The sequence below is a fragment of the Ascaphus truei genome, chromosome 21 (genome assembly GCF_040206685.1).
Source record: "Ascaphus truei isolate aAscTru1 chromosome 21, aAscTru1.hap1, whole genome shotgun sequence".
In the NCBI taxonomy this organism is placed as follows: Eukaryota; Metazoa; Chordata; class Amphibia; order Anura; family Ascaphidae; genus Ascaphus; species Ascaphus truei.
Genome location: NC_134503.1, coordinates 27,067,872 through 27,139,960, shown reverse-complemented (window position 1 = coordinate 27,139,960; position 72,089 = coordinate 27,067,872).

Here is a 72,089-nt window from a genome sequence, read left to right as displayed (position 1 = left end):
CATGTGTGTGTATGTACATGTACGTGTACATGTGTGTGAGTATACGTGTACATATGTGTGTGTGTGTACGTGTCTGCGTGTACGTGTGTGTGTCTACGTGCATGTGTGTGTGTCTACGTGTGTGTGTGTGTGTCTACGTGCGTGTGTGTGTGTGTCTACGTGTGTGTGTGTGTCTACGTATGTGTGTACGTGTGTGTGCCTACGTGTGTCTGCGTGTCTGCGTGTCTACGTGTGTCTGCGTGTTTACGTGTCTACATGTGTCTGCGTGTCTACGTGTGTCTGCGTGTTTACGTGTGTCTGCGTGTTTACGTGTTTACGTGTGTCTGCGTGTTTACGTGTCAACGTGTGCCTGTGTGTATATGTGTGTCTACGTGTGTGTGTATACGTGTGTGTACGTGTGTGTGTATACGTGTGTACGTGTGTGTCTACATGTGTGTGTATACGTGTGTCTACGTGTGTGTGTGTGTGTATTCGTGTGTCTACGTGTGTGTGTATACGTGTGTGTACACGTGTGTGTACGTGTGTGTGTGTGTGTATACGTGTGTGTATACGTGTGTGTACGTGTGTGTCTACGTGTGTGTCTACATGTGTGTGTATATGTGTGTGTACGTGTGTGTGTGTATACGTGTGCCTACGTGTGTGTATACGTGTGCCTACGTGTGTGTGTACGTGTGTATACGTGTGTGTGTATACGTGTGTGTATATACGTGTGTGTGTGTGTGTATATACGTGTGTGTGTATACATGTGTATACGTGTGTCTGTGTGTATACGTGTGTCTGTGTGTATACGTGTGTCTGTGTGTATACGTGTGTCTGTGTGTGTCTGTGTGTATACGTGTGTCTGTGTGTATACGTGTGTCTGTGTGTATACTTGTGTCTGTGTGTATACGTGTGTCTGTGTGTATACATGTGTGTGTGTGTACGTGTGTCTGTGTGTATACGTGTGTCTGTGTGTATACGTGTGTCTGTGTGTATACGTGTGTCTGTGTGTATACGTGTGTCTGTATAGGTGTCTGTATAGGTGTGTGTGTGTGTGTCTATGTGTGTGTGTCTACGTGTGTGTGTGTGTCTGTCTACGTGTGTGTGTGTGTCTGTCTACGTGTGTGTGTGTGTCTGTCTACGTGTGTGTGTGTGTCTGTCTACGTGTGTGTGTGTGTGTGTGTGTGTGTGTGTGTGTGTGTGTGTGTGTGTGTGTGTGTGTGTGTGTGTGTGTGTGTGTGTGTGTGTGTGTGTGTGTGTGTGTGTGTGTGTGTGTGTGTGTGTGTGTGTGTGTGTGGTCTGTGTGTGTCTCTGTGTATGTGTATGTGTATGTGTATGTGTATGTATATATATATATATATATATATATATATATATATATATATATATATATATGTATAGAGATATATATGTAGCGGTCATGTAAAATGGCTACAGTCATCTCTCCTGCTGACAGTAAGGCCTGGTAAGTTGTGGGCATGCCAGCAGTAATTATGGAGGTTGGCCCTCACACCCTGGTGAGGTGCCCTATGTATGGATGGGAGTGGTCACAGGCTCTGACTCCATGGTTAGTGATGTCAGAGGTGTGTCAGCCTCCAGAGTATACATAAGGCACAGCACTGAGCCAAAGTAAGGAGTAGTAGTGTGTGTGTTACTGGAGGAGGAGTAAGAGTAGGAGCAGTTAAGAGTTATGTTATAGTAGCTGAACAAGAAGACTGCGTCCAGGGACCTGGCACAGAGTAAAGACATCCCGGCTGGGATAGGGAATCCCTATTTAAGGAGAACTACACCTTGTAAAGGGAAGTGCTGTGACAATGGAGGGCTAATACACCCCATTGTGGAGGGCAGCATAGCTCACCTCAAGCAATAAAGATGCTCTTGATTACCAACCCTCTCGTGTGCATGTGTGGAGTAATTGCACAGAGAGGAGCACCACCGAGGAGTTCCTCACCAGGACCATCCCCATGCGGACGCAGGGACCCTGATGAGGTGGAGGCGCTGCACTGGAAATAGGTAGGACTCAAGCCACTACCTCAGCTGCCTGTCTGGACAGGTTCTCCCCATACACCATCATGCGGGAGACTCAGGAGTCCTGTAGCCAACAGGTGCACCACCAGACACTACCACACTGTAATGGGGATTGAATATGTATAAACGTAGATATTGACGCTCATACAAGTGTATAGACTCACAAACTGTATTACAGCATATAGGTAGATAGGAACTTCCATAAATAATTCCAGCAATTATATAATACTAGGTTAAGGGGGGACATGAACATGGGACCTAGCGGTCAGTCAGCGCGACTACCGCAGATATGGTTTACCCTGCTTACCCCCCTTACCATATACACTTCCCTAAATAGGGACCAAGGTAACATAGAATGAGGGCTACTGCCCATTACCTTTCCATTGAGTGTATAGGAATACGAAATCCATCCAGGCGAAGTTCCACTACGTGCAATCCTGATCAGGGAAATCAGAGTGTAGGGAAGCAAGTGTGGGACGAAACATGTCGGTGTGTGGGCTGTGTTTCTGTCCCTGTGCAATTATCCAATAAATCACCCTCAGTTTTAGCACGGAGTTGTGCCCCTTATTCATTTTTTCTACAGGACTCTCCCTGCAGATTTCTACTTCAGCTGTGCTCCTTGCTTCCCTACACTCTGTAATGGGGATTGGTTAGACCACAGGGGCCAATATGAGATTGGGGGGGTCAGACCGGTTCACAAAACCCGTTACATATATATAGTGTGTGTGTGTGTGTGTACGGAGGGATCAGGCTGGAGATGAAGGAATGTGTGTGGGGGGGGAGCTGCTTACAGGGGGGCGAGGGGGCAAAGGGCAGGGAGGGGGGCGAGGGGGCAAAGGGCAGGGAGGGGGGCGAGGGGGCAAAGGGCAGGGAGGGGGGCGAGGGGGCAAAGGGCAGGGAGGGGGGCGAGGGGGCAAAGGGCAGGGAGGGGGGCGAGGGGGCAAAGGGCAGGGAGGGGGGCGAGGGGGCAAAGGGCAGGGATGGGGGCGAGGGCGCGAAGGGCAGGGAGAGAGGGGGCGAAGGGCAGGGAGAGAGGGGGGAAGGGCAGGGAGAGAGGGGGCGAAGGGCAGGGAGGGTGGGGGCAAAGGGCAGGGAGGGTGGGGGCGAAGGGCAGGGAGGGTGGGGGCGAAGGCAGGGAGGGTGGGGGCGAAGGACAGGGAGGGTGGGGGCGAAGGGCAGGGAGGGTGGGGGCGAAGGGCAGGGCCGGAGGGGGTGAAGGGCAGGGCCGGGGGGGGTGAAGGGCAGGGCCGGGGGGGGGGAGTGAAGGGCAGGGCCGGGGGGGGGGAGTGAAGGGCAGGGCCGGGGGGGGTGAAGGGCATGGCCGGGGGGGGGGTGAAGGGCATGGCCAGGGGGGGGGTGAAGGGCAGGGCCGGGGGGGGGTGAAGGGCCGGGGGGGGGGTGAAGGGCCGGGCTGGGGGGGGGTGAAGGGCCGGGCCGGGTGAAGGGCCAGGCCAGGGGGGGTGAAGCGCCGGGCCAGGGGGGGGGGGTGAAAGATCCCTTCCCCTGCGGTTACTTACCTCACACCGGGCGGCGCTCCTGCTCCTCGGGTTCCTCGGCGGTCTCCGTTCCCCCCGGCGAAGCGGAGCTGAGATGCTCAGGTGAGGAGGTGGTGTGGACAGCCGGCCCGTACAGCTCCCGACTGAGAGAGCCGGAGCAGCGCTCCCGGGGATGGGGAGCTGGGGGCGCGGCCTCTAGGCCTGAAGGTGAGAGCGGCGAGAGCGTGCTCTGGGGGGGGGGGGGAAGCGGTCTGTGGGAGGGAGCACCAGGGGAGAGGGAGCACCGGGAGAGAGGGTGAGCACCGGGGGAGAGGGAGCACCGGGAGAGAGGGTGATGTTGAGGTCCCGCGGAGTGGTGATAGTGGGGGTTCCGTTGTTGTGGGCCAGCCGCCGGGAAGGGCGGGGGGGGTCAAGGTCGGGCAGCCGTTAAGGAGGGTGGAGGGTGGAGTGTGTGTTGAGGAGGGTGGAGAGTGTGTGTGTGTGTGTGTGTGTGTGTGTGTGTGTGTGTGTGTGTGTGTGTGTGTGCGTTGAGGACGGTGGAGTGTGTGTGTGTTGTGGAGAGTGTGTGTGTGTGTGTGTGTGTGTGTGTGTGTGTGTGTGTGTGTGTGTGTGTGTGTGTGTGTGTGTGTGTGTGTGTGTGTGTGTGTGCGTGCGTTGAGGACGGTGGAGTGTGTGTGTGTTGTGGAGTGTGTGTGTGTGTGTGTGTGTGTGTGTGTGTGTGTGTGTGTGTGTGTGTGTGTGTGTGTGTGTGTGTGTGTGTGTGTGTGTGTGTGTGTGTGTGTGTGTGTGTGTGTGTGTGTGCGTTGAGGACGGTGGAGTGTGTGTGTGTGTGTGTTGTGGAGAGAGTGTGTGTGTGTGTGTGTGTGTGTGTGTGTGTGTGTGTGTGTGTGTGTGTGTGTGTGTGTGTGTGTGTGTGTGTGTGTGTGTGTGTGTGTGTGTGTGTGTGTGTGTGCATTGAGGACTGTGGAGTGTGTGTGTGTGTGTGTGTGTGTGTGTGTGTGTGTGTGTGTGTGTGTGTGTGTGTGTGTGTGTGTGTGTGTGTGTGTGTGTGTGTGTGTGTGTGTGTGTGTGTGTGTGTGTGTGTGTGTGTGTGTGTGTGTGTGCGTTGAGGATGGTGGAGTGTGTGTGTGTTGTGGAGAGTGTGTGTGTGTGTGTGTGTGTGTGTGTGTGTGTGTGTGTGTGTGTGTGTGTGTGTGTGTGTGTGTGTGTGTGTGTGTGTGTGTGTGTGTGTGTGTGTGCGTTGAGGACGGTGGAGTGTGTGTGTGTGTGTGTTGTGGAGAGTGTGTGTGTGTGTGTGTGTGTGTGTGTGTGTGTGTGTGTGTGTGTGTGTGTGTGTGTGTGCATTGAGGACTGTGGAGTGTGTGTGTGTGTGTGTGTGTGTGTGTGTGTGTGTGTGTGTGTGTGTGTGTGTGTGTGTGTGTGTGTGTGTGTGTGTGTGTGTGTGTGTGTGTTTGGCCCGTCACTCCGCCTCAGGCCAATGAGAGGTGTGCGGGGGCGGGCGGGCAGCCCAAGGGACCAATGAGATTTCCCCTAGGGACACCGGACATCCAGACAGGCAGTGCTTTCACTAATATAGTATAAGATATATATATATATATATATATATATATAGTTATACGTTACCGTTCCAAGGATTGGTAAACGAGAGACAGCACTCAGGGGGAAGGTCCCATTCTGTAGGACCGAAACGTTGGGTTTCTGGATGTATTTTTGCTTTCACTAATACACTTTGATTTTCAACATTGAGTGCTGTCTCTCGTTTACCAATCCTTGGAACGGTAACGTATAACTACATTCTCTATATGGGACGTGCACCTGTGGCTTACCAGCACCTATTGGAGTGCCAACTGCCTTATCTGACTATATATATATATATACACACACACACAGTATATATAGTATACAGTATATATAGCTTTTTTCAGGTGGAACGCAGTTCCTGCACCTTTTTTCGTAGGCCACATTGAAAATGTTAAAGCATTATTGTGATAATCTAATAAAAACTAATTAGAATCTGTTTTATAAAACAATTAGAATATAATAAATACCGTATTAATTTAAAAAATAGTAACATAGATTCAAAATGATTTTGAAATGTGAATAAACTTATATATTACTGCGCATGACCAAGAATAACTTTCCCCCCAGTCCCACCCTCACATCAGAAGTCATGCAACTTTTTTTCTAGAAAAAAAGCACACATATACTGTATATATATATATATATATATATATATATATATATATATATATATATATATATATATATAAATATATATATATATATAGTGAAAAATGGCGGTGGGCCAGTCATATCGCAAGAAGAAGTGATCATCGTTGGACAAAGATGGAACCCGACTGGTTTCCAAGAGAGATCTAGAGACCAAGATGACCCAAAGTAAGATGGGAGGATGCGATGAGACAATGTGTGGGAGGGACGGGGAGAAGAGAGGCTGTAACCGCAGTACCTGGGAGATCATTGGGGAGGCTTCATCCAGCAGTGGGGAGACACATACATTGGGGAGGCTTCATGCAGCAGTGGGGAGACACGCATACAGTGGGGAGGCTTCATCCAGCAGTGGGGAGACACGCATACATCGGGGAGGCTTCATCCAGCAGTGGGGAGACACGCATACAGTGGGGAGGCTTCATCCAGCAGTGGGGAGACACGCATACATCGGGGAGGCTTCATCCAGCAGTGGGGAGACACGCACACATCGGGGAGGCTTCACCCAGCAGTGGGGAGTCACACATACATCGGGGAGGCTTCATCCAGCAGTGGGGAGACACGCATACATTGGGGAGGCTTCATCCAGCAGTGGGGAGTCACACATACATCGGGGAGGCTTCATCCAGCAGTGGGGAGTCACGCATACAGTGGGGAGGCTTCACCCAGCAGTGGGGAGACACGCATACATCGGGGAGGCTTCATCCAGCAGTGGGGAGACACGCATACAGTGGGGAGGCTTCATCCAGCAGTGGGGAGTCACACATACATCGGGGAGGCTTCATCCAGCAGTGGGGAGACACGCATACATTGGGGAGGCTTCATCCAGCAGTGGGGAGTCACACATACATCGGGGAGGCTTCATCCAGCAGTGGGGAGACACGCATACATTGGGGAGGCTTCATCCAGCAGTGGGGAGACACGGCTGAAGACAATTTTATATAAATATAAATGATGCGAATGCTAGTGAATGTTTGCCGGCCTTGTATTATCGCTTGCTGCTGATCTCTACACTCGGGCTGCAATATCTTCAGAGCAGGCCTCTCCGGTACCGCTGATCCAGCAGGATACAACTCCCTCCCACACTACCAGAGGACTCTCACCAACTACCACAATCCTATCGCAAGATTTATTTCTCCAATGCATTTTTCCTCCGTACACGTGTGAGAGTGCCGGTATTGAGGTTTTAATCTGTATTATTACATTTGTATACAGTGAATTTACGCTTTGTGCCACGCGCTTTGCTTCTTTTTCCAGATCTACCGTGGATGTGGTTCATCCCTCTAGAAGCTGCGGAAACTGCCACTACTCTAATCCACAAATAGGATTTTTTACAGTACACACACACACACACTATTTAAAGACTCTGATATTAACCCCTTCACTGCCAGAAGGGTTGCAAAAGGATAGGCCGCTTAGCTCCTTCCCTGCCCCTGTGACAGTAAAGTGGTTAAGTGCCAGCCCTCCCTCTCCCCCACCCGGCTACGAAAACCAAGATATATTAATTACCCTCTTTGCGTCTTGCTGAGCTCAGCCTCTATCCTCTCGGTCCTTAGCAGCGTCCAGGAATGTGACACGCTGCCAAGTACAATATTATCGTGAAACTCTGTCTGCGCAGAGAGCCCAATCGTGGTGGAGAAGGGATGAGACAATAAACAATTTATTTCAACCGGCGCTTTATTCCTAGACAAAACACCTCTTTTCAATATCGAAAAGCTATATATGACACTAAATACAACCATTTAATTGGGTAGAGTGAGGCTAGACAAGGAATCAAGGATGCAGGAATATAGCCAATTATCCTGGAACCCTGGCATCTCTTAGTGTCGGTGTATTGCAGGGACTTTGGTCCTATTTTGCCTCCGTGTTCGTCAGCTTGTGATTTGGGGAGAGTCTGTAAGAAGACTAGGGGAGGAGCTGTTGGGAGAGGTTATATGGGGTAATAGGAGGAGTTATAGAGTGGGATTATATGGGGTAATAGGGGGAGTTATAAGGAGCAGTTATATGGGGTAATTGGAGGAGTTATAGTCAGCAGTTGTATGGGATAATAGGAGGAGTAATAGGGAGAGGTTATATGGAGCTATAGGAGGCGTATTAGGGGGAGGTATAAGGAGGGGTTATAGGGGTAATAGGAGGAGTTATATGGGTAATAGGGAGCGGTTATATGGAGTAATAGGGGGGTTTATAGGGAGCGGCTATATGGAGTTATAAGGAGCGGGTATATGGAGTAATAGGGGGAGTTATAGGGAGTAATAGGGGGAGTTATAGGGAGTAATAGGGGGAGTTATAGGGAGCGGTTATATGGGGTAATAGGAGTTATATGGAGCAGTTATGTGGACCAATAGCAGGAACTATAGGAAGAGGGGCAATAGGAGGAGTTGTAAGGAGAGGTTATATGAAGTAATAGTACTAGTTATAGGGAGCAGTTATATGGGGTAATAGGAAAAGTTTTAGGGAGCGGTTATATTTAATAATAGGAGAAGTTATAGGAAGCGAATATTTAGAGCAATAGGAGGAGTTATAGGGAAGGGTTATATGGGGCGATAGGATTATAGGGAGCAGTTGTATGGGGCAATAGGATTATAGGGAGCAGTTGTATGGGGCAATAGGAGGAGTTATAATGAGCAATTATATGGGTTAATAGGAGGAGTTATAGGGAGATTATATAGGGCAATAAGAAGAGTTAGGGGAGAGTTAAAAGTGCATTTTATTTTGACATATTTCTTTCCCATACTGTACAACATCTTGTCTGTTTTCCTGTTTCTAGTTTTATTCTCCACTCACTTGCACAATAATTTTTTCAGGGGGACTTTCACCTTTCTTTAAGGGTCCCACGTATGACTTCAGGAAGTATCAAATTCTGTGCATCCTGTTTCCCCAGAGCGTTAGATAACTCTACTGGACTGATTATCCATTTTGCTATTTTCAAAACCAGTGCGAAATCAGAGCAAAACAAGAATTTATTAGAGGAGAAAAACATTGCTTTCTAAGGAATTCCGTGATAAATTTGGTGCTTGCGTTTTGCAGCCGGAAATCTCTGATATACAAAGTGATCACAGGTCGGATATTGGAGCCTGGCCACGTAGCTACAGAAACATATTAGGAAGAAAACGTAGGAGCCTCCCCAGCTACTATTTTTACAACTGGTGCCTGTCCCAAAGCAGAGCCACCTGGTCCCACGGACCGTGAACATCAGGACACACCAGTACACAGCAGCACCCGGTTATCAAGAGTGACACGGAACACAGCTTTCTCCTGGTAGTGGGCCACTGTGATGCCTGTTGGATGAGACCAACAGAGCATAGTTGTGGTAAAATGTGCCTGTACTGTACATGTAATGCTTATATTGATCTAATCAGATCTACGTGAGAGCACTATCACAAGGTCATTCGTTCATTGTCTTTGTTATCACTACATTGATATCTATTGATTACTCTATCACGGTTGACGGGCTTACATATTATGATACCACTTTGTTTATTATGATATAATATTTAATCACTTATTAATCACAATTGGTTGCGCATATTTTCACAGAAACATATTAGTTTGATTTTGAGACCCTGTGTCCTCCCACTGTGTATATTCTAAATGACTGTCAGTCTGAGTCTCTCCCAGCTGGGAGTGAGATAGCCCCTTAGGGGGCTGAGTAGATCCCAAAGATTGCAAGGCCTCAATTCTGATAGGAGGCCAGGCACCATCCAGAGGTCTGGCACCTATGCTATAATAGACTCCCTTCACTGTAATAACATCTGCAGTGGATGCTGCAGTAAAGAGGATCCTGTTTTATATTCCCCTGCCTGAGTCTGCAGTCTATTGGGTAGGGGTATGCAGTATGACTTTCACAGTGGGGACTGTCTCCAGCACACCTGGAGCCCACAGTGAATGGAGGCATTGCACCAGACATGAGAAGAACAAAAAGAAAAGGGAGTGAAGTAGCGCCAAATAAGAAGTGTTGAAATAGTGTAAAAATATTATTAATGATAATTTAAATGAATATTTATAAATAGGAAAAATCACTAAAAATTTAAATGTGCATACTACAATTTAAAATAAATATATATATAACATATATTATGTGCTCCTATTTCGTGAAAAACAATTTAAGACAACACTCCAAAAACACGTGATAACATAAAATACAAGCAAAAAGAAAAATTGATATAAAAACCAGTCCTTAAGTGAAAATCCTTAAATAGGAAAAAATAGTCCTGGTATGAGGGGATCTCCGGCAGCTCTCAAATAGGATGAACCACATCCAGATGATACCTATTAGAAAAGAAAAAAGAGAGAGAGCGCACGCCCCATAGCATAATATAGTACATTTATTGGGAAAGGGGAGGGGGGGGGGGTAGAAAATCCATTCACAAGGGTAGGTTAAAATCAAGAAGTGTGTGAAATGTATCACCGCCAACTCTGGTCACGCAGCGCTACGTATATAATATGCAACCCCTCTTTGCATGGCCCTTAAAAGAAGGTCACATCTAAGTGCTTTAATATATATAGCTATGGCTGGTTCTGGTTATTCCGGTGTGGGACCAGTTCCAACTAATGGATCGTGCGAGAGTGTCCCCAGAAGATTATGTCACCGGCACAGCGCCTGGCGGGACTGAAGGACGCCGGGCGGAATCCGTCTCTGTGAGTACCTCTTTGTCCCCAGCCGACCATCGGAGGTACTTGGCCCAAGTTAAGGAGAGATGTCGCAGGATCCCTGCGGCCACTACCATAAGTTCTGTACTGAAGGAGGTGGGTGAAGAGAGGCCACAAATCAGGGACATTGATTGGGATATTGTGCAGCCTAATACTGTGGTTCCCTCTATCAGTACCCCCACCAAGGACATTGCTGCCCCTGCTACAATCCCAGTAAAGACCTTTGTGGGCTGTGGTAGGCCCAAACCCAGTGACCGGGTGACAGACCTCACCAAGCCTATGCCACCGGGCCCCATCGCCTGTGTCCCTGCTAAGGCCTTCCCTATTCAGGACTTTGCTCTAAGGCCTATACCATCAGCCCGCGCTGCTGGTGTTATTTCTGCAGCTGCTGACCTAAAAGATGCCTCTCCAAGGAGTGAAGGCTGTAGTTCCTCACCGGCCTTTTCTACTGACTTGAGAGACTGGGACTTTGGGCACTTTCAGTGTCTGTCAGATGCAGAGTCAGAGGGGAAATATCTGCATCTAGTCGGATAGCTCAAGGGGGATCCCAAAGCTCCTTTAGATCTTTTCGAGGGTCCTCACAGTCGCAACAATCTGAGACTTCTGGGGTGTCATCTAGGATGGACACTTGGCTCAAGAAAGCGGTGCTGGATTACTTAAGGTCCAAAACCAGTCACCAGGCATTTATTAAGGAGTCAAAGATCTGTGAGATTATGAGTGAATGGAGCATAGGTCGAAGTATCTATAAAGATCGCATAGAGCTTCGTCATCAAGATGGTTCCATAAGGACACACTTGATCTGGGTAACAGATTTTGATGGGCGGGTACTTAAAAAACCTGACACTACGATTTAAGTAAATCTATAGACTTCTTCCCGTTGGAAGTGGAAGTGGTGCAGATGTTCTTTTTCATCGCTATAGTCAGCGTATGAATTCATACTATCACTGTTAATGTACTGCATTGGTAGTGTCTACTGTGTTATTTAACATGTGTTTGTTATTACAGGTCCTATGCTGAAAGATGGTCCTACTAAATTGGTTCCAAGTGGGGACCATTGAATTCACCAGAAGGAGAGTATAGCCATGGCTGGTTCTGGCTACTCCTCTGCCTTCCCTAACACGTAAGTCCTGGTAGATGCAGGCAGTGTTAGGTCCATCTTGGGTTTACCCCTCCCTATGCAGCTTCCTTAAATGACAGGAGTGGAGGTTGGACTTGGCCTGTGTGTTACCCAATCGTTGGTGCATACCTCGTGCCCTCCCCTTCTGCACTAAGCAAGAGGCAGCTCTAAAGTTAGTCAGTCCTGAGTACTCTAGCAATGGACTGAGTACTCTGTGAGTGTCTTGCCCTGTGGGGTGACACTGCATGATCAGTCCCAGTAGGGGACTATGAATAAGGCCTAAAGCCAGATCTGACACATGGACCATCCTGAGGTCTGAGACCAATAAGCGTATTCACTGTATGACTATACAGTATGCAGTAGATGCCAAATAAAGAGATCCTGTTTCAATATACTCCTGCCTTGGGGCTGCAGTCAATCAGGGGGAGTATGGAAGTATTCTACCATAGGGACTGCCTCCAGCAAGCCTGTCCTGTTTTCCCAACACCATGGCGGAACCTCAGCCCGCCTGTGAACCAACAGGTAAAGCACACCACCATACACCGGTAGCAGGGCCAATCTCCCATGGGGGAGGGGGGGGGGTAGAGCGGGGGGAGCAGCGCTACATATAGATTGGTGCAGGTTTTGGTGCTTAGACTTTCCTACCTTTTCACAGGGTGCTGGCTCCCGGGCTGGCTGGTGGTGTAAGCAGATGGTAATAAGGGAGCCAGGAACTTTATTAGACATACAGGTTACTTTATTTAGACAGACTGGTATCACACATACTTCTTCCCTGGGTGCTCAGGTAGCTTCCCAGGGAGGCACCCATGGCTTTGTCACCTTCCATTACCATTAGTCATGGATGATATGCCATCTTTTGAGGCATTTCCAGGCACCGTCCAGGACTCTGCACAGGGGTGTACCTTCTATCAAGATTCCCATTAAGCTGTCATCCTATACAGCTCCCTACTATGGTAGCCTGGTGTGCATAGGCGTAGGTGTGACACTCCCCTGGGTCCCTGATCTAGGGATCCCTTGCAGTAGTGCCACGTGCATCCTCTGTTAGAAACAGGTATGATGTTGCTGACCCTGCATTGTTAGTGGCCCTTCTTAGCCAAGGGACACTCTTCCCTCACTTCAAAATAACAAAAGGTGACCATACTATGCATACAGTTACACATTTAAGACATACACTTAACGCAGTGAGACTCCTCTCCTCTGGTGTCCTCCAGGAGCCCAGTTCTGGAAGCTTCTGCAGCTCCTTTTATACCCCTGTATGATGTCATTATCCGACCCCTGTAATGGGGCAAGGTACAGACATCGTTAAGCTATTAGGATTCATACATGGTCAGGCGACTATTGTCGCAGGTTCTGGAACTGAGGAGTGAACCAGACACCCGACAGGAGTTACTTTGGCAACATTTATATAGCAACATTGCATTAGCGACATGAAATAAGCTACGGTGAACAAGGGCCTTTCCTCGACATTGACCTGCTAAATCCCTTTAGTAGACAATATTAAAGCAGCAAACCAAGCAATATCATACGTGTTTTTTTTTTTAAATAAATCAGTTCTGTACTATGAGAAAATACTTGTAGCATTTAAAAAATAAAACGTTTTAAAAACATTTTTAATGTAGGAAGCATTTCCAGTGACAGCCCCCTTCCTCTTCTGATAGGCTTTGGCTCTTGAGCCCCGCCCTCTCTCTAGCAGTGCACCAATTGTATTTAGTAACTGCCTAGTCAATCATATTCCAGGACTACATTGCCCACAATGCTGTGCAAGAACTGAATTAAATAGCCCCGGGCAAGCGATTGATTACAGGAGAACAGATTGATCTGCAGCGTAGCTAATCACTTGTCAGTGTGCAGATTGTATCGATGCATAAATTGAATGGTAAAAATATATATTTTTTTTTTTTTTTAAACAGCAGCTTGAACTGCAGCTTTAATCCCACTAGGGGGGGTTACAAATATAATGCAACATATTTTTTATAGCTGTTTATTGTAGACAATTTTTGTAGAATAGAAAGTAGGAAAGAAGTGGATAAACAACATTGCGGAAAGCCCCAAACTGACTACATGTCGAGGGTCAACTCTCAAAAGTTGTAAAGGGTTAATGGGGTTTGGCTGTTAAGCAGGGTGTGGGGTGATAGGTATGACACTGGAGGGGAAAGGGTGTTTGCTAGTATATATTTTGTAGTAACAGGAGGAAGAGGCAGTACGGGTATGATAACTTTCAATGGACCAACAAGTAGTTGAGATGTTACAAGCTTTCCAACCTTGGGTAGGACCTGATGAAGGACCCTGAGAGGTTGGAAAGCTTGTAACATATCAACTGATCGTTGGTCCAATAAAAGTTCTCATACCCCCTACTCCCGCTCCCTCCTTTGTTACTACATGGAAGAAAGGACCAACACGGCTACCCACCCTTCCTTGCCAAGTATACATTTTGAATCTTACCTTATTCCAACCTCTCTTTTCAGCAAACCATGTGGAAGAAACCCCACCCTGCCTGGGAGTTCCTTTTGTTTGGTGGTCTGTTTCCGGTCGGTTAAGGGGTTTTGAGTGGTGGAATTATTTTGAGGTGCTGATTTGTTATTGATGTCGCAGCGGGCGGGAAAGTGCGGTATATGGTGTTATACGTACCTTGACCCGGCCTCTCGTTTGACGTTGCAGCGGTTGAGATGGTGTTAGGTTTGTTGTGGGGACCTTGCCGGTTCAATTAGTGGGAGTCGGTGGACCTCTTGAGTTGCGGTGATGAGAGAGACGGGTCACTAAGGAACTCAGAGCCGACCTGGGTGTCTGGGAAGCTTTCCTCCAGGACTTTAATGGCAAAAGCTATGGATAGAAGGGGGCCGTAGTAACCAAGAGGTAGAGCTGTTCAGACGCGGCGGGGTCGCTAGGCTTCGGCGCTTACCTCAAAGGGGAATGGTGCGCAGAACCATGGCCCCAGGCACGGATAGACTCGGGTTTAACTAAGGATATCGCCTTCCTGGAGTTTTTTCCCCCCCATCATAGTTGCGGTAGCGCTTTGGGCTCAGGAGCTCAGTAACAAACACATCATATTCTGGTCTGACCACCTTGGGGTGGTGGGACCAGTGAACAGCCTCCCTGCAACATCAAGCCCGGTGATCCGGCTGCTGCGGAGGCTGGTGCTGCTCTGCATGCGCAGCAACATCAACTTTAACGCCAAGCATGTCCCGGGGAGATTAAACGTGATAGCAGGCACCTTATCGCGGTTCAATTGGACAGCATTTAGGCCAACAGCACCAGTGGCAAATGCCACAGGTCTAACATGCCCATGTCACCTTGGGCAGATGGGGATAGCTGACTTATGGACTTGATCCAGAAGTCGCTAGCCCCACACACTTTGAGAACCTACCTCCAGGCTTGGCACGCATGGCTAGTATTCAAGGAAAAGGACAGAGATGAGGGTAAGTGAGGTAACAGCGCGCGGATCATTAGCTTCCGACAGGCCCAGAAGGCAGCTGGGGCGACGCGGGCCAGTGTTGGGGCCATGTTGGCAGGTTTGGCTTTTTTCCTGACACGCCATAACCGCAAGGACATAACTAAGGATTTCATAGTTAGGAGAATCCCCATAGGCTGGGGTAGGGACGAAGCCAAGAGAACTGACGGTTAGGGAGCCGGTAACGCCAGGCAGGCTTGGGTTATTGATGAGGGCAGCAAAAGAGGTATGTGTCAATACAGCGGAATGGGATCTGTTCAGAGTCGCATTTGCCGCAGCTTTCTTTGGCGATTTCAGGGTTGGCGAGCTAGTGGCGACATCTTAAGCAAGCCAGGGTGTGGGTTTGTTTTAGCGAGCGTGATTCTCAATGCTACGTCGGTGGCGTGCAAGATTCACAGGTCTAAAACCGACCAAGCGGGAAAGGGAGTGTGGGTCCACCTCACGATGGACAATAACGGAAGTGTGCCCAGTGGCGCTGATTAAGCGCTACGCAAGGCACAGGCCCAACGTAGGGGGAAATTTCCTCACCCATCAGAATGCAACGCCACTCACAAGGTACCAGTTTCAAAGCGTTTTTAGGCGGTGCCTTGCCGCTAGGGGGGATGGATCCTAGTGTATTTGGTACCCATTCCTTTAGACTCAGTGCCGCTACAGAGGTAGCTGAGGACAGCTGTACGCCGGAGCAAATAAAGAAACTGGGGAGTTGGAAGTCCAGTGCCTATAGGGGTTACTTCAGGGCCAAAGTGCACAGCAACGTGTGGACGCAAGAAGCTTAACATTTTTTTTCCCTCTCAGTAGACAGCTGCGAGAGAACACTGGAAGTGTGGATCATGGGTCCTTCATTCATGGGGCGCACAAATGGGCGAAGGATCAGCGGTGCTGCCAGCACCTGGGTTGGCGGAAGAGAGGGTGAATTTGCGTTGGCTTGGGAAGAGAGGAAGGTGCTTGGTTGATCTGTAACCGGCTCTGGACAAGGCGCTAGCAGAATTTCAGGTGAAACCGGGTGTTAATTTGCTACACCTTGGAGGGGAACGACCCAGCCAACACCAAAACACTAGAGGTGATCTATGGGTTACAACAGGAATGCGCCCGCTTGAAGGCGCTGTGGAGTGAGGTTGCGGTCATTTGGTCCGAAATTATTCCAAGGCAGATTTGGAAGGGGCGGGGAAATGGATCGGGAAAGAGAAAGCTAGGAAGAAGGTAAATAAGGCCATGGGCAAAATTCATCCTCCCTTGTAGCGGTAAAACTCTTAAGCACAGAGAGATTGATGCCAAGGACGGCAGCTGGCACCAAAAAGATTTATTTATAAAAATGTTTTACCAGGAAGTAATACATTGAGAGTTACCTCTTGTTTTCAAGTATGTCCTGGAGATGAAGTGCATCTATCGCCAAAGGGTTTGGAGGTGTTCTTAAGTAACATCAAGGGGATTTTGCAGGAAGAATTAAGGTCAGAGGTCGCAGCTTTGGGTGGGCGTGTCGGCCCCAGGGTAGCCAATGCCCAGTAGAGGGGCATCCGGGTGGCGGAGCTGCCGCGCCAGCCAAGCTCAGGAGACGGAGAACGGGCGAGGACTTTAGGGTCCATCCCTCAGCTGGAGCCCCTAGCACAGCTAGGCAGGCTGGGGGCTCCGGCTTTAGGTCCGGGCCGGCCTATGCCCAATCAACGCTGGTAAAAGGCTGGGTGCCAGCTTTAGGGCTGGGCCTAAGCTGACCCTAGGGGCAGGAGGGGGAGGGAAGCAGCCCAACATCGGCTGATAAGGATCTCCCCCTCCCATTTTGCGGTGGTTAGGGCGGGGGAAGGGAGCGCGGCCAATTGCTGGCCGGTGGGCAAGAATCTCCCCCCCATGCACATGCTACGGGTAGGGGCAGGGAGCGCAGCCAATTGCTGCCCGGTGGGCAAGGATCTCCCCCCCATTCACATGCTACGGGTGGGGGGAGGGAGCGCGGCCAATTGCTGGCCGCGGGGCAAGTATCTCCCCCCCATTTTTGCATGGATCCTGCTGGGCTGGCGGGCGGGCTGGTAGGATTTTAACAGCGGATGTTAAAATAAAGCTGTGACCTTTTCTTCCAACCTTGTGTGGTCTCCGTTATTTGGTTTAGCGTCACAGCGGAAGGGTGGCGCATAACGCCTTTATTCCTTATACTGCTGATATACATTTACTATTTTGTAAGTGCCATTATTTCGAGCAGGATTTTTGCTGGGTTGTATACAGATTACACTGTGTGTTGTTTTCTCTTTTTCTCCTGTCCTTTTTTTCTGTGTACTGTTGATTCCTCTCCGGGTGAGAGTTTGGTCCAGCTGCAGGGAGAGTCAGAATTAGTTATATTAGGCATTTGTGTTTTGTGTGTTAAAGTGTTTAATAGTTTGCGCAATTCTGTTCTTTTTCCATTGGACTCCGTCTGAGCCGGCGTCATCTGTTCTTGCAGCAACGCCACCATTGAGAAAAATGGCCAGGATGCTGCGCGGTCGTAGGAGCTCGATGCTGCGCGGTCGTAGGAGCTCGATGCTGCGCGGTCGTAGGAGCTCGATGCTGCGCGGTCGTAGGAGCTCGATGCTGCGCGGTCGTAGGAGCTCGATGCTGCGCGGTCGTAGGAGCTCGATGCTGCGCGGTCGTAGGAGCTCGATGCTGCGCGGTCGTAGGAGCTCGATGCTGCGCGGTCGTAGGAGCTCGATGCTACGTCCCTGGAACATGGTTTTTTAATTTTTTTAAAGTTCTCTGCGGAAAGAACCTCGGAGATTCTTCCACTTGTTCTTGAGACATCAGCTTAAAAAAAACAAAAAACAATTAACATTATAGAATTTAGCAATTTTCATTGAACAATTAATCAAATACTACAAACACGGTGACATTCACATTTATGAACCAAAAACTTTGTGAATCCATCTCGGGTTTACAAGAAAGAGCCCCTCTCAATTTGCACTCTACCTATATAACAAATGTATGTTGCAGAATTATCTGCAGAGTCCAATACTCAAAACATTATAAGAGAATAAAGGGAGTAGATGATAGTTCCCAAGAGACCCCACTAATAGGAAAAAAAATAATAACATTTTATTAACATATATATTATTTGAAATGACATACACAATGAATATGTATACAATGAGATGTTATTCACATTGTATATATATTTGGCTTTATTTTTGTTAATTAAATCATGACACGGTGTAATATGTCATGTGTTGTTGTTCATCTGAGGTTGTATTTACCTAATTTTAAGACCTGCTAAGGAACAGATGATTGTTATTATGTCCTGATATGTAAAACTATAGAATTCAAAGAGGGTGTACTTTCTTTTTCACACCACTGTATGTATATATATATATATATATATATATATAGTCAATGAAAAAATAGTTTGCACTGGCACAGCCCTGAGGAAGGTCTCACTCTGAGGACCGAAACGTTGGCTGCCCTGTGTTGTTAATACACTTTATTTACTTTATTATTGCGGTGTGCTGTCTCTTTGTTACCTGGATTTCCCTGGTTACCCTGTATATATATATATATATATATATATATATATAAAAATATGTAAATATAACTGTATGCTCATCTGCATGTCTAAGGCAGGTCTGCAACCCCGTCCTTCACCATTATCACCCAGCACACAGCACTTCCACTGCTGCAAGGGATTCTGGGAAATGACATGCAAATGAGCACATATATATATATATATATATATATATATATTACAGATATTTGACAGATTCATATTCATCAATTTGAATATTACATTACATAATACATTACATAATTATTAAATTATAATAAGTTTAAATAAGTTTTAATACAATTAAGACATTTAAATACATTTTAATACATTTTCTTACTTGTTAGAGACATTATTTCTCCTATTTCCCACCACATTTTTTCTGTCGGGTAACGGTCATGATATGCTTTTATTTGTTGTTTCCTGGGAGTGTCCCCTTTACAGATCTCAGAAATTAATTGTTGGATACTACAATTATCCATAATTTCTATTTTTTTTATTTCAAATAAGCAGAATAAATTGCCACCAAAAGGAACAACTCCTGGAATAACTACTGCCGATTTCCCCTGAATTTTATTTTCTAGTCAACAGAAGAAAAAAAAAGCAGCGCTATGATTGGCTGCTATTTCCTGCGGTCTGATTGGCTGCTATTTCCTTCGGTCTGATTGGCTACAGAAAGCTACAATATGATTGGTACTCCCGGACACACGTGACGCGGCCGCTTGGAATAAACACAATTCTCTTGTCTGCTGGAAAATCTGTCGTGCACCGCAGGGGGGATTTGCGCGCCAAGGTATGTCTGTGGTGGTCCCAGCCAGGTTGAGGGGCGGTGCTTGTTCGTCTGTAGAACGTACTGGGGACCTAGCCATAAAATCATAAAATGCTAAGTTATTGGCAGTTATGTTGTAATAATAAATACTGTGACAATTTATACCCTCTGATTGGTGTCAGCGTGTTTGTTCGAGGTTAGGAAGAGGGGTTAAAAATCAGAGGTCGGGTAAGTCGAGATGTGAGGTACATAACTCGGGAAAAGAAAAGTGATGCTGTTGGATTTTGATGCAACTTCAGCTTCTTGTTCCAATGGGTCCTCTGCAGAACCCATATACATGTGAGGTTTGTTATCCTCCCAGACAGGCCTCATCACCTGGCGCCCAGCATGGGACCCTGAGCTCGCTGTGGCCCCCAGACTCTGTTCCTGCTCATTTCATACTGGTTGCTTAGGCAGCTAAGGGCAGATAGTCACACTAAAACTCGCCTGCATGTTAAGTTAATGTCAATATATACCGCCCAGATGTTATAACTGCTCACAAAATGTTGAAATGGTCATTTTTAAGTCTTTAAATGTATCTAAAATTATATTACAATAGTATGTCCTCCAACTGTACCTATTTTGCAGGTACACTACACCAGGGGTAGTGAGCTCCAGTCCTCAAGGGACACCAACAGTTCATATTTTCAGGTTATCCCTGCTTCAGCACAGGTGGCTCAATCAGTGGCTCAGTCTTTGACTTTACCTTGAGGACTGGAGTTTGACATCCTGTCCTTACAGCTCTACCTTTTAAATCGTGTATCTGGTGGGGGGTAAGCTGCATAGGTAGGGTGGGGGGAGGGGACCTCCAGAGGAATTCCTTAGAGGTTCCTCCATCCAGGAAAAAGTACAGAAACGACAGTGGTGCCTATTGTTACGTGCAAAATGTTGGAGGGTCTGCAATAAGTTTGTGGCCCTCCTACTCCAAAATGTTTTCTGTTCCAGGGCCTTTGGGGCATGTGTTTAAAAGCCCTCTTGATGCAAGATATAAATAGCCATCATTATCATTAATAAAATGTATTCATTCGCCATTCAAACTCTGGTGGTGCAGGGGTTAAGCTTGTCGCTGTCAAAATGTGTGCATATGGAATTAAGATACATCTGTCATGATGGGCAGCGGGCGTTGGCAGTGAAAGGGTTAGCATGGCGCCGGAAAACTTTTATAAACAAAATATAGATTTCTCTCATTAAAAATAGCAACGCAGCCCTGCCACACCTGTGGCAATATTACCAAGCGGCTCATTTAAGCCAACTGGTTCACTGGCATGCCCATAAACAAAGGAAAAAGTGGGTGGAAATCGAGTCTGATGTGATCTCATAGATGTCATCTATAGATATGATACTGTGGTTAACAAAGAAAGAAAGATCAGCACTGACGGTGCCCCTGGAATCTATCACACATTCACTTAAGATGTGGGACTCATTGAAAACTACACATGGGTTGACCAATCTAAAGTCTCAGATGACACCACTATTTGAGAATCCTAGCTTTCTCCCGGGCATGGAACCAGCAGCGTTTAAAGAATGGAGCAAGGCAGGGGTCACAAGAGTATAAGACAGGCCTGCACAACTCGTAAAGCGAGAAGGGCCGAACTACTCCAAGGAAAAAAAATTTGGGCCGCACGGGTAAAATCATCATCATCATCATCCTCATATCTCCCCCAGAACCCCTCACTATCAACCTTTGCGATACTCCCCATCTATCTCTCATACCCCCATCTCCCCCTCACCCACTCACATAATACTCCCTCTCCACATCAAACACACAATACCCCCCTGCACACCACACACATCCCACCCCCCTGCACCTCACATCCTTCTCCCCCCCTGCACTTCACACCACTTTCCCCCCCTGCACCTCACACCACTCTCCCCCCCTGCACCTGACACTACTCTCCCCCCTCTGCACATCACACCACTTCCCCCCCCTGCACCTCACACCACTCTCCCCCCCTGCACCTCACACCACTCGCCCCCCCTTGCACCTGACACCACTCGCCCCCCCTGCACCTCACACCACTCGCCCCCCCAATGCACCTCACACCACTCTCCCCCCCCTGCACCTCACACCACTCTCCCCCCCTGCACCTCACACCACTCTCCCCCCCTGCACCTCACACCACTCTCCCCCCCCCTGCACCTCACAACGCTCTCCCCCCCCTGCACCTCACACCACTCTCCCCCCCTGCACCTCACACCACTCTCCCCCCCTGCACCTCACACCACTCTCCCCCCCCTGCACCTCACACCACTCTCCCCCCCTGCACCTCACACCACTCTCCCCCCCCCCTGCACCTCACACCACTCTCCCCCCCTGCACCTCACACCACTCCCCCCCCTGCACCTCACACCACTCTCCCCCCCTGCACCTCACACCACTCTCTCCCCCTGCACCTCACACCACTCTCTCCCCCTGCACCTCACATCACTCTCTCCCCCTGCACCTCACATCACTCTCTCCCCTTGCACCTCACATCACTCTCTCCCCTTGCACCTCACATCACTCTCTCCCCTTGCACCTCACATCACTCTCCCCCTCTGCACCTCACATCACTCTCCCCCTCTGCACCTCACATCACTCTCCCCCCCTGCACCTCACATCACTCACTCTTGCACCTCCAATCAACCCTGCACCTCCAATCACCCCTGCACCTCACCCCCTGCACCTCACATCACCCCTCCTGCACATCACCTCCCCCCTCCTGCACCTCACCCCCTGCACCTCCAATCACCCCCCTGCATCTCCAATCACCCCTGCACCTCACATTACCCCTCCTGCACATCACCCCTCCCCTCCTGCACCTCACCCCCCTACACCTCCAATCACCCCACTGCACCTCCAATCACCCCCTGCACCTCCAATCACCCCTGCACCTCACATCACCCCTCCTGCACATCACCCCCCCTCCTGCACCTCACCCCCCTGCACCTCCAATCACCCCCCTGCACCTCCAATCACCCCTGCACCTCCAATCACCCCTGCACCTCCAATCACCCCTGCACCTCAACCCCTGCACCTCACATCACCCCTCCTGCACATCACCCCCCCCCCCTCCTGCACCTCACCCCCCTCCACCTCCAATCACCCCCCTGCACCTCCAGTCACCCCCCTGCACCTCCAATCACCCCCCTGCACCTCCAATCACCCCTGCACCTCCAATCACCCCTGCACCTCACCCCCTGCACCTCACCTCAATGCACCTCACCCCCCTGCACATATCCACGTTCGGATCAGGGGGGGGAGCGGCCGCAGAAGAGCTCAGCTGGCTGTGACTTCCCCCTCCGTCCCACATTGCGAGCCGGTGGGGGGGGGAGGGAGCAAGGAGCAAGGAGCGGGAGCGGGCCGGGACCGCAGGGAATCGCCGCCATTTTTTTTTTCAAAAAAAAATTATTTTCAAAGTTTTTTTTTTTTCAAAGTTTTTTTTTTTTTTTTTTTAAATCTCATCGAGGGCCGCACAGAGAGGCCAGGCGGGCCGCGTGTGGCCCGTGGGCCGCGTGTTGTGCAGCCCTGGTATAAGATCTATGGGCACACAAAGAAAGTAAAAGATTTGAGACAGTAATGAGAGAGAGTGGGCTACATAATTCGGCCTTTTTTTTTAGGTATCTTCAACTAAGGGACCATATGCGAAGGGAAGGCCCGTATAGAGACTTTACCATATTTGAGGATATGTGCCTCCTGGGGGAGGACAAGAAAGGCTTGATATCCAAAGTATAAAACATACTGGCAGCTGATAAAACAGACACGGTGATCAAACCCAAAATGATGACAATATGGGAGGAGGCGTTGGGAGAACAACTAGATCAGGAGGACTGGGATAGTATATTTGAGGGGATAGCGAAGAGCTCTACATGTGTCCTAATGAAAGAAAATGCATACAAAATGCTCCACCAATGGTATTACACTGTGTACGAGAAGATGTGGCCAACAGGGAACGTTCATACATATGTGGACGTGTCCAAAGGTTACAAAGTTATGGAGGGCCACACATGATATGGCACAGGCTATTCTGAGGTTTGTCTTCCCCCTAGACCCCTGGAAAGTACTGTTATGCAGGCCTATAGAGAACATTGAAAGAAACGAAGATAAGTTACTGACACACATATATACAGCCGCCAGATGTGAAATAGCTAAGGCCTGGAAACAGGAACAACAACCAGCTATAGATGCAGTACGAGCGAGACTATGGAGGGTCTGTCTCATGGAAAAACTGACGGGGATACAAAACAACACAGCACAGAAATACTTATAAGTCTGGGAACCGTGGAGAACTTATATAGGACATCGATATATTACGAGGGGAACTGTCCAAATCTGAAAACCACCAATAGAAGTGCCCTAAAAACACGTGAGCTAAGGAAGGGGGAACCAAAAAAACTCCTGAGGAAACCTTGGTGTGATATGTTTCGTATCGGTATAAAACGAGGAGGAGGGCCTGGGGGGTATTCAGTATTCAATAGTCCACAAAGGTACGGGTGTTTATATACTGTTATGTTAATATTACTGTTTTCGTACACCAACAAGTGGAAAGTTATTGCTAAAGTAATGACATTCTTTTCTTGTCTTTTCCTTTTCCCTCTCCCAGTCTTTTTAAGTTAAATTATTGTATTAGTTATTTTATACGCTGTCCCAACAGTGACGTCATTATTGTCTCCCCACCAAAAGGTGTTATATACATGATACAAATACAGGCATACCCCGGTTTAAGGACACTCACTTTAAGTACACTCGCGAGTAAGTACATATCGCCCAATAGGCAAACGGCAGTTCACGCATGCGCCTGTCAGCACGTCCTGAACAGCAATACCGGCTCCCTACCTGTACCGAAGCTGTGCGCAAGCGGGGAGACTATAGAGCCTGTTACACATGTGTTATTTACATCAGTTATGCACGGATATGACGATTGCAGTACAGAACATGCATCGATAAGTGGGAAAAAGGCAGTGCTTCACTTTAAGTACATTTTCACTTTACATACATGCTCCGGTCCCATTGCGTACGTTAATGTGGGGTATGCCTGTATACGTAATTCAGAAGTAACATCCTACCCCTCTTTATGTTCTGTACCCCCCCCCCCCCACTGTTCGTAACAAAAAATGCAAATAAAGAACAAGTTTTAAAAAATTAAATAAATAGCAACGCAGAGATGGAATATTGGCATTTGCTGCCAGGGGGGCATGGGAGGGTGCGGGTTTCTACTGAAAGAGTAGTGGATGCATGGAGCAGCCGCACACAGAATTGCCTCTCACAAATGAAAAAACGGTTTGGCTAGACAGTGGTGATGAACTCCAGTCCTCAAGAGCCCTCAACAGGTCAGGTTTTAAGGGCATCTCAGCTTTAGCACACGTGGCTTAATCAGTCCCTGCTTCAGCACAGCTGGCTCAATCAGGCCCAGCTTCAGCACAGATGGCTCAATCAGTTTTGCTGAAGCTGGGATATCCTTAAAACCTTACCTGTTGGGGGGTGTTGAGGACGGAAGTTGTGCCCATGTGGGCTAGGCACAACGGTAGGAAGCACAGTGTATATAACCTGTGTGGGGGAGTACTCTCGTTCAACTCAATTCAAATGGGATTTTAAATAGGAGATTATAAATTAGAATGAACGTTTTGGGGTCAACAAGCAGCAATGGTGTTCTTATTAAGCCCTATAAATGCAGTACACATATCAATCCAGTACCCTATCTAACAAGGGATTTTCGCAGTGATTTTCACGTACCGTATAAGCAAAAACAAGGAAAAGGCCAGAGGCATTCTTTCAAATACTCATCTGATTTATTATCGCTCAAACCCATGTATACATGGGAAGGATATTGATCCAGGGATTAATCCGATTGCCAATTCTTGGAGTCAGGAAGGAGTTAATTTTCCCCCTTAATGGGGTTTTTTGTTTGCTTCCGCTGGATCAATAAGTAAGTATAGATATAGGATAAAGTATCTGTTGTCTAAATTTAGCATAGGTTGAACTTGATGGACCTACGTCTTTTTTCAACCTCATCTACTATGTAACTATGTAACTATGTATGTAACTGTGTATGTAACTGTGTAAACCCGTTTTAACGACATTAAACATATGACTATCATTATTACACCTTGGAGCGGTGTACGTAGGATTTAATCCATGAGCCAGAAAAATTCCGGCATCTTTCGTGCCGTGATAAATAAGTCAGGCGCCTGTACAGTATGCGTCCAATATTTGTTCTGCAGGAAGGGAGAAAAAAAAGGTCGGTCACAGGATTTGTCATAAGACGCCGATTCCCAGCGCAAAACGTCCCCCCGGCGAACGAATGTATTGCCTGCTTCCGTTCCGTCCCCGCCCCCACTACTCTTTGCCCCGCAAATAGGGGGAAAATGGAGGGGCTTGAGATGAAGCAACACAGCGGTCACCACCACGTGACACGGGCAGGCAAGGACCACGGATCTTATCCAGGAACATTTCTACATCTGCAATTACTGTAATTACCTAGCCCTAGAGCTGTACTTAGTGTATTACTGTAAATTGGAGCAGAGGTTCTCAACTGCCGTCCTCAAGATGCCCCAACAGGTCAGGTTTGAAGGATACCCCTGCTTCAGCACAGGGTGGCTCAATCAGTGGCTCAAAGACTGAGCCACTGATTGAGCCCCCTGTGCTGAAGCAGGTACATGATTGAGCCACCTGTGCTGAAGCAGGAAATGCTTGAGACACCAGTACTGAAGTTGGAACTGATTGAGCCACCTGTGCTGTTTGTGGCTCGAGGACTGGAGTTGGTCAGTCAACGACTGAGCCACTGATTTAGCCACCTGTGCTGAAGCTGGAATATCATTAAAACCTGACCTGTTGGGGGGTTGTTACTGTCCAGTAACAAATAGTGGTAATACTGGACATGTATGTGTATAGCGGTATTACCTCTCTGGGCGTGTATGTGTATACCGGTATTACCTCTCTGGGTGTGTATGTATATACCGGTATTACCTCTCTGGACATCTATGTGTATAGCGGTATTACCTCTCTGGGCGTGTATGTGTATACCGGTATTACCTCTCTGGGTGTGTATGTGTATACCGGTATTACCTCTATGGACATGTATGTGTATACCGGTATTACCTCTCTGAGCGTGTATGTGTATACCGGTATTACCTCTCTGGGTGTGTATGTGTATACCGGCATTACCTCTCTGGGCGTGTATGTGTATACCAGCCTCTCTGGACGTGTATGTGTATACCGGTATTATCACTCTGGGCATGTATGTGTATACCATTACCTCTCTGGGCGTGTATGTGTATATCGGTTTTACCTCTCTGGGCATGTATGTGTATACCGGTATTACCACTCTTGGCATGTTTGTGTATATCGGTATTACCTCTCTGGGCGTGTATGTGTATACCGGTATTACCTCTCTGGGTGTGTATGTGTATACCGGTATTACCTCTATGGACATGTATGTGTATACCGGTATTAGCTCTCTGAGCGTGTATGTGTATACCGGTATTACCTCTATGGACATGTATGTGTATACCGGTATTACCTCTCTGGGCGTGTATGTGTATACCGGTATTACCTCTCTGGGTGTGTATGTGTATACCGGTATTACCTCTCTGGGCGTGTATGTGTATACCAGCCTCTCTGGACGTGTATGTGTATACCGGTATTATCACTCTGGGCATGTATGTGTATACCGGTATTACCTCTCTGGGCGTGTATGTGTATATCGGTATTACCTCTCTGGGCATGTATGTGTATACCGGTATTACCACTCTTGGCATGTTTGTGTATATCGGTATTACCTCTCTGGGCGTGTTTGTGTATATCGGTATTACCTCTCTGGGCATGTATGTGTATACCGGTATTACCACTCTTGGCATGTTTGTGTATATCGGTATTACCTCTCTGGGCGTGTATGTGTATACCGGTATTACCTCTCTGGGCGTGTATGTGTATACCGGTATTACCACTCTTGGCATGTTTGTGTATACCGGTATTACCTCTCTGGGCGTGTATGTGTATACCGGTATTACCACTCTTGGCATGTTTGTGTATACCGGTATTACCTCTCTGGGCGTGTATGTGTATACCGGTGTTACCTCTCTGGGCATGTATGTGTATACCGGTATTACCACTCTTGGCATGTTTGTGTATACCGGTATTACCTCTCTGGGCGTGTATGTGTATACCGGTATTACCACTCTTGGCATGTTTGTGTATACCGGTATTATCTCTCTGGGCATAATGATCTGAGATTGGAGAAGGCCGCTGTCTCTCCTGAGATTGGAGAAGGCCGCTGTCTCTCCTGAGATTGGAGAAGGCCGCTGTCTCTCCTGAGATTGGAGAAGGCCGCTGTCTCTCCAGAGATTGGAGAAGGCCGCTGTCTCTCCTGAGATTGGAGAAGGCCGCTGTCTCTCCTGAGATTGGAGAAGGCCGCTGTCTCTCCTGAGATTGGAGAAGGCCGCTGCCTCTCCTGAGATTGGAGAAGGCCGCTGCCTCTCCTGAGATTGGAGAAGGCCGCTGCCTCTCCTGAGATTGGAGAAGGCCGCTGTCTCTCCTGAGATTGGAGAAGGCCGCTGTCTCTCCTGAGATTGGAGAAGGCCGCTGTCTCTCCTGAGATTGGAGAAGGCCGCTGTCTCTCCTGAGATTGGGGAAGGCCGCTGTCTCTCCTGAGATTGGAGAAGGCCACTGTCTCTCCTGAGATTGGGGAAGGCCGCTGTCTCTCCTGAGATTGGGGGAGGCCGCTGTCTCTCCTGCATTTCCTTTCCCCCCCCCCAGATATTTGGACAGAAGAAAAGTTACAAAGAGGCAGAAACCAGGTCGGGGTCCCGCTGTCCGAACAATTATCCCCGCAGCCGACATGAAACCTTCGCCTGCCGGAGAGGTCAGCAGGTTGTAAAGTGGAGAAAGGGAGCTTAGCTCTGGGTTTCTCGGTGGGATCAGTGAATCACAAAGCTGCTGAGGCAGTGCAGAAAACCCCGGCTTTCCGTGGAATAGACAGAAACACGGTCTCAGGGCGCTCGTTGCAGCCTTCCTGGGAGCACACGGAGAAATGTTTCACTGCTAAAGAGCTGCGTCAGGTAACAAGAAATGCCAGCGAGCGACTCTTCTCTGCACGGTGAGAAGGTCGGCATGTTACCCCGTGGCGGAGACACATGTAACAAGTTTAAAGAAGCAGTCTCGGAAGGGGAAAGCACAGGGGGGGTGCTGGAGCTTAACTCCCGTTCATTTCAGCTCACGGGAGCCCCTTTGTTCTCGGGAGACCAGGGGAAGCAAAATGGCCGTTCCAATGGCAGCCGCTTCCTATTGGCCGCCTGACAAAGGGGATTTAAGTATCGTGCTTTACACGGATAAAACTCCAGGGACCTTCTAAGGAACAAGTGTGAGGGGGGAGGGCAGAAAGAGGTGGGGGGCGGGCCGAGACAAGTGGGGGGATGGCAGAGACAGGTAGAGGGGAAGAGAGAGGGAGGAAAGAGCAGAGAGAGGTGGGTGCGGGCTGAGAGACGTGGGGGCTGGGAGAAAGGGGGGGGGAAGAGAGAGGTGGGGGAAAGTGAGAGGTGGGGGGAAGTGAGAGGCAGTGGGGGAGCACAAAGATAAGTGGGTGGGGGGCAGAGAGAGGTAGGTGGGAAGTGAGAGGTGGAGGGAGGGCAGTGAGAGGTAGGGGGAAGTGAGATGTGGGGGAGGGCAGAGAGAGGTAGGAGAGTAGTGAGAGGTGGAGGGAGGGCAGAGAGAGGTAGGGGAGTAGTGAGGTGGAGGGAGGGCAGAGAGAGGTAGGGGGGAAGTGAGATGTGGGGGAGGGCAGGGAGAGGTAGGGGAGGGCAGAGAGGTAGGGGAGGGCAGAGAGGTAGGGGAGGGCAGAGAGAGGTAGGGGAGGGCAGACAGAGGTAGGGGGGAAGTGAGAGATGGCGGAGGGCAGAGAGAGGTAGGGGGGAAGTGAGATGTGGGGGAGGGCAGAGAGAGGTAGGGGAGTAGTGAGAGGTGGGGGGAGGGCAGAGAGAGGTAGGGGGGAAGTGAGAGGTGGCGGAGGGCAGAGAGAGGTAGGGGGGAAGTGAGATGTGGGGGAGGGCAAAGAGAGGTAGGGGAGGGCAGAGAGGTAGGGGAGGGCAGAGAGAGGTAGGGGAGGGCAGAGAGAGGTAGGGGGGAAGTGAGATGTGGGGGAGGGCAGAGAGAGGTAGGGGGAAGTGAGATGTGGGGGAGGGCAGAGAGAGGTAGGGGGGAAGTGAGAGGTGGCGGAGGGCAGAGAGAGAAAGGGGAGTAGTGAGAGGTGGGGGGAGGGCAGAGAGAGGTAGGGGGGAAGTGAGAGGTGGCGGAGGGCACCTCCTTTATTGTAAGCTAATTATTCTACCATCCTCGGTCTCATTCTAGTAGCTTCAATAACCAAGTTATCAAGGCTTTTGAGCAGCTATCGCAACATTTTGCTAGGTAGCTATTCTGAAAGCCTCGATAAGTTGGTTAAATCGCACGGGAAACCATTTTGGGGCGATTTGCAAAACATCTGGAAATCACATTTGTTTGATATCACGCAATTCTAGTAGTCAGAGAGTGTTCAGTCCGCGCTCTTGCTTCCTATAGATATGGAAATGTGATTCCTCTCTGTCCTTTTGCAGCTCCTGGGGTTCGAGGCGTCTTCCCCCACCTCAAAGATGGATCCCGGCGGAGAACTCAATCGGCAGAGCCAGGCAACCAAGAAAAAGAAAACACAGGTGGGCACCAAGGTAAGAGTAGTATAGTGTAATACAAAAAATAGATAAGTAAACACTTACATATAATAAAACTTTAATTAGTCCAGATCTAGGCGATATCCTCTTCTGTAAGGCACCACTTGAGAGGGTATACAGGGGCGATATCAGTTTTCCTCCAGATGGCAGTCCCGCGCGCTGGGCTGGCCCTGTAGCACTGGCTGCAATCTAGCCTCCACGAGTGTGAGCGTGGTAAGAGGCAAAGTGCGCATGCGTAGGAAAGAAGCCCTCTATAGCCGTCTATGGATGCTTGTCCGTTTAGGTAATCGCGACCGGAATAGATACACTTGTGTGTATGCCAGCTACCAAGGTGAATGGGAGCTGGTTACACAATTCGCGACGCGTTTCGTATACCAAGTATACTTCATCAGGCGGTTCTAGTAGCTCTGATTAGACAATCGGAGCTCTGAAATTGCGTGTTTATGGGAATTGCGAGCAGGACTTTGAGGGGGAAAAAATAAGCATTTTTCTGCATCGGATTGAAGCCGGGGGTCTCCGGAGCTGATACACATTAATAATATTAGCTCCGGAGACCCCCAGCAACAATCCGATGCAATAAAAATACATTTACAGGCAGCTTCATTACCACAGCGGCTAACCGCTAAGGCCTCATCCAGGGTGGGAACAGGCGCACTGGCACTCCAGCGCTGCGCCCTGCTCGGCCGGGCAATTTCCTGGCTGGCTAGGCGCGTGCGTCTGGGGGCGTGGCCACGATGTCACGGAGCTTGTTCGCCCTCACTGGGCGAACCGCTCATGTGATGCGCTTGCAAGCAGCAAAATCAATTTTGCCTGCTCGGCAAGCGGCTGAGCGCCGAGCAGGCGCACCCGCCCGCTCACGCAGGCCACGTGCATTGTCGCACAGTGTCCAGCGTGTCCAGCGTAAGCGCGCGCCCGCTCAGAACCACCCTGGACAAGGCCTAAGGCAATGAAGGGGTTAACTACCATTGCCATGTTTATTGTGGGTAGCGGGGTTGGGCGAAGGTGGTATTTGGCCCATGGGGGTGTTTAGGTCTTGCGGGGGAGTTGCTGGAGTGGTTAATACTGCTAAGGTAATGAAGGGGTTAACCCACCCACTACCCACCCGGTAGGTATAAACACCCACCGCGGGCCAAATGCAACCTTCACCCACACCCGCTACCCACAATAAACATTAAAAAACAAAACAGCCCTACTACCTACCTCCTCTAACCCCAACAGATACAGTACAGTAATGGACAAAATTACTTTTATCCAGATATGGATAATAGTGCATTTGCCCATTCTAAATAAAACAATATACAGCAGCATAAAGAAAATACAAATTCTACTTACCCCTGCCAGGGTGAAGGGCGTCCTCATCACCATGCTCCGCGTCCATGTCCTCCGTTGGCAGGAACACAATAGTAATAAATACAATCTAATGGCCCCTAACCCCCAATTAAGGGGTTAACCCACCCTCCCCCGCTACTCTCTCGGGAGGCCTAACCACCCACCCTGGCACAAGTTCCCCCACCCTCTACCCATTGATTGACACAGTGGTATATCATACCCATATAATATGGGCATGACAAGCCACTATAGCAGTCAATGGGCAACATAAAAAATCAACAGGCCCAAAAAATACACAACAATTAAGTCAACACAATAAACAGAAATAGAAAAAACAACAATTAATTCAAAACAAGTTCCTCCTTGGAGTAAAGTGTACTAATGGCAGTGACTTGGTTAAGGGATAAGTTCCTCCTAGGACCACAGTGTACTAATGGCAGTGACTTGGTTAAGCGGTCAGACCCTCCTGGGGCAAAGTGTACTAATGGCAGTGAAATGGTAAAGCGGTCAGTCTCTCCTAGTGGCAAAGTGTACTAATTGCAGTGACATGGTTAAGGGGTCAGTCCCTCCTAGGGCAAAGTGTACTAATGGCAGTGACATGGTTAAGGGGTCAGTCTCTCCTAGGGGCAAAGTGTACTAATGGCAGTGACAGGGTTAAGGGGTCAGTCCCTCCTAGGGGCAAAGTGTACTAATTTTCAGTGACATGGTTAAGGGGTCAGTCTCTCCTAGTGGCAAAGTGTACTAATGGCAGTGACATGGTTAAGGGGTCAGTCCCTCCTAAGACAAAGTGTACTAATGGCAGTGACATGGTTAAGGGGGGTCAGTCTCTCCTAGGGGCAAAGTGTACTAATGGCAGTGACATAGTTAAGGGGTCAGTCCCTCCTAGGAGTAAAGTGTACTAATGGCAGTGACATGGTTAAGGGGTCAGTCCCTCCCTGGAGCAAAGTGTACTAAAGGTAGTGACATGGTTAGGGGGTCAGTCCCTCATAGGGGGAATGTGTAATATTAACAATAAGGGGTCACGTCGGTGATTAATGTCTTTTTAACCAAAATCTGGCACCTGTAAGTATTTAACATACTTCTGTAACCCCGAGTATGAAAACACAGTGAAAAAATAACATTTAACGGCAACAGGAGAGTTGATGTGTAAAGTGTGAGTTCATTACCTTATGCCTAAGGTTTTTTTTATATTTTTTAATAAATAGTATTACACTATTTGTGCTCTTTAGGGTTATCTCCCCCTAATGATATAAATCTGAACGGAGAAGAAACACCCCCAAAGTACCGCAGGGATCCTGCCGCAGGCCCCCATTCTTAATAAAGGGGGATCCTTGGCTCCGGTCCACTTCGAGAGATCCAGATCCAGTTTTTCTGTGGAAAGGCTTGATTTACTTCAATTATTTGAGTGCATCTCTTACCTTTTACGAAAGACCCTATACAGACATACTAATGTATCTTATCCCTCCCCCTTCCCTTGCACCTTGATCAACTCCATCGTCCAAATTCGCTTGGCAATTGTGGGGTCAAGGACCTAATTGGCAGCACCGAATAGGGACAGTACAGTCACTGGTAGCACCTCCTCTGATATACATTGATTGTGTTACTCGCAATTCCAGTATATTGTGTTATATTGTTTACACTATTGATAATTGTTCATTGTAGCGCTGATTGTTATATACAGTTGTGTGAAAAAGAAAGTACACCCTCTTTGAATTCTATGGTTTTACATATCAGGACATAATAACTATCATCTGTTCCTTAGCAGGACTTAAAATTAGGTAAATACGCCCTCAGGTGAACAACAACACATGACATATTACACCGTGTCATGATTTAACAAAAATAAAGCCAAATGGAGAAGCTATGTGTGAAAAACTAAGTACACCCTTACTGCTTCCATAGGAATTAAGATGCTAAGTAGCAGACGGGTGCTGCTAATCAAATGCCCTTGATTAATTGATCATCAGCAAGTGTGACCACCTCTATAAAAGCCGAAGTTTTAGCAGTTTGCTGGTCTGGAGCATTCAGGTGTGTGTTAACACAATGCCAAGGCGGAAAGACATCAGCAATGATCTTAGAGAAGCAATTGTTGCTGCCCATCAATCTGGGAAGGGTTATAAGGCCATTTCCAAACAATTTAAAAAGTCCATCATTCTACAGTGAGAAAGATTATTCAAAAGTGGAAAACATTCAAGACAGTTGCCAATCTTCCCAGGAGTGGACGTCCCAGCAAATTCACCCCAAGGTCAGACCGTGCAATGCTCAGAGAAATTGCAAAAAAAACCAAGAGTTACATCTCAGACTCTACAGGCCTCAGTTAGCATGTTAAATGTTAAAGTTCATGACAGTACAATTAAAAAAAGACTGAACAAGTATGGTTTGTTTGGAAGGGTTGCCAGGAGATAAGGTTGTATAATAATGGGCGCCAGGAACTTTTGTAGCACAACTTAAGTCTTTATTCAGGTCCCCAGCCACGGTGACACCTCACACATACAACAACCACACAATTCCAGCAAGCTCTAACACCAGAACCCACCACATTGTGTGTGTGAGTGTGTGTGTGTGTGGGTATATATATTTGTGTCAAAAGGAGTGCTACTGAGCGTGGCCAAATGTCTACAACAAAAGACAACGATACCCAATGCTGCATCCAATGTGACAAAATACATAGTTAAATACTTCAATGTTGGTTTTCTCATGAGTAATGGTCATTTAGTTAAACCCTTTGACCAAAGTACTATAAGCCTGCAGCCACGTCCTGGCATGACCAGTATGCAGGTCCTAGCACTACCTGTGAACATTCTCATTTACCTCTGCAGTGGAGGGAGAATGGCCTTAATAGACCTGTCCTGCACAGGAACATGGAAAAAACTGCTACTTGTGGTGTGGTGTGAGCACTCCTTTTGACACAAATATACAGTATATATGATGTGGTGGATTCTGGGGTTAGAGATTTGTGGAATTGTGTGTTTATTAATTTTCAACTGGTATCAGTTGTTTGGAGGTTGGGGGCCCCTCCTCCCAGGGTTTAAGCTCACCCCACCCCACTTTTTAAGTAGCAGGTTTTTCCATGTTCCTGTGCAGGACAGGTCCCCTGAGACCATTCTCCCTCCACTGCTTAGGTAAATGAGAATTCTCACAGATAGTGTTAGGACCTGCATACTGGTCATGCCGTGACGTGGCTGCAGGATTATAACACATACAACAACGTTGCACTTTCTCGTGGTTATTCATGAATGCTGGGCTTCTGTAAGTGCCCACTCTTAACACTCAGAGGTGTATCTGCTTGGTTACTTTACTGGAATTGGTCCTGGCGCCCCCCTGCAGAGTAACTTCCGTTATACCCTGTTTAAACTGGACCCTTTCTGGGACCCTGGCCGGTTCTATGCAGGCGAAGATTGTAATCCTTTTGTGTGTGGGAACTGCCATTCCACACTAAGAATACGTATATATAGATCTGCCGTTAAAGCCGATCTGCTGACACCCAGGAACACTGCCTGGGGCCCTCTGTAGCATGTCGTTCTCCCCTCTCTGGGACCTGCTTGATTTCGCTAGCCATCTTCTGGGATTATAACTTAAAGGGCGCTGTCCCTATAACATAATAAATAAGGGGGACTGGTCTCTTCTATTAGTTTATGGACATATCCATATCTACTCTCCCCAAGGATCCTCTCCTCTTGTCCTCCAGGAACCTGATTCTCCAGAACGTTCCTCCTATCCTAAATACTCCCCTTTGACGTCAGAATTCCTATGGTAACACAGGGTGGGGCCCAGCATATACTATCCTGCTAGTTACCTCTTACAGCCACCTAGTAACTCAAAAGAAGGAATGGTGGGGGGGGGGAGTGTTACATATATATATATAAATATATATCCCCTGCATTCCAAAGGAAATTAAAAGACCAAGAGGACAACCAAAAGTAAGATGGGAGGATGCAATGAGACAATGTGTTGGAGGGACGTGGAGAAGAGAGGCTGTAACCGCAGTACCTGGGAGATCATTGGTGAGGCTTCATCCAGCAGTGGGGAGACACGGGCTGAAGATGAGGATGATGATATATACAGTATATGAAGCCTTCCTTTAGGACTACTATTGAGCTAAGGTGTTAATGGCCCTAACGTGTAAACTGTGTGGGCTCACAAAGGGTAAAGTCTCACTCCCCGCACATGGAGAAGTGACATGGGAGGAAAGCAGCCACTCCCACTTTATGCTTGGTGGTGAGTGCTATCACTATCACCTTACATATACCCAGTCCAAAGGTTCTAGAACTAGGTTCCTGGGAGTCAAAGTTGGAGGAGCCTCACTGTTAACAATGTAAATATGTTTCCGTGTATAGATGTGTGTGCTAAGATTGATATGTCCCCCTTTTTTGTTTTATAATTAGGGAAAGTACCCTACCCAGATAGCGTCCGTTTCAACCGTCATGATGTACCCATTTGTTTAAATCTGAGGAAGCCTATGGCAGTCAGTGTACAGTACCAGGATATTATTTCTGAGGATGCTAGCAATGGGCCTACTATTAATGGGACATTAAAGGCACTACACAGAAGAGGGACGAATCAGCTAATGCAAAGAGAAACAGGGTGACGTTCCTCCCTAGCGTATTAAGATGAAGGAACCTAGGGAGGAAGAGCATAGTACCAACTGTAAATATATCAGTAAATGTGAATAGAATGAAGAGCATAATCATTGGATGATAGTATTGCTCCTGTTTGCTATAAACGTTCCTGGTGCCCATGTTTATTCTATCTACATATCCACGCCCTGCTAGCACTGACCCAGCACCCTGACCAGGTCTGAGAGACTGAGCCCAGCCAGCACTGACCCAGCACCCTGACCAGGTCTGAGAGACTGAGCCCAGCCAGCACTGACCCAGCACCCTGACCAGGTCTGAGAGACTGAGCCCAGCCTGCACTGACCCAACACCCTGACCAGGTCTGAGAGACTGAGCCCAGCCTGCACTGACCCAGCACCCTGACCAGGTCTGAGAGAATGAGCCCAGCGTGCACTGACCCCGCACTCTGACCAGGTCTGAGAGACTGAGCCCAGCCTGCACTGACCCAGCACCCTGACGAGGTCTGAGAGACTGGGCCCAGCCTGCACTGACCCAGCACCCTGACCAGGTCTGAGAGACTGAGCCCAGCCTGCACTGACCCAGCACCCTGACCAGGTATGAGAGACTGAGCCCAGCCTGCACTGACCCAGCACCCTGACCAAGTCTGAGAGACTGAGCCCAGCCTGCACTGACCCAGCACCCTGACCAGGTCTGAGAGACTGAGCCCAGCCTGCACCGACCCAGCACCCTGACCAGGTCTGAGAGACAGAGCCCAGCCTGCACCCAGCACCCTGACCAGGTCTGAGAGACTGAGCCCAGCCAGCACTGACCCAGCACCCTGACCAGGTCTGAGAGACTGAGCCCAGCCAGCACTGACCCAGCACCCTGACCAGGTCTGAGAGACTGAGCCCAGCCAGCACTGACCCAGCACCCTGACCAGGTCTGAGAGACTGAGCCCAGCCAGCACTGACCCAGCACCCTGACCAGGTCTGAGAGACTGAGCCCAGCCTGCACTGACCCAGCACCCTGACCAGGTCTGAGAGACTGAGCCCAGCCAGCACTGACCCAGCACCCTGACCAGGTCTGAGAGACTGAGCACAGCCAGCACTGACCCAGCACCCTGACCAGGTCTGAGAGACTGAGCCCAGCCAGCACTGACCCAGCACCCTGACCAGGTCTGAGAGACTGAGCCCAGCCTGCACTGACCCAGCACCCTGACCAGGTATGAGAGACTGAGCCCAGCCTGCACTGACCCAGCACCCTGACCAGGTCTGAGACTGAGCCCAGCCTGCACTGACCCAGCACCCTGACCAGGTCTGAGAGACTGATCCCAGCCTGCACTGACCCAGCACCCTGACCAGGTCTGAGATACTGAGCCCAGCCTGCACTGACCCAGCACCCTGACCAGGTCTGAGAGACTGATCCCAGCCTGCACTGACCCAGCACCCTGATCAAGTCTGAGAGACTGAGCCCAGCCTGCACTGACCCAGCACCCTGACCAGGTCTGAGAGACTGAGCCCAGCCTGCACCCAGCACCCTGACCAGGTCTGAGAGACTGAGCCCAGCCTGCACCTACCCAGCACCCTGACCAGGTCTGAGAGAATGAGCCCAGCCTGCACTGACCCAGCACCCTGACCAGGTCTGAGAGACTGATCCCAGCCTGCACTGACCCAGCACCCTGACCAGGTCTGAGAGACTGAGCCCAGCCTGCACTGACCCAGCACCCTGACCCGGTGTGAGAGACTGAGCCCAGCCTGCACTGACCCAGCACCCTGACCAGGTCTGAGAGACTGAGCCCAACCTGCACTGACCCAGCACCCTGACCAGGTATGAGAGACCGAGCCCAGCCTGCACCCACCCAGCACCCTGACCAGGTCTGGGAGACTGAGCCCAGCCTGCACCCACCCAGCACCCTGACCAGGTCTGGGAGACTGAGCCCAGCCTGCACCCAGCACCCTGACCAGGTCTGAGAGACTGAGCCCGGCCTGCACCCACCCAGCACCCTGACCAGGTGTGAGAGACTGAGCCCAGCCTGCACCGACCCAGCACCCTGACCAGGTCTGAGAGACTGAGCCCAGCCTGCACTGACCCAGCACCCTGACCAGGTGTGAGAGACTGAGCCCAGCCTGCACCCACCCAGCACCCTGACCAGGTGTGAGAGACTGAGCCCAGTCTGCACTGACCCAGCACCCTGACCAGGTCTGAGAGACTGAGCCCAGCCTGCACTGACCCAGCACCCTGACCAGATCTGAGAGACTGAGCCCAACCTGCACTGACCCAGCACCCTGACCAGGTGTGAGAGACTGAGCCCAGCACCCTGACCAGGTGTGAGATACTGAGCCCAGTGTTTCAGCCCGAGCAGAGTATTTGAGAAAGGTTCTGCTGGCAGGGACGCCGACAGGGAGAGAGACAGAGACCGGGTCTAACTTCTGGGTCCAGCTACAGGGCGCCTTGTTGCCACCGCTGGAGCACAGCTCCTGGCTCTCCCCAGCAGCTGCTGCTTCCTCTTCCCACGCCGGGCCTCTCTCTCCTGCCGGTGCTGAGGAAGATGTGTGCACCCGGAAGTCGGGCCTGGCTTCCGGCATGCACCGGCGGGAGAGAGCGGCCCGGCGTGGGAAGAGGAGGCAACGGCACCTGGGGAGAGCCAGGCGGCAACTAGAGGTAAGTGGCAATTGTATTTTTTTGCGAGTGGGAGAGGTAATTGTATTTGGGGGGGGGGGGTGGTAGTGGTGTCTGTATTTGTGGGGGTAGTTTTATATTGGGAGGGGGAATTGTGTGTGTGGCCAGATGAGGAGGGGGAAATGAGTGTGAGGAGGGGGAGATTGAGGGAGAGGGGGTAATTGAGTGATAGCAGAGGGGGGAGAGTGAATGACGAAGAGAGGGGAAAGATGGAGAGACAGAGGGGGAGAGAAATATGGGAGTGAAAGGTGAGGGCTCGCAAGGCCACTGACACGGGGGAAGGGTGGGTGGAAAGGGTGTGGCACTGACATGGGGGGGGGGGGCGCGCCGACATTGGGGTGGGGTGAAGCTTTTGTTCCAGGCCCCAGAAACGTTGCTCGGATTACAATAAGCTCGGAAGCATTGGTGAGTGCATGAAACCTCAACATATTTTATATTATACCGTTTTCCATTTGGGCTACTGGCTTACTATTATTATATTGCTGTTTGGTTGTAGTGCCCATTTATTGTGGCTATATAGATCAGTGGTTTCCAACCTTTTTTTGGTTAAGGAACCCTAATTGAAATTATGAGGAAACCTAACGCTCTCTAATAGCGCATCTGAGGTCAAGTGCATTGTAAGGAACCCCAACCCTCTCTAATAGTGTGTCTGAGATCAGATGCATTGTAGGAACCCCAACCCTCTCTAATAGCGCGTCTGAGATCAGATGCATTGTAAGGAACCCCAACCCTCTCTAATAGCGCATCTGAGATCAAGTGCATTGTAAGGAACCCCAACCCTCTCTAATAGCGTGTCTGAGATCAGATGCATTGTAAGGAACCCCAACCTTCTCTAATAGCGCGTCTGAGATCAGATGCATTGTAAGGAACCCCAACCCTATCTAATAGCGCGTCTGAGATCAGATGCATTGTAGGAACCCCATCCCCCTCTAATAGCGCGTCCGAGATCAGATGCTTTGTACATTTTTCTGCATTTGATACAATTTTCAAATGACCAGAAAATGCAGGGAACCCTTTAGGGTTTCTAGGAACCCTGGTTGAAAAACACTGATATAGATAGATATATTATAAGTAGTTCTCCCAGTAGCACCCTTACACTTTAACCACTGCCCAAAAGGTTCTACACTGAAAGGCCTCAAGAAACTACCAGCGCGCGTCACTGTAATTAGGTATCTAAAGAACGCAAGTTGTAGGAAATGAGCAAATACTGTGACTATTTGCAAAGATAATCATCTTGTGTCTCCAGCATTGCAGCTGATTGCGAGTATCCTGGAATTAGGTTAAACACACAGAGAAGAGATGCAGAGTAAAAGTAATAACATTCGGATGACACAGGACTGAACACTGTGTCACATCGTCAATTTTTTAATTGAATTTCTGTTTGTCCAAAGTGGGGAGGAGTATTCGTCAACAAAATGCTCTTTACCATAGAGGAGCAATTATGTTTAGAAATGAACTTTAATTAGCTGTAATGAATTGCTGCTGACATGATGGTGCCTCTCTCCTCTCCCAGAATCCTCTGCGTGGCTTCTTGCACCAAGAGAGGCCAAAGGTGTCATCCTTCCAAGTCCGAAACCAAGTGAGATCCGGGGGCTGGGGACTCAACAATGGCTTATTTAATGGAAATTAGTGAGAGTCCATCGTAACCCATGAGACTGACCCCAAATCAGTGTGACCCACATCTGCCATGTTGTTTTATCCCAGGTCGCTGGGTTTTATAAGAGAGATTTTGTACCCCTTGGAAAGGGGTGAAAACGAATGCACCCATGTTTATTACCCTCTTTGGTGAGGCAAGGGCCTTTTGGTTTTGGTAACGGACGTCCTCTTTAAATTCCCACCGCAATGGGGGTTATATCTTTTTATCCCTAGGGCGAAAAGACTTGTTCGCACTGGTAACACATGCACAGTCCTTTATAAAAACATGTTACAGACACTTCTTATTATGTTGGCTATTCACACGGGGGCCGGACTGCCAAATGTTTTCAAATCTTTACACAACTCTTGGCAAACGCCCGCCATCTTTATTTCCCAATGCTTCCCAGGCCAACGCATCTCACGTGAGAAACATGGGCGTGTGCAGTCTTAAATAACCCTGTTTGACGGCCACGTTTAACTCCAAGCTTAAGTGAAAGAGTGCCCGTTAACACACAGAGCCTGAAATTCATTCCAAAATCATTTCAAAACAATCGTAGTGTAACAGATTGTCCGCTGTGTCATGGGCTGGAGCCGCTCCCAGAATCCTCTGTGTGCCCCGTCCTGTGTGCTGTTGATTGGCTGCTTTATTCCATCTAAGGGCAGTGACGTCATCGGACTGGAATTAAAAACTTATACAGCTTCTATCGGCCATGTTGAAAGAATTATCTTTTCTCATTCTAGTGTATATTATAATTTATGTTTTTTTCAGAGACTCGTTTACGTATTGAATATGTAAATTTATATTTAGATATTGTATGTGTACCATATGCCTATATAATGTATATCTAAATGAGTGTATTGTAAATTAATCTATATTCTATGTAAATCTTAGTATTGTTCACATATGGAATACTTGTAATTTGTGTACATTTATCTATTGGGTACTTTTAATCTGCACAATATATATTTTTCTTTGGGCAAGTCACTTTATCTCACTGCATTCAAAATTAGATTGTAAGATATTTGATACAAAGGCTCTGTGTGCCTGTATGGGTAAGGGGATGGAGGGGGGGGGGGGGGGAGAGGGCAGTTTTGCAAACTTTCAAATGTTTAAAATTAATTAGAGGTGATTGTTTATCTGTCATTAGTACACTTTACCCCTAGGAGGGACTGGACCCCCTTAACCATGTCACTGCCATTACTACACTTTGCCCCTAGGAGGGACTGACCCCTTAACCATGTCACTGCCATTAGTACACTTTGCCCCTAGGAGGGACTGTCCCCTTAACCATGTCACTGCCATTAGTACACTTTGCCCCTAGGAGGGACTGTCCCCTTAACCATGTCACTGCCATTAGTACACTTTGCCCCTAGGAGGGACTGTCCCCTTAACCATGTCACTGCCATTACTACACTTTGCCCCTAGGAGGGACTGACCCCTTAACCATGTCACTGCCATTAGTACACTTTGCCCATAGGAGGGACTGTCCCCTTAACCATGTCACTGCCATTAGTACACTTTGCCCCTAGGAGGGACTGTCCCCTTAACCATGTCACTGCCATTAGTACACTTTGCCCCTAGGAGGGACTGGACCCTTAACCCTGTCACTGCCATTAGTACACTTTGTCCCTAGGAGGGACTGAGCCCTTAACCCTGTCACTGCCATTAGTACACTTTGCCCCTAGGAGAGACTGACCCATTAACCATGTCACTGCCATTAGTACACTTTGCCCCTTGGAGGGACTGATCCCTTAACCATGTCACTGCCATTAGTACACTTTGCCCCTAGGAGGGACTGACCCCTTAACCATGTCACTGCCATTAGTACACTTTACTCCAACCTTGTCACTGCCATTAGTATTCTTTGGTCCTAAGAGGGACTGACCCTTTCAAGGGCAGAGAACTACCAACATATTAAAGAGAATATTAACCCCTCACAATGCGTTGCTCGTCCTCTGGCAGTGAAGCGGTTACGTGTGAGATTCCAGTTGTAAATCCCGCTTGCCAAAAACCTGTCACTGCCCTGAAAGTTTCTTGCACAGTCAGAAACACCCACACACAGGCTCGAAAAATATTATTGTATCCCTGGGAATTCCCGCAGATAATCTGCAGCTCAGGCTTTGGGAATAAGATGCACAAGCCCCTGATTTAGCAGGTTCTCGCCCTATTTCCTAGGTCCTGAACCCAGGGCTGGCTGGGAGTTTGGCCGGTCTCCTTATCGGCATCTCCGCCTGCTACAACGCGCCATGCGCGTGGGAGAATGGGGAGCCTCTTGTCTGCCCTTGCGTCATGTGACGTTGCATTGTCATGGGCCTCGTGACATCGCGGTGATGTGAGGTTGTTGCTGGTGAAATCTCCTTTCCTCCAGCCTTACGGGATGATCCCGAGTTGCTTGTACTGCCCTCGGGATGAATAGTTCTTTTGAAAGCTCCTTGTACTGTCCCCAAATATATTTGTATATAGTTATCATACCCCCTCTCCAGGATTCTGCAGGTTTCCACCTGACAGTGCAAACAGTCAGTATGGCGACATCTGTGCACCGGTACAGTAGGTAAGCAAGGCCCTGGTCCAAGGAGCTAACAATCTATAAGGAAGGGAGAGCGGAAACATAATATGTATGTATTTACACACTACGAACTTGCCAAACTTGGCTTCTATTCCAAGGGTGCACAAACTTTTAAGTCTGCACCACCTGCCTGATCTCCCCCTCCCCCCTGCTCGCACCCTCACTCTTCTCGGCGCGGGGTCATGTGACCCTTCCATCCAGGGATTCAACCCGGAAGTGCTGGAGTGGAGACGAGTGACGTGAGCCCAGCTGAGGAGAAGAGTGGAGAGAACACTTTGGATCCCAGCCGGTCGCACTTGATATATGATGAAATATGCTTATTCGTATTTGACACCATGTGAGTGTATTTTACCTTTTACTTACTTTAGATAAAAAGCTTTTATCAGTCTGCACTATTTGGCTTCTTTTACTTTTCTGGCCCTCCAGCCCCTTGTAACAAAGAGGTTGCGTCAGGCAGGTTAACTCGTCCCCTTTAAATACACACAAAGTATTTCTATCTTCTGCAGCTTTATTGGCAAAAGTACAGGAACATAAAAATAACTTGAGGGGTGGCACTTGTGGGGATAACTTGAGGGGTGGCACTTGTGGGGGGGGGGGGTGGAAGGTAAATTAATAATGCCCTGTATGGGAGAGGTGGTATATGTACTCACAGACTGCTGGATCCAAAAGGAAGTGAGCTAGTCTGTACAAACAGGAAATAGTCAGAACTAGCCATACAACCAGGGTTGCTGGGAGAACCAACAGGGGTCTGTGCAGTAGTTGCTAGGCAACAGGTAAAACAGGGAGGGAAAGTAGTTACAAAAGTTACAACAATGTGGCAACTTAGGCTACGCTTATAGTGCCGGCGACGTCAGGCTGTGGTAGCAGGACAAATCAAATTGAGATGACTTCCAGCGATCGCGACCAAGCCGTTGCTGCGTCACGCTTACGCGATGGCGGCAATGCATTTGTTTTGACGCGACATTGCATCGCTGTCGCCGGCACTATAAGCGCAGCCTTACACTAGGGAGTTCTGGCAGCCTGAGAGCAGGAAAAAACCCATAGAATTCTGTTCCAGGACATTTACCTTATTCCACAAAGGTTCCTACACCTGTGGATCTACTGGGTACAGACACTGCAATGACACACCATTGCCACTGATTCTGGATATGCACTAAAGAAGTGGGAATTCGTGAGTACAAACTCTGCAGGACTCTGAAAAGCAAGTTTCACACATCACCTGAGACATATTGCTCTATTTTGTATGTTTCTTTCTTTTTCATAGATCTGCACACCCCGAAAACCTTGAATTTAGAGAGTAATGAAACAATCTGTGAAAAAGAAAAAAAAACGTGAGTTTGAAGAATATTAAAAAAAACTGCAAAAAAAAAAGCAAAATTGGGAAAATATGAGATTTCTAAAAAAAAAAATTAGAACGCGAATCGAATTTTCCGCACATTCACCTATCTCCGCCAGGAAGGATCGACGCTCAGCCTCATCTGGGATATTAATGATTGATTTCAACGTATTTGAATAGAAATCAACCTCTTTAACATAACATAAAATAAACATGCCCCCCCCCCCCCCCCCGCACTACTACCTGTGGCAGCCATCTAGGAAACGAATACGCCGGTTGACAATACCCTCCCTCCTTTCCAGATTGACACACTGGGATGCAGCTGGCTGGTTGGTGGCCATATTCTATCCCAAGTCAACTGCTTTGCTTTGTAGCGTCAACAAAGTACTGTAAATGCACTTGCAATGTCGTTTACAGGTAGTCCTCGTTATCCAACGTTTCACTTTACAACGAATGGTATATCCAACACTTTACAATGCAACCCTAAGGGCCGTTTTTCGACGCCGGAATGCGTTATCCGCCGTTCACCGCCGCTGATTAACATGGGACTCACGTTACAACGGTTTCACTATCCAACGCTACTCCCAGAACGGGTTCCGTCGGATAACCGAGGACCGTCTGTGCTCCTGTTCTGTGAGCCAATCCCTTTCCATGTACTCCTGTCATTCTACCAGACCACCACTTACAGTGTAAACATGTATTATTTATTTATGTGCCGGGCTGGCTCTACTGTATATACAGTAAATAAAGATATACTATCCTGAAGCTAGGGTCACGTATTGAGGTATGAATAGCTTCAGTTAGCTTTAACTCATGTCTTCCCTCTTCCAAAGCATGACAAGTCCTTAATGTCTTTCTTAACTTTATTGCAGAAGTAGAAAACACAGGAACTTGTAGGTGTAGTGTAGGCAGAGAGTGCTTCTCTATGTGGAATGCTTCTATGAGGTTAGACTACGGTAAGACAGAAAGGCCTTACCAGGGGTGGATGCAGACAGGTCTGTACTCACTGTGATCTTAGGTGGAAAAGGAAGTGAGGGGCAAGGGTCACACTAAAAGTGAAGTGAGAATGCACTAATTGTCAGCAAGGAAGGGGGGGGGGGAAATGGGAAAGCTCATTAACTTGGAGGACTGGAGATGTTGCCAGAGCAACCAGGGGTGTGACAGACTGGAAGGAAAAAGGGCTACATAATGTATCCATTCCATCTGCACTGGGAGTAAAACTGCAAGGAAAGTAACATCCAAGTACAGCTAGCAGGCAGAACTGCCAAGGGAAGGGGGGCTGAAACAGAGAAGGCAGACATGGGTATTTCTGTTCCATGACACTCCCCGTCTGGTATCTGAAGATACCACTATATAACAAAAAATGTGGAACATATGTGCAATGCAAACATAACATAACAATGCGAAAGTCCATGTCCACATAGCGAGGTGATACCGGCCGGTACCACTGGCGTCAAAGTCCTTTGGCCAAAACCTTCTGGTAAGGGAGGCCAGGTGGATGCACAGCTCTAGGTTAGCTTGATGCACCACAATGTCTCTCAAAGTCCACAGAACTGGTAATCAGTTCTCCTTGTTATAGTCCGATGTAGGCATTAGGAGGATAATCTCTGTGATGGGTCTCAAAAAGGTTTTAACAATCCCATTTTGGGTCACCCAAACCTCTACCTTGCGGACCCTTTCATCTTCGCTTGGGATGGTTTTGATAAAAAGTCTGTCGATAGGTAAATCTGCCATCCTTGGTCTTGGCTTTTGCCTCGCAGCATTCGGCACTTAACACATTTGTGGAGGTTACTGGCCACGCACCTTTTCATGCCTACGACCCAAATGCCCGCCGCCCTAATAGCGCCTTCAGTGAAGTGTCGTCCCTGATGCAAGACTTGTTCGTGGTAGTAGCGCACCAACAAAGTGGCGATGTGATGCCGGCCAGGGATGATAAGAGGGTTGCTTTCCTCCCTGCTCAGTTGGGACTTGTTGAGGCGGCCTCCTACTCTCATGAGGCCGTCATCGTCGATGAAGGGATTCAACTTCCAAAGTGGGCTGTTTTTGGGAACACTCTGCATTGATCTCTTCCGCATACGTTTCTCTCTGAACATGACGGAGAACGGTTTCCTTAGCCCTTGCGACTTCTTCCACGGTGCGCAACTCTTTGCAGATGTGCCAGCCGTGGCAGACGGTAGTTTTACCATCTGGTGTCTGACGGAAGGAGAAGGCTATATGCCTGAGATGGGAATGGGTAGAAGTGCGGCGCAACTGCGCATGTCCAATGAAGGCTCCCGGATGACTAGTTCCAAATAACTTTATTGACACACACCAGGGCTACACCAGCATCTCCCCCTCAACGCGTTTCACCCTTACGCAGAGGGCTTCGTCTTGGAGTGGGGAGAAGTGGTGACAGCCTCTTAAATACCTAAAAGCCCGCGAAAGCGGCATTAAAACTTTAACCCCTTCAGTGCTTTATGCCTATTAGCTAATATCCATGCTGTTTAAAGTCCTTAATGTCTGTGCAACTCACTGTAAACATATTATATGCACGGAGAGCATCTCAATTATATATTCAGACATACACAATAGCAAAATGATAAGACTATTTGGCAGCACATTCCAGGTGTATAAATACACATAAAAAGCTGTTGCAAACACTGCAAGTAGAATATGCTCAACACTAGATTCACAATAAACCAAGTTATACACCTATAAGTCAATCATACATATAGGGGCTTCCTAATGCTTTAATTTAAACATATTTATGACTTATAGACCAGTGAATCAAGGGAAGGCAAGTGGGGAAGGAAGGGGAAACAAGGGTAAAGGTTAGTTGAAGTGGGTGGGGGGAGGAGGGGGTTGGGAAGGGGGGGGGATGAGGGGTGTAAGGGAGGGAGAGAGGGGGGAGGGAGGGGGGGGCAGGAAAGGAATAAGGGAGGGACAGTGCAGAGACTAAATCAGAAATACACACTAGACGTTCTGTTTTAAAGAGGACTGTAATATATACATATATGCATTCCACATATAACGCTCCTATATATCTCTTAAAGAAAACATCGTAGATCCCAATCCACATTAAGTCCATTGGGTTGTAATGTATTTAGTGTGTGGATCCAGTGCGCCTCCCTTTGGTGTAGGAGCTTGATTCTATCACCTCCCCGAGGGGGGAGGACTATGTGTTCTATAGCGCAACAGCTAAAGTTATCCACAGAACCCAATGGACAGTTGTTAAAGTGGATTGGGACCGGATGTGTCATGTCTAAATTCTTAATGAGCCTTAAGTGTTCTAAAATGCGAATTTTTAAGGCTCTGCTGGTAAGCCCCACATACTGTTTCTTACATCCGCATTGTAACAGATATATGACATAATTGGTCTTACATGACATAAAGGTTTTTATCTGATATTTCCGTGTTTCAAGTTTATCAGTGAAATGTTTAACTTTCCTCATTTTGGGACAAATCTTACAGTGCCCACATTTAAATGATCCAATCAATTTTGGAAAAAAAGACAGTTTATTCTGGTTGGTATTAGTAGTTTTCAGCAAACTGGGTGACACAAGATTCCCTAGCGTAGCTGCTCTACGGAACAATATTTTGGGTCCCACACATGCCATTTTATTTAGTAAAGGGTCTAGTGAAAGTGTGGCCCAATGTTTGTGTATGATGGTTTTAATTGAGTTTGCTTGTTCGCTATAGTTTGTGATAAAGAATGGCGCTTCTGTGTTCTCGGCCTGTGTATCTATCTGGGTACTGTTGGCTGCCATGTTGGTGAGGGTATTCCTATCCATATTCAGTGCATGCTGGTATGCCTGATCAAGGTCTGCACCATCGTATCCCCTCGACAGGAACCTCCCCCTCATCTCTTTCGCCCTGTGGATAAAGGCCTCCAATGTGGAGCAGTTACGGCGTAATCGCAGGAACTGCCCCTTTGGAATGCCCTTAACCAGAGGGCGTGCGTTACAACTGTTATAATGAAGTAATGAATTCCTGGCATTCTCCTTTCTATAAATGTCTGATTGAATTTTATACTCCATATCCACATATAAATTTAAATCTAGAAAGTAATGATGCAAGACTTGTTCGTGGTAGTAGCGCACCAACAAAGTAGCGATGTGATGCTGGCCAGGGATGATAAGAGGGTTGCTTTCCTCCCTGCTCAGTTGGGACTTGTTGAGGCGGCCTCCTACTCTCATGAGGCGGTCATCGTCGATGAAGGGATTCAACTTCCAAAGTGGGCTGTTTTTGGGAACACTCTGCATTGATCTCTTCCGCATACGTTTCTCTCTGAACATGACGGAGAACGGTTTCCTTAGCCCTTGCGACTTCTTCCACGGTGCGCAACTCTTTGCAGATGTGCCAGCCATGGCAGACGGTAGTTTTACCATCTGGTGTCTGACGGAAGGAGAAGGCTATATGCCTGAGATGGGCTACTGCTCACAGAAGGGCTGTCCACCTTGAGAAGCGATGGAATAGATGTGATCCGAATGCGTTTCTGTGCAATACATTGGTGAGTAACACGGATACTTGTGGGGGCCTTATCTCCGTATCCTTCTCGGGATCCACGAGTTCAAAGTCGCCAACTGGGGTTGGTGGCGTTTCCGCGGGCTGCGCAAGAAACATTGGTCCTGTGAGCTATGACATGTTCTGCAGTTGTGATGCGGGTACTGATCTGGTGGCGTGATCTGCAGGATTTTGATCTGTTGGCACGTGGTGCCATTGTTCTGGTTGGGTTGACTTCCTGATTCTTTCTACACGGTTGGCCACGTATACGTAGAATCTCCTTTTCTTGTTGTATATGTAGCCCAGTACCACCTTGCTATCTGTGTAGAATCTGACGGCATCTGGTTTGCTGTCCATCTCGTTCTCGATGAGCTCCGCCAGTTCTACCGCTAACACTGCACCACATAGCTCGAGTCTGGGTATAGTATGGTCGGGTTGTGGCGCCAGCTTAGCCTTGTCAAGGATGAACCTGATGTGGTAACTTCCACCCACGTCCGTGGTTTTTAGGTAGGCCACCGCAACTTTAGCCTTTGTGGAGGCATCTGAGAATACGCAAAGCTCCTTGCTGTGTGCGGCGGTGAGAGATATAGGTGAGTAGGGATGTGGGATCTGGAGTTGCTCGAGGGCCTTCAAGGAATACTTCCACGTCTCCCACTCTTTCCGTTTTTCTGGGGGCAGTGGGGTGTCCCATTCCTGCTTTTCGAAGGACATTTCTCTGAGAAGAGACTTCCCTTGTATAGTGACAGGAGCCACGAATCCTAGCGGATCGTAAAGACTGTTAACAGTGGACAGGACTCTGCGACGTGTGTAGGGTTTTTCTTCGATGGCTACCTGGAACGTAAAGGTATCTGTTTTAAGATTCCAGCTTATCCCCAGGCTCCGCTGTATGGGAGGCGTGTCGGTCCCCAGATCCAAATTCTTGAGATCGTTTGCTTGATCATCTGCGTGGAACGCCTTCATCACTGTGGCACTGTTGGAAGCTATTTTGTGCAATCTTAGGTATTTGCTAACATCTTTTGTGTCCTTTTGAGTAGATCTATGGCTTCTTCTTCGGTGGGAACCGATTTTAATCCATCGTCCACATAGAAGTCTCTTTCGACGAAGTTCCTGGCGTCTTTCCCGAACTCTGCTTCTCCGTCTTGGGCCGTTCTTCTGAGGCCGTAGGCAGCCACCACAGGCGATGGGCTGTTCCCGAAGACATGTACTTTCATGCGGTACTCTGTGATTTCGTTTTCTATGTCGTCATCTTGGTACCACAGGAATCTTAGGTAGTTACGGTTGTCTTCTCGCACAAGGAAGCAGTGGAACATCTGTTGAATGTCTGCTGTTATGGCGATTGGCTCCTTGCGGAAGCGGATCAACACTCCCAGAAGACTGTTCGTCAGATCTGGCCCGGTGAGGAGAACATCGTTTAGGGAGACTCCCTGATGCTGAGCACTGGAGTCGAATACCATTCGAATTTGGCCAGGTTTCTGGGGGTGCTAGACGCCAAACGACGGGAGGTACCAGCATTCTTCGCCTTCTCTCAGTGGGGGCTCTGACTCTGCATGGCCGCTGTGGAAGATTTTCTGCATGAAGGCCACAAAGTGTTCCTTGGTCTCCGGTTTCCTTTGTAGGTTACGGCGAAGCGAAGCGAGCCTAGACATGGCGTGATCTCTGTTGTTTGGGAGGCGTCTTCTTGGCGAGCGGAAAGGTAGTGGGGCCACCCAACTGCCTAATTCGTTCTTGAAGAGCTCCTTATCCATTAACCTCAAGAATTCTTTATCTTCCATTGATGGCGCCTGTTTGTCATCGTCCTTTGTTGTCTGGAACACTGTACTCCCTAGGTCATTGGGGTATTTTCCTGCCACAAGCGCGTCTCCATAGTTCCTTTTGGTCTCGAGCTTCTCGTGGACCTGGAAGTGGTTCGGACAGGGTTTGAAGTGGGATGTACGACCGTTCTCCAACAAGTTTGTTCGTAGGGCGTGTACGTTGTCGGGTCCTCGTATCCTGTCTATGCATACTTCTCCCACTACCACCCACCCTAGATCGAGCCTTTGAGAGCTTGGGCCGTTGTGGTCCCCGTTTCGCTGTTCGCGGATCTTGTGTGCTCTCATGATATCCCTGCCAAGTAGCAGCATGATCTGGGCGCCTTCGTCTAGCGGTGGGATACGATCGGCAATAGCTTTTAGATGGGGATGGTGTCGCGCCACGTCTGGTGTGGGGATCTCGCTCCTATCTTCTGCCATATGATTGCACTCGATGAGTGTGGGAAGGGGCATGTTCACTTTGCTGTCTATTGAGCATATGGTGTAGCCATTCACTCTTCTCCCTGTAGTCTCCATTCGCCCTGCGCACGTTCTGAGAGTGTAAGGAGAAGCGCTGTCTTGTATGTTAAACATGTCGAAGAATTCTGACCTGACCAGCGATCGGTTGCTCTGGTCGTCGATGATTGCATACATCCTTTTAGCCCTTTGGCGTTGTCCCTCTGGGTGCACTGCTACCAGACATATTTTAGAGCAAGATCTACCGTCGTTTCCTTCTCCACATACCTCTGTGCATTTGGACGCTACCGATGTCGGGGGGGGGTGTGTCTTCCACTTCTTCCTCCCCGCCATGCTGTGTCGAAGGGTTAGGGGCTTTGCTTGATTTGGGCTTCATAGCTTCCGGGTGTAAAGCGGCTATGTGCCTGTCGCTATCGCACTCTGTGCATTTCATAGCTTCTTTGCAGTCCTTGAATAAATGAGTTGTGGAAGCACAACATTTGAAACAAGCTCCCCATTCCCTGAGTAAGTTCTTTTGCTCCTCTATGGGTTTCATTCTGAATCCGATACACTTGTTAAACGGATGCGTCCTTTTGTGTATAGGGCATTCTTTGTTAAGGTCCCTTGGTTTCTTGTCCCTGTTGGCCGCCTGGCCGGGACTCGCGTGGGTCGTAGGGGGCACGTCCATCCTGTGGACCGAGGTGGGTGTTCTGGTGTCCTTGAATCTCGCTGCTGACCTTTCGTTCCTCGGGTGGCTGGCACTGGATGTGGTCTGTGCCCCTAAGATGAAGCTGGGGTCGTTCCTCGTCCTTGCTGCCTCGCGAATGAAGCTCAAGAAAACTGAGAATGGGGGGTAGGCGACTTGCTTCTCCCTTTTGTATTTGGAGCCTTGCGAATTCCATCTTTCTTGGAGGTTGTAGGGTAGCTTCTCCAAGATGGGTCTCACTCCACGAGCTGAGTCCAAGACGTTGAGACCTGTTAAGGAATGGTCTTTCCTTGCGAACTCCAGCTCTTGCAGCAGGTCCCCGAGCTCTCGTAACTTCGAGTAGTCTTTAGTTGTGATCTTGGGGAAGCTGTCGACTCTTTTGAAGAGCGAATCCTCGACTGCTTCGGGGCTACCGTAGCACTCTTCTAGCCTTTCCCATACTAGGTCAAGACCTACTTGGGGTTGGTTCGCGTTTGCTGCCCGAAGTCTCTTCGCGTGCTCCCTGGATTCGTTCCCCAGGAACTTGAATAGCAGGTCGAGCTCCTCCCTTGCTGAGAAGTCCAAACTGTTGACTGCGTCTTTAAACGTGATCTTCCACATCCGGTAGTTCTCAGGGCGGTCGTCGAAGCTGATGAGTCCTGCTTGCACCAGGTCACGCCGGATCATGTACTTGGCTATGTCTGTCAGGCCTGAGGCATCGGCGTGTTTGTCCCGTTCTGAGGTAGTTGCTGGGAGGGTCCGTGCGGTCGCCTCTTCCTTGGCGTGGACGCGTGATGACTGCTGGTCAGTGTGAGGGACTGTGTTCTCCCGTGTGGGTGTACCTGGATTGCGAACCCATTGTAGTGCATCCGTGTGCGCGCTGGCGTGTGGATCACTGTTGCGGCTGTGGCTATCCCAGGCAGCATGTACCATTGACGGAGCAGCGTCTTCTCCTTGTGTACCTAGCAAGTCTTTGGTGTCTGTGGAGTCACTCCCTCTGTGTAGAGATGGCGCGCTGGTGTTTACGCTGAAGAGGCTCCTTACGTAGTCTTCAGTGCGTTGGATTGGATCCTCTGAGGCTATCCGTCTGTACGGTAGCTCCCCGCCGTCCTGTCTCGCAGCTGCTTCTAAGACTTCGGCTTGGGCTATGGCGGCAGCGGCGTCCTCTTCTTTGCTTAGAGCTTCTAGATCTGCGTCTAATTCGGCCTTTCTACATGCAGCGGCGGCAGCGGCGGCGGTAGCAGCGGCCGCGGCATTGGCAGCGGCGGCGGTAGCAGCGGCGGCGTTGGCAGCGAAGGCGTTCTGCTCCTCCTCTTCTATGCGCGCTCTTTCTGCCCTTACGGCTGCCTCTCTCCGACCATATTCGGCCCTGGCACGTGCGGCCTCTGCGGAGGCTCGCGCCTTAGTAGCGCTTGCGCTAGCGCTGGACGCGTTAGATTGCGCTGATCTTGCTGACCTTGATGAATACCTGGATGTGCTTGAGCGCTGCGATGTGGTTTCCACCAAAAGGTCCTTTCTCCTACTCTCAGCCTCCGTGATAGTGGTTCGCACGCGGCTGTCTTGTGTCAGGTCAATGTTGCTCTGTAAGTTTCTTTCTTGTAGGCTTTCGCTGGTGTTGGCCCTGGTCAGGTAAGTAATGTATGCCTCTGACAGCTCTTGATAACGCGAGTGATCAGTCCTTAATTGCGTTATTGCCTGCTCGAGCTGTTGCGCATAGTTGCCAACACTAGTAACATTGCGTATTCCCTGTGTGGTTGTTTCCCAGGCCAACTCTAATTTAGCGCGGTGCGCTTTAATGTCAGTCTCATATTTTTCGCGGGCCTTTTGTGTCAGTGTGACTGTCTGTATAGGCCTTGCATCTGCCTGCGCCTGTTGCAGTTGCGCTGCGGTCTCTGTGTCTGAGTGATCACTCTCCTGCGTGATATCTGGTGAGGCTCTGAGTTCTGCCATGCTGTAGGTCTGTGTAGGCCTTCAGCCAGTGCGTGTGGCGTGCGGTCTTTTACCTGTGTCAGCGATTGGGCGTCTGTCTCAGATGATGCCGAGCGGTGTCCTGCAGCGTGCAGCGTAGGGGTAGCTGTACTCACAAGTGTCCGGTGGCTCTGACCCGTGTCCTGGCTGGTGTCCGGTAGCGTGGCCCTTGATGGCATTAGCCGTGGTGACGTGCACAGGGGTAGGTGAGATGGTGGCTCCTCACTATGGAGCTGTGCAGAGGGTGGACTCAAAAAGACAGAGAAGGCAATCAAGGCTCTGTGTGTGAGATGCACTGTCTGTTTGCAAGGCTGCTGCCTTGTGTGCAAGGTTGTTTGTTGGCTGTGTGCAGTGTAAGCTGCTTGCTGTTTGTAGGGCTTTTTGCTGTGTAGAGTTGCACTTTTGTAGCATGAAGGCTGTGAGTGATAGCTTCTGCGTAGACCTCTAGTACACGGTCTCTGTCTTACTATCCTGAAGCTAGGGTCACGTATTGAGGTATGAATAGCTTCAGTTAGCTTTAACTCATGTCTTCCCTCTTCCAAAGCATGACAAGTCCTTAATGTCTTTCTTAACTTTATTGCAGAAGTAGAAAACAACAGGAACTTGTAGGTGTAGTGTAGGCAGAGAGTGCTTCTCTATGTGGGATGCTTCTATGAGGTTAGACTACGGTAAGACAGAAAGGCCTTACCAGGGGTGGATGCAGACAGGTCTGTACTCACTGTAATCTTAGGTGGAAAAGGAAGTGAGGGGCAAGGGTCACACTAAAAGTGAAGTGAGACTGCACTAAGGCCTCGTTCAGGGTGTCAGCTGCAGGACTCGGAGGGAGGGCGTGAGGGAGGCAGTGCTGCAGTTTGCTGGGCGATCTGTGTTTATCCCCCAGCAGACTTTTCAGCGTTGGGGAGGGGGCGGGGTTACACACGGCAGGGTAAGTATCCAAGTTGCAGTCATGAAATCATTCTGAAGAATGATTTCATTGGCTGCCTTGGTCCCCTGTGACGATGCTGCAGCTCCAAAAAACGAATTTTTCGTTTATTGAAACTGTAGTCAGCTTCAACTCCTGGCTTCGGAGACAGGGCAGTTGCTACCCTGAAAACCAGTATTCAAATTGAATACTTTGTTTCTCACGGCAGCACGCCCTCCCTCCGAAGCCAGCACCCTGAACGAGGCCTAACTGTCAGCAAGGACAGGGGGGGGGGAATGGGAAAGCCCATTAACTTGGAGGACTGGAGATGTTGCCAGAGCAACCAGGGGTGTGACAGACTGGACTGGAAGGAAAAAGGCAACATAATGTATCCATTCCATCTGCACTGGGAGTGAACTGCAAGGAAAGTAACATCCAAGTACAGCTAGCAGGCAGAACTGCCAAGGGAGAGGGGGGCTGAAACAGAGAAGGCAGACAGGGGTATTTCTGTTCCATGACATATACACAGTATATACAGTACGCGTGCTTCATAATTTCATATTTAATTAATAGCCTTTCAAATGTAGTTTATGCATTAAATGCTCCCGCTGTGATTCTCTTGGAGACAAAATAAATCAGCCTCATTAAGGAAGACAAAATGAGGGTGATTTGTAATGAGGTGCTAATTACATGTAGCCTTGTTAAAGTTGTTAACAGCACAGAAAAAATGCCATGTAATTAGCCTCATTGTTCAAATATCTGACGCCAGTGATTCAGGGCATTTGTCTCTGAATATACACTGAACTATTTAGGACGCCTGGGAAAAGGAGAAACATTTTAATATACAAGTTAAATAAATGAGAGATTGGGCAAAAAAGGGATTCTACATGGTGAACGGCGTAAGACTTATCAGTAAAGGCTGCAGGACCTTAATATGTGCAGCTTAGAGGGGAGTAGGGAGAGGGGGATATGAGAGACACTGTCACATATATAAAGGGTTAATATGTGCAGCTTAGAGGAGAGAAGGGAGAGGGGGATATGAGAGAAACTCACATATATAAAGGGTTAATATGTGCAGCTTAGAGGGGAGAAGGGAGAGGGGGATATGAGAGAAACTCACATATATAAAGGGTTAATATGTGCAGCTTAGAGGGGAGAAGGGAGAGGGGGTATGATAGAAACAATCACATATACAAAGGGTTAATATGTGCCGGGGAGAAGGGAGAGGTGGATGCGTGGAATGGACGCCCAGCCGAGGTGGTAGGATGTAACATAGTAAGGGAACTCAGACATGCTTGGAATACACAGGGATCTGTTTGTGAGGGTATGGCGTACCTGCACCTTTTTTTTCCAAGTGTCTCTTATCTTCTCTTCCTACTGCTCATCTCCGGCATCTTCTCCTCGCGACGACGCGACCCCATAACAACGCAACCTCACGAACAACGCAAAGCAGCCGGAGGAGCAGGAGAAGGTAAGAGGCCCCACGCTTTGCCCGGTTACCAGCACCTATTAGCACTGAAGGCTAAATCGTAAGTGAGAAACAAAGCCCCAATGATCTTATAGGGAGTGAGGTCTTACAGCAGATAGGAAAATGGGCAGGCACGGGGGGATATGGGGTTCTTGGCTGCCGTCCCATGACTCTATTTGGGTTGAATTCCAGAACTCAGGAGCTTTCAAAAGAACTATTCATCCCACGGGCAGTACAAAGGACTCTGGGCATCCCTAAGGTTGAAGGAAAGGAGATTTCACCAGCAACAAAGGAAAGGGTTCTTTAGAGTAAGGGCAGTTACACGGTGGACCAGCACGACGACCCAGCCTTCTTTGCTTACTTTATACTTATACAACAAAAGACAGGGGTGCCCAATGCTACAACCATTTGACAAAACATATATGGTAATAAGTACAAAGTTCAAATACTTCAATAATAGTAATAATTACTTGGTTTCTTGTTTCTGACTGGCAACAGTTGTATGGAGATTAGGTGGCACCTCCCCCCAGAGCTCACTCCTCCTCCTCCTCACCTTTTTAACTTGGGAGGTCATTTCACTTTGCTGCAAGAACAGGACCTACTATGGTTCTTTCCCCTCATACAGAGGTAAAAAGAAGGGGTCACAGTGTAGTGTAGTGTAGGACCTGCACATTTGGTTATACCTTGACGTTGTTATGCAGGCTTATAACGCTTTGGCCAAAGGGTTTAACTAAATAACCAAGTAATTATTATTATTGAAGTATTTGAACCTTGTACTTATTACCATATATGTTTTGTCAAATGGATGTAGCATTGGGCACCCCCGTTCCAGGGGCCCGCCGCATAGTGAAAATCGCCGGAAAGCAGATACGGCGATTTTCAGTGATTTTGCATGCACAGAACGGCGTTTTTGCCGTTCTGCGCATGCGCGGCCTATGGACTGCGCGCGCAAACGACGGTCTGCGCATGTGCGCCGGGCGCAACAGCCCGTTCTGCGCATGCGCGACAGAAAATCAAAGATGGCGGCCCCGTTCTCGGTGCCGCCGTATCGGCGGATCGCCGAAAAGCGAAGCGCCGAGAAGCGGGGCCCTGCTGTATACATTTGCCATGCCCGGTAGCACTCTTTTTTGACATAAATATATATTCATGATGTGGTGGGTGTAGGAGTTTGAGCGTGCTGGGAATGTGTGTTATATATAATACTTACTAATTTACAATTTATCATTTGCCTCTCTATCCCTTCCTGATTGGACAGAATAAATATTGGTTAAGTCTTTCAGTACAAAGAGTTTTACTACAAATCTTTAATAAATTATTATCTTTTAATCAGTGGTACTACTTTTTAAAACAACTTCGACCACTGTACATTATATTATTACAGCTTTAATTCCATAGGTTGCCAAAAAAGCCATACAGTGCTGCTATAATTTCACCCCAAAAGGTGTCTGCATAAAAGCTAAATGTTTGGGACTGTGTCTGTGAGTAATCGTATTCCCTGCCAGAATAAATTCGGATGTATTATTCATGTCGTTGATGAGAGACTGTGCAAGGTTTTTTAATATTAGACAAAAATAAAATGCAACTATGAGCATTGTAATAACACAAGTCATTATAAATGGAACTGGCTGTCAACAACTTTTGTGGGAATTGTTAGTAGCTGGATCATATTAATAACGAGTATTTCATATAAAACAAGATCAAGGCCCTGACACTGCAAATATTTATTCTTGCGTCAATTTGCCATCTATCAACTGCAACACTGTGGGTGTTGAGCGAGTGGATGGATCACGGGGTGGAAGGGTGAGTGCGGTGGGGGGCTTTGAGTGTTGAGTGAGTGCAGGGATCACAGGGTAGTTGAGTGAGCAGGGTGGATTATGGGGTGGTTGGGTGAGTGGGGTTGGGGTTTCGAGTGCTGAATGAGTGGAGGGATTATGAGGAGGTTGAGTTGGCGGGTGGGGGTTTTGGGTGGTGAGCGACTGGATGGATCACAGCGTGGTAGAGTTGGTGGGGTTGGAGGCTTCGGATGACGAGTGAGTGGAGGAATCACGGTGAGGTTGAGTGAGCAGATGGGGAGCTTTGGGTGTTTAGCGAGTGGATGGGTTACGGGGTTGTCGGGTGAGTGGGGTAGGGGGCTTTTGGTGTCGGAGAGTAGAGGGATCACGGGGTGGTTGAGTGAGTGGGGTAGGGGGCTTTGGGTGTTGAGTGAGTGGAGGGATCACACAGTGGTTGGGTGAGTGGAGTGGGGGGCTTTGGGTGAGGAGCGAGAGGGTGGCTTATTGGGTGGTTGAGTGAGTGGGGTGGGGTGCTTTGGGTGTGGATGGAGTGGATGGATCATAGAGTAGTTGAGTGAGAGGAGTGGGAGGCTTTGGGTGTTAAGCGAGTGGAGGGATTATTGGGTGGTTGAGTGAGCGAATTAGGTTTTAGGTGTTGAGCGAGTGGGGATTATGTGGTGCTTGGGTGACTGGGGTAGGGGGCTTTGAGTTTTGAGCGAGTGGAGGAAACACTGGGTTGTTGAGTGAGCGGGGTCAGTCCCTCCTATGGGCAAAGTGTACTAATGGCAGTGACATGGTTAAGGGGTCAGTCCCTCCTATGGGCAAAGTGTACTAATGGCAGTGACATGGTTAAGGGGTCAGTCTCTCCTAGGGGCAAAGTGTACTAATGGCAGTGACATGGTCAAGGGGTCAGTCTCTCCTAGGGGCAAAGTGTACTAATGGCAGTGACATGGTTAAGGGGTCAGTCCCTCCTATGGGCAAAGTGTACTAATGGCAGTGGCATGGTTAAGGGGTCTGTCACTCCTAGGAGCAAAGTGTACTAATGGCAGTGGCATGGTTAAGGGGTCTGTCCCTCCTAGGAGCAAACTGTGCTAATGGCAGTGACATGTTCAATCTTGTAATTGACACTTTTTTTAGTTACAAAAATTGGACATCTACAAGTATTTTAAAATATTATTTAAAGTCAGCTTGCAAACACGAAGGGCTGAGACTTTGGGAGCGGGTGATTTCTTCTGGCTGCTCCCATCTTGTCTGTGTATTCAACAAGAGTTTGCATAGGCAAAGCCCCTGTTCACCTTATCTTTGTTGGCTCGGATGATAGTGCGCAGAAAACACTTGATTAACATCGACAAAAACAAAAAAAATTCAGAGGCCCCTAAGAAATGCAATTTTATCATTTATTCCCCAAAACATTCAAACCAACCAAATCTTTTCTAGTAGCACAAAAAAAAGAACAAATCTCATCATTTACAACAGTAACCGGTCTCCTTAGCAGTGACAGCATGTAATGCGGGGTTAACCCTTCGTTATAAAAGGTGGCTGTTTGTATAACCAGCTTAACGCTAAGCGTGCTCTGCGTATAAAGCGATGCAGGCTGTATCCTGCCCGCAGCCTAATAATTGGATAATAATATGTGTCAAGCGTATATTTATCGGGGACAAGGCCCGGCCCTCTCACATAAAAAGTTCCCCATCAAAAGGATGCGGCGGGGTGTAAATCCCTGCGTGGATGACACCTTAACAGGGTTTTTGGCAGATTCTTCCTCGGTACCTCAGGTGTCTGTGCCGGGCGCCTTCTCACGCCTCGCACTGTGGGAGGAGCGTGTAACACCCTCATCTTAACCCCTAAGGTTCGACCTCTTGGCGTGTGGCCCAATAAAAGGTGATTGCACCTATATTAACCCCTTCCCTGCTGCGGGAGTTACACTTATCAGTGCCAGAGGAACTTGTGGCAACCCATATAACCCCTCCTATTACCCCATATAACCGCTCCCTATAACCCCTCCTATTACCCCATATAACCTCTCCCTATAACTCCTCCTATTACCCCATATAACCCCTCCCTATAACTCCTCCTATTACCCCATATAACCTCTCCCTATAACTCCTCCTATTACCCCATATAACCTCTCCCTATAACCCCTCCTATTACCCCATATAACCTCTCCCTATAACTACTCCTATTGCCCCATATAACCGCTCCCTATAACTCCTCCTATTACCCCATATAACTGCTCCCTATAACTCCTCCTATTACTCCATATAACTGCTCCCTATAACTCCTCCTATTACCCCATATAACCGCTCCCTATAACTCCTCCTATTACCCCATATAACCGCTCCCTGTAACTCCTCCTATTACCCCATATAACCCCTCCCTATAACTCCTTCTATTACCCCATATAACCCCTCCCTATAACTCCTCCTATTACCCCATATAACCTCTCCCTATAACTCCTAATGCTCTATTAGGAAAGACTGGTTATATACTATCAGTTAGGGGAGGAGTTATAGGGAGCGGTTATAAGGGCAGTTATAGGGAGGAGTTATAGGGCGCAGTTAGGGGAGGAGTTATAGGGAGCGGTTATAGGAGCAGTTATAGGGAGGAGTTATAGGGCGCAGTTAGGGGAGGAGTTATAGGGAGCGATTATAAGAGTAGTTAGTGGAGGAGTTATAGGGAGCAGTTAGGGGAGGAGTTATAGGAGCAGTTAGGGGAGGAGTTATAGGGAGCGGTTATAGGAGCAGTTAGGGGAGGAGTTATAGGGAGAGGTTATAGGCGCAGTTAGGGGAGGAGTTATAGGAGCAGTTAGGGGAGGAGTTATAGGGAGCGGTTATAGGAGCAGTTAGGGGAGGAGTTATAGGAGCAGTTAGGGGAGGAGTTATAGGAGCAGTTAGGGGAGGAGTTAAAGGATCAGTTAGGGGAGGAGTTATAGGAGCAGTTAGGGGAGGAGTTATAGGAGCAGTTAGGGGATTGGCTGCTCTGCACAGTATTATAATAGGATGTAGCACGGTTTGTGTCTGTAACTGCCGCTGTTTCCCTCTCTCTCTGCGCCAGGTCTGAGGCGGCGATAACCTCCGTGCCGGAGAGATCAGCGGCAGCGGGACGGCCCTCAGGTAACCCGTTTCGTACGTCTGACGCTGGGGCAGACAGATTATACCTGCACCGCGTACTTGCTCATATCCCCCAAGGAGTTAAAATGAACTCCATCAGTACGCCCCAGCCAGGGCCCCAGATTTCCCTGCGGGGTCAGCGCTGCTCCTGGCGTTTTTTGTAGATCCTAAAGGGTGAAAAAATATTTTCTTTTGTCTCGAGAAAGAAAAAAGGACAAAGTTCAACCTGAGCAGTGACCCCCGTCCCACACTAAGTCCTAAATGTTTGTACGGCCGCTGCTCTGAGCAGCTGCTGCCGCGTCTCACAGTAATATAGCACAGCTCAGGAATCTGTCCCCAACCCGAAGGATGCGCAGCTGGCAGGGACGGGGTTAATAGCGCCTGCCATTTCTAGCTGCTGATCCCTAATGCACTTGATGCTCTTTAACCACTCAACATATTCACTAACACACTGATACACAGTATAGTATACAGGCATACCCCGCATTAACGTACGCAATGGGACCGGAGCATGTATGTAAAGCGAAAATGTACTTAAAGTGAAGCACTACCTTTTCCCCACTTATCGATGCACGTACTGTACGGCAATCGTCATGTACGTGCATAACTGATGTAAATAACACATGTGTAACAGGCTCTATAGTCTCCCCGCTTGTGCACAGCTTCGGTACAGGTAGGGAGACGGTATTGCTGTTCAGGACGTGCTGACAGGCGCATGCGTGAGATGCCGTTTGCTTATTGGGCTAGGTGTACTTACTCGCGAGTGTACTTAAAGTGAGTGTCCTTAAACCGGGGTATGCCTGTATACACACACACACACACACACACACACACACACACACACACACACACACACACACACACACACACACACACACACACTATAGACAACCAGCTGATATACCCAGCGTTGCCCGGGATGTAAATGCGTAATAGGTAGTATTATTTCTAAATCGTGGAACAATAGATGACTATTTGTTGTAAAGGTTGGATAATAATGTTGAAAAGAAAGATGGAATAAAATGTAATACGATGTTGTTTTTGAAATATGGTTTATTGTAAAGACGCCACAGTACAATGTATATTTTGGTGACATAAGTGATGTTAAAATGTGATGAATGTGTCCTGCTAGGGTGTGAGGCGGCGGGTGGCGCGTGGGTTGTGAGTGCTGTCTGTGAGTGGGGGTCCTGCTAGGGTGTGAGGCGGCGGGTGGCGCGTGGGTTGTGAGTGCTGTCTGTGAGTGGGGGTCCTGCTAGGGTGTGAGGCGGCGGGTGGGTTGTGAGTGCTGTCTGTGAGTGGAGGTACTGCTAGGGTGTGAGGCGGCGGGTGGCGCGTGGGTTGTGAGTGCTGTCTGTGAGTGGGGGTCCTGCTAGGGTGTGAGGCGGCGGGTGGCGCGTGGGTTGTGAGTGCCGTCTGTGAGTGGGGGTCCTGTTAGGGTGTGAGGCGGCAGGTGGCGCGTGGGTTGTGAGTGCTGTCTGTGAGTGGGGGTCCTGCTAGGGTGTGAGGCAGCGGGTGGTGCGTGGGGAGTACTGTCTGTGAGTGGGGGTCCTGCTAGGGTGTGAGGGCGGATGGCGCGTGGGTTGTGAGGGCTGTCTGTGAGTGCTAGGGTGTGAGGCGGTGGGTCAGTGATGTCGGTGCGTATGGGCGGGAGGCAGCAGGTGTGTGGCGGGTGTGTGAGTGGCGACAGGTGTGTGTTGAGTGCGTGCGGCAGCTATGAGGCAGAGGCGGCCGGGTGAAAGGCAGAGGAGGGGGGGGGGGAGGCGGGAAGGCGGGGTGGAGTGGAAGGGGGGGAGTGGAGGGGGGGAAGGGGGGAGTGGAGGGGGGGAAGGGGGCGAGTGGAGGGGGGGAAGGGGGCGAGTGGAGGGGGGGAAGGGAGGACTGGAGGAGTGGAGGGGGGGAAGGGGGGGAGTGGAGGGGGGAGGAGGAGGGGGGGTGGAGGAGGGGGGGGAGGAGGGGGAGGGAGGGGGGAGGGGGTGGAGGGATGGGGGGTGGAGGTGGAGGGAGGGGGGGAGTGGAGGGGGGAGTGGAGGGGAGTGGAGGGGGGAGGAGGGAGGGGAGTGGAGGGGGGAGGAGGGGAGTGGAGGGGGGAAGGGGGGAGGAGAGTGGAGGGGGAGAGGGGGGAGAGAGGGTGGGAGGGGGGAGGGGAGTGGAGGGGGAGAGGGGAGTGGAGGGGGAGGGGGCGAGAGAGGGGGGAGTGGAAGGGGGGGAGGGGGGGAGAGAGGGGGGATAGTGGAGGGGGGGAGGAGTGAAGTGGAGGAGGGAGTGGAGGGAGGGGTGAAGTGGAGGGGGGAAAAGTGGAGGGGGGGAAGGAGTGAAGTGGAGGGAGGGGTGAAGTGGAGGGAGGGGTGAAGTGGAGAGAGGGGGAGGGAGGGGTGGAGGGAGGGAGGGGGGAGGGGTGGAGGGAGGGAGGGGGGAGGGGTGAAGAGGGGTGAAGTGGAGGGAGGGGTGAAGTGGAGGGAAGGACGGAGGGGGGAGGGGTGAAGTGGAGGGAAGGACGGAGGGGGAGGGAGGGGTGAAGTGGAAGGAGGGGGAGGGAGGGGTGAAGTGGAGGGAGGGGGGAGGGGTGAAGTGGAGGGAGGGGGGAGGGGTGAAGTGGAGGGGGGAGGGGTGAAGTGGAGGGAGGAGGGGAGGGGTGAAGTGGAGGGAGGAGGGGTGAAGTGGAGGGAGGGGGAGGGAGGGGTGAAGTGGAGGGAAGGGGGAAGGGAGGGGTGAAGTGGAGGGAGGGGGAAGGGAGGGGTGAAGTGGAGGGAGGGGGGAGGGAGGGGTGAAGTGGAGGGAGGGGGGAGGGATTTAGGGGTGAAGTGGAGGGGGGAGGGAGGAGTGAAGTGGAGGGGGGGAGGGAGGGGTGAAGGTGGGGGGGGGAAGGGAGTGGAAGGGGAGAAGCAGGGGGCATATGTATTGTCATCATTTTTGTATCCGCTTGCCCCCCCCCCTGTCCGGGCGTCCGTTCCCCCGCAGGCTCGGCGGCTGGCCGCCCCCCCTGCTTGTTCTCCGATGGCTCGGGCCTCTCTCTCCTCCCCCGTTCCCCGATGGCTCGGTCGCTTCCCCCCCCCCCCCCGCCGGCCGCTTGGTCCCCCGATGGGTCGTCTGGCCAATGGAGGCGCGTGCAGGCGGCGGCAGGAAGCGCGAGGTAATGGTGCGCTCCCCCGGCCGGCTGCTCCGCCTCTTGTTCCTGGGCGGTTGAGGCGGGACGCGCAAGGGTGTTCTGCAGCAGGTGTTTAAGGTGTGAGGCAGGAGGGGTGTGAGGCGCAGGGTGTAAGGTGTGAGGCACGGGGTGTAAGGTGTGAGGCGCAGGGTGTAAGGTGTCACGCCTGCGGGAGGGGTGTGAGGCCATCTTGGAGAGGAGCACGCGGTGTGTGTGTGTGTGTGTGTGACCACACCGGCCAATGAGAGGTGTGCGGGGGCGGGCGGGCCAAGGGAGCCATCTCATTGGCCTGAGGCGGAGTGACGGGCCAAAGGTCCAATGCGATTGCCCCTAGACACAGGGAGACACAGGACAAACAGACACGCATACAACGGTTTGAGAAATATATATATAGATAGATGACACACATTGATACAACCACACACCCACACTGATACAGTACCTGCACACAACGATATGCACTGACACACTGATAAGCATACAGACATACGGTTATACACTGATACACACGAATACATGCGCACACAGATACACACAACGTCATACCGATACACATACACTGATATATACACAGACACACTGATACACACATACTGATACAGGGATACAGTACATGCACAGGTACACTGATATATATGGCACACTGATACAGACACGCATTACCACACAGATACACACTGTCTAAACACAGACACACTGATACATACAACCACTATTTGCACACTCACACGTACAAAGACACAGCCTGGAGTATGCTGCTGAGCTTGCATTTAATCTGAAACCTGTCATATTACCGGCTACGGCTTTGAACAATGTCGAAATAATAATCTAATTGAAGCACAACCATCTTAGGCCAGGTCCCAGCTGGCGACTGCAGCGTCCGCCACAGCGGACAAGAGCCGCCCCACAATGGGGCCGGGCCCGCTGTGAGGGGGGCCGCCGCGCTGCGCCGACAAACTCCTGCTCTCAAGAAAATTGAGATCAGGAGTCGCCACGGAGCGCTAGGCCACGCCCCCGGCGGTTCAGCCAATGAGGGCGAACCTGCCGAGTGACATCACGGCCGCGCCCCCATCACGCCCCCCTTCCCCCCCGCAGCTTTCTGCAGACTGGGGAATTCGGCTGCACGCGCCGCCAGCCTCGCGGGCGCACGCGCAGCGCAGGCAGCGGGGCCGCAGCCTTCATTTTCATCCCGCTCCATAAATATGGCCGGAAGAACTGCTCCCTGTCAAACAGGTCTTCCATTTCTCCAGAGTGAATGCAGCCAATAAACACATGCGATAACAGTTTGATTTCCTCATCGCCGACATTTATATACTCTGTGTTCTTTGCATGAACTCTGCTTAGCACACGGCCCATCCGCAGAGGCCCAAATTCCCTAAACTGCGTCAAATCCGTCATCACTAATTACCATTTTAAAGGAAATAACCAGTTAGCGACATTTCCAGGCGGACAAGAACCCCCAACTACACAATAAATTGTGAGGGAAAAAAAAAATGAACGTTTTGCCAACGCACTAAAATTCGCTCATGAAAGCGCTACTTCCTGCGATGACGTCGGAAAAGATTTCGCAAACTCACACACCGCGGTCGGGGAAAAAAAAAAAAGATGAAGTTGTAAAAGGAAAAAAAAATTAATTTGGGAGTTTCATCAAAATCGTGGCGGGTCTTTTTTTTTTTTTTTTTCACGTCGGTTACGAATTTCTCGATATTCGCAAAACGTTGACGCCGCTGAAGGTTTCTAAAGGGGCTATCCAGGGTAAACAGCCAAAGTTTGAGAAAAAGGTAGCAATATGTTTTCATTACCAGGCAGCGCTCAAGTCGCTTGCGGTTAAACTTTTCAGCACGGGAATCTCTGGGCCTGACCCCGTCCTGACTCTTATTGGAAACAGAATATGAGAATGAAGGCTGTGATGATTGTACTTAAACCTTCCTGGCAGGCAGAATTCCCACAGCCCCTATGGGATCCGGGAGCTGGTGGACAATTTGCTAATGCTCTAAAAATATACAGCTCTGGGTATGGTGTTTGTTTAACCGCTGTAAGCTCACAGAGTCAGGCGGGTTCCCTTATCACAGAAGAGGTAGCCGCTAACCCAATTAGTGGGGAAAGTTCACCTGTACTATTAGGATACACACACGTGTCTATGTGCATCAGTGTGTGAGTCTAAGGGCATTTACTGTATGTGTGTGCTGTGTGTATGTCAATGTGTGCTGTGTGTATGTCAGTGTGTCTGGGGTGGTGTATATCAGTGTGTGTGTGTGTGTGTGTGTGTGTGTGTGTGTGTGTGTGTGTATCAGTGTGTCTGTGTGTGTGTATATCAGTGTGTGTTTGTGTGTGTGTGTGTCATTGTAACTGTATGTGTGTATATCAGTGTGTCTGAGTGTGTGTATGTGTGTCAGTGTGTCTGTATATCAGTGTGTCTGTATATCAGTGTGCCTGTATATCAGTCTTCCTGTGTGTCTGCATATCAGTGTGTCTGTGTGTCTGTATCAATGTGTCTGTGTGTGTATCAGTGTGTCTGTATATCAGTGTCTGTATGTCTGTATATCAGTGTGTGTATGTGTGTCAGTATGTCTGCATATCAGTGTGTGTGTGTGTGTGTGTCAGTATGTCTGCATATCAGTGTGTCTGTGTGTGTGTATCACTGTGTCTGTGTGTGTGTGTATCAGTGTGTATCAGTGTGTCTGTGTGTGTATCAGTATGTCTGAATATCAGTGTGTCTGTATATCAGTGTGTCGGTGTGTATGTGTGTGTATCTGTTTATCTCTGTGTGTCTGTGTGTATCAGTTTATCTGTGAATGTATCCGTGTGTCTGTGTCTCTGTGTGTCCGGGTGCCTGTGTGTGTCAGTGTGTCTGTGTGTGTATCAGTGTGTCTGTGTGTCAGTGTGAATATATCACTGTGTGTGTCAGTCTGTATATATCAGTGTGTGTGTGTGTGTGTGTGTGTGTGTGTCAGTGTATATATATGTGTGTGTGTGTCTATATCTGTGTGCTAGTGAATCTGTTCAGTGGTTAAATAGCATCAGGTGCATTAGGGATCAGCAGCTAGAAATGGCAGAGGTGTCATTAACCCATTGAAACCCCATAAAAGGGTTATATGGATGTAAGATATTAATGTCTCAGCTTGGACATGTCTTCCATCTGCCACATCTTAATAAACACCATAATAAAAATGAAATACATTTTGTACTTTTCAGTCAACTCAATGGCCCCACCTGGAGGAAAGCCGGGATATTAATTATCAGGAGCAGAAATAACAGCCGATATGTACCACAATATCCTCATCTGAAAAATGTATAAGAGATATATATACACACACTGTAAATATATATAAATATATATATATATATATATATATATATATATATATATATATATATATTTATTGTGATGCCCACATCACGTTGCAGTATATTTCAGTCCCAGATAAAGTCCGGAAACATTGTATTTCTCTACACAGGGTTTATTTACAGGATTAAATTATACACCAACAGGCCCACCGTCTCTTTAAGTCAAAGCAAATCATAAATATAACACCTATTCCCTTTAGGGAAAACTAACTAAACATACTCCAGCCCTTTCTAACGGAGCCGCCGCTAAACTGGTTATCCACCCAAACATGCCCTATCATATGCACCCCATATGAACAGTCTTAAGTACATTAATATATCACTTAGCTCTTGGTCTGTTACTGTTGGGGCTCCAGGTAACTCCCTCTAGACCCTGCAAGAGTTCAGAGAATCCCTCTTCTCTGTAGTTGCAATGATATGGATAGGACATCCCTGCTTCAGCGCAGTCTCGCGTCCTTCCTTCATGGATTAACAACCCAGGCAGTCCCAGCAGACTCTGCAACCACTGTCAAGTGGGTCTAGGGGACGGTGCCAGCTTCCTTAGCTGGGGAGAACTTTCTCTCCCCCCTTCCTCTGGGGAAAGGCAGTTTCCCTCAAATGGCAGCTCTCTGTGTCTGCCTTAAAACACTTCCATGTTCATTCAGGAGTCCAGCCTGATTAGCTGTAGCTGAAACTAGTTTCTCTAGGGGAGATTAACTCCCTGTAGGCTGGAAAGCATGCTTGCTGCAACACTCCAGCCTATACAGAGATAGTGATTGTATCCGAATATATATAAAATCATTATCGATCCACTGCAGGACGAAGCCTCCCCCATGTATATGTGTATATATGTATAGAGTCATTGTTTTAATATGTTTTTATTATGTTGTTAATAATAAATTTGATATTTTTTCATGTCCTTGTTTGAGTGCTCATTAGGGGACTTCTGTTTCTTTATTTATATATATTCAACCACCTTCATGTTATCTCTTGTGCTGTGCTGGTATATTGGATCTCTCTCACAGACTTTTATATTATATATATATATATATATATATCTATATATATATATATATATATTACACCCAAATATATATATATATATATATATATATATATATACACATACATATAATACATAAGATCCTACGCTGTGACTGAGACATCATTATATATATATATATATATATATATATATATATATATATATATATATATATATATATATATATATATATATATAAAATGATGTCTCAGTCACAGCGTAGGATCTTATGTCCCAGATTTAAGGCAGGACACATAGTACTTCTCTATATGGGGTTTATTTACAGGGTTAAATAATACACTAACAGGCCCACCGTCCTTTTAAGTCAAAACAAATCATAAAATAGTGTTTCTTTTACCTGTTATTCCAAGGAAATGGACCAGATGCCCCCCTTCAGCATGGTCTCGCGTCTTTAATTCCTAGGGGAGCTCAGCCCCACGAGAGCTTAGAGAATCTCTCCTCTGTAAATCCAATGTTATGGACAAGACATCCCCGCTTCAGCACGGTCTCGCGTCCTTCCTTCCTCTTCCTGGGATTAAGACCCAGGCAGCAATCAGGAATTCAGCTTGCTCAATTAGTTTGCAGCTGCTGCTGGCTTCTCTAGGGAAATTAACTCTATGTACGCTGGAAAGTCTCATGGCTGCCCTATTCCAGCATCTAGAGACAGTGATGGTATCACATATCCCCCTCCCCAGCGTAACATTGTTCTGTGAAGCGGACCGTGCACTATTCCCGGGCAGCAGTCTCTTTGTCAGAGACGTCCAACATCTATCTCTTCTTTTTCCTTGCCTTCTAGTTGAAGACTTTTTCCTTTGGGGCAATTACTAGTCCTTCTGGGCCTGCAGTTCGTGAAGATGCACCTCCACCTTCTTCCTCTTGTGCTCAGAGTCACCTTTATACCTTTGGTTGTTGCTTGCGGGTTAGGTGAAGGCTTAGTTAACGGTTGCTCTGATAGTTCTTTACAATCTCGTTTTTTATTGGGGCAGTGTCCTCAATTATTACTGTACCCTTGTCTTCGTGGATATTGGTTTCCGGGGCAACAGACTCTTGGGCACGGCCAATGCCTTTTCCTGTAGTGGAGACACCTGTGCATTCCTGTTCCACAGAGCCTCACTCTGTTTTAATTCTGCCGCCCTCTGTTCCACTGACTCCTTCTCAAGGGTCTTCTTCATATGAGAAATATCCTGCTGGGCAGCAATAGAGTCCAACGTAGCATCCCGCTCAGTCTTTAGAGCCTCGAGCACCTCGCCTACAGTAGGTCCCGCTTTTGTTTCTCTGCCGTTTTGCAGCCAGCACACTCGGACTCTAGTTCCTTCCTCAGGTTTTGAAGCTGTCCTTCTGCACTTCTTTTTCCACTCAGTGCAGTTGCCAGTTCAGCTCCTTTGGCGTTGAGTCGCGATTCCACATCTCTCAGCTGATTCAGTGTAAGGCTTAATCTGATTCCCTTTTTGGCCTGCGGCTGTCGGTGCTCCTCCCGGACCTTGAGCAGCTCCCGCTGCAGTTGGCTCCTCTTATTGCCCGTGTGGTCCAGCAGCTTGCGGGCATTGGCCATCTCGCTCTCATAGCGCAGTGTGAGGTCAGCCAGTTGACGGATGGACACTTCCTCCTTCTCTTCCTTTTTGGAGAGCTGTATCTTGAGCTCAGCAATCTGTATCTGCAGTTCTTCAATCTGATCCCGAAAGACTCCTCTCGGTGCCTTCACCTCTTCCCGGTGCTTGCTCTCGGTTTGCGTCAGCGCATCCTTCATATTTTGTAGCTCTGCAGTTTGTTCCACGAAGATCGCTGCTGCTTCTGTTTTACACGCCTCTTTCTCCTTGAAGTACTGACTCTTGGAGATGGAGCAGTCTCTCTGCTTCTCCATCTCTTGCTCCAGTTTCTGGACCTTCTCGAGTTTCCTCTCATATAGAGTCACCTGGCCTCTAAGTTCCGCCTCCAGCAATGCACTGGTGACACGCAGCGTGGCCTTCAGTGACACGCAGCGTGGCCTTCAACCTTTAGGATGTCATTGTTTTTAGCTTGCTCTGGCTCCAAGTCATAATATGCTTTTTGTGAGTCACCCACCTGGAATGGAGCAATTATTCCAGCCCACTGCTCGGCTGGCCACCCTTCTCTTACAGCTGTGCGCTCGGTATGCCTCAACGTCATCGTCCATTGTCATTTTCTGAATGAGGTGAGATTTTACCTGGCAAGTGACCTGTGGGCCCCCGCTAGTCTGGGCGGTAATTCTCTCTCCCAACACTAGGAGCTCCTGGTGTCGGCAAAGGTGCACCTTGTGTTGCTCTTCTTTTAGGCTGCGGCCATGGCGAACGCTGGAGAGGGCGCAGGCGTCCACTCGGCTTCTCCCCGCCCGCTGCAGCAGGAGAGATCTGTGCCCTGCATGTAGAGGAGACGGGGAGGCGTGTCGGGGGCGTGGCCTTGACTCATTGGGCGAACCGCTCACGTGACCCGGCTGCTGCCCGGCCACCACGCTTGAAAACAGATTTTTCTGTTCCCTCCTGCATCGCGAGTGCCGGCGCCTCTGCTCCCGTGCGTGTTCGCGCACTCTATAGGTCAGCCTCATAGAGGCACATCTATGTGATCGCGCAGCGTGCCCCCCGACGCGCCGCCGCGATCACCATGGCCGCAGCCTTAGAGTCTGATGCAGTGACAGCGCCATCTGCTGTACTAACAACGCAGCACTTTCCGTTTGTATTTTTGATCTCTCATCATGAGATTTTGACAATTGTTGCAATCCCTGCATCAAAGTAGCAGCACGCTCTGTTTGGGACACGCTCTGTTTGGGACACGCTCTGTTTGGGACACGCTCTGTTTGGGACACGCTCTGTTTGGGACACGCTCTGTTTGGGACACGCTCTGTTTGGGACACGCTCTGTTTGGGACACGCTCTGTTTGGGACACGCTCTGTTTGGGACACGCTCTGTTTGGGACACGCTCTGTTTGGGACACGCTCTGTTTGGGACACGCTCTGTTTGGGACACGCTCTGTTTGGGACACGCTCTGTTTGGGACACGCTCTGTTTGGGACACGCTCTGTTTGGGACACGCTCTGCTCGGCTGCGCTGTGGAATAGCCGTATCCTCTGCTTGGGCACGTTGTATCGAGGTGAAACATTCTTCCATTTTTTACTCTCAGGTGTCTGCCTTGTCGTGGCTCGCAAGCTTACAACGCTTTGGCCAAAGGGTTAAACTAAATGACCCTATTTCAAGAGAATATATAAGTATTTTACTGTGTGTTTCTGTCATGTTGGATGTAGCATTGGGCTTCTCTGTCGTCTGTTGTATACATATGCCACGCTCAATAGCACTCCATTTTGACACATATACATATATATATATATATATATATATATATATATTTATTTTTTTTGTGGGGGCTCAGGGGTTCCCAAAAAGAGCTTGCTGGGGTTCTGTGTTTGGCTGCGCTGTAGAATAGCCATATTCTCTGCTTGGGCACGTTGTATCGAGGTCAAAAATTCTACAATTTTTTACTCTCAGGTGTATTCTTCACCTTGACCTCTGGCGACGCTAATTCCTCAATTCTTCACACCTTTCCCTGTGTATCCTGTAAGCACAACTGGTCATACACAGTGGGATAGACTTCACTCACAGAATCTGTTATTTTACTTCAGTTGGGCGGCCATTTAAAATCCCCGCATTTATTTTCAAACCCAGTTTCCGCTGCTCAGTGCCTTTTGGACTGCCCGCATTAAAGTCCACAATTCTGATGTCTCCGTCACAGCGTAGGATCGTCCCAGATTTAAGGCAGGAAACATAGTATTTCCTATAAGGGGTTTATTTACAGGGTTAAATAATATACTAACAGGCCCACCGTCCCTTTAAGTCAAAACAAATCATAAAATAGTGTTTCTCTTATCTGTTATTCCAAGGTTATGGACCAGATGTCCCCGCTTCAGCACGGTCTCA